A 72089-nucleotide genomic window follows, 5' to 3' on the forward strand; every position below is an offset into this window, starting at 1 on the left:
TGTTGGTCGTTTAAGATAGCTGTTATTTTGTTGTGGTAATCGGTTGGGTTTGTGATGACTACTGAATGCCCTTTGTCAGCTTTATTGATCACAATGTTCGGGTTCCTTTTCAGAGATAATAGGGTTTTTTGTAAGTTGGGGGTGATGTTTGGTTTTATTATTTTGCTATTTATGATGTTGATTTTGTGGAATATTGTTTCTTTGTTAGAGTCATTCTCTATTTTAGCTTGGATTTCGATAATGATGTCTCTGTTTTGTATGTATTTTGGGGATACGCCAAAGTTTAGTCCTTTGCTCAGGATGGTGATTTCGTCGGGTGCGAGGTTGTGATGCGATAGATTGATGATGGAATTGTTTTGTGTGGGTTTTAAGGCAGTAATATCCGAAGGGATGGAAGCACCGCGGTTGTTGTATTGGGTGTTTGTTGGTGCGTACCATTTCTTTGCGTGTCGAGCTTCTATTAATAGCGTGTAGTCGTTGATGTGAGATTGGGTATTATCCCAAAACAGTCCATTCCTTTGGGGTCAGTAGCGTTTTCAATCTGTTTTTTTGTTTTGTGAATGTATGAATATGCTTGTTGCTGCTTTTTAAATCTGCTGTTTATGGCTTGTTTCATGAGAGCACGGGATGCCCGGTAGCAAATTTTTTTGTTTCCGTGAATCGTGCTGTTGCCGCGTACTGCCGTAAAAAAAAAAAAAAAAAAAAAAAAAAAAAAAAAAAAAAAACGAAATAAGCAACCAAAACAGAAAAAAAAAATGCACTACTTAAATAAATACGACCACTGTGGAAGTGTCTGTATACTTGACTTGCTTTTATTATTGAATTTGATAATGTAAGTGGTGCAAGCTAGGGCAACTAGAAGTACTGTATATTAAAGAAACATCTTTACTTATTATTGCTATTGACAAGGAAACGAATATTGAGAAATTTAATGAAACAGAAAATGGAAATAAAAGACAGCGATGTGTGTTTGTTCTACTTGTGGACATCAGCATCAGTTCGGCCGCACTGCTTTGGATAAAAGTAATTATGATTAGTATCAAGTTTATTATCAGCGTTTCGCAAACTGTGTTCCGCGGAAGGTGAATAGGTGTTTCGCGAGAAGTTCTGAAATTTGTCATTTCAGTTTTCTAAGCATTTTTCCCGAATAAATATTTTATAGTAAAAATATTCTGAGGAGAATAATATTCGTGAATATGTCGAAAGGCTCAGACCCAGAACACCTAATAACATCTGTGGTTAATTTTCACACATCCAAACCTTTCAACATTTGGGAAAGGGAATACCGCTGTTTATGACGGGTCATGAAAATTGCCTGCAAGACATTACAACAATTGGTGTCATATCCTCCGTTCTCAAAACTGAAGGAAATGACATCTGTGTAGCAAATGTCAGTAACCAAGCAGCATATTTTTAAACATGGAAATATTCATGAATTATTGTTAATTTTCACACATTGAAATCTTTCAACAATCGGGGAAAGAGAATACCGCCATTTACGACCGATCATAAAAATTGCCTGCAAGTCGATTACAACAATGGGGGGCATGTTCTCTAAAACTGAACGAAATAACATCTGTGTCGCAAATATCAGCGACCATCCAGCAAGGAAGTATAAAGAAAATTTTTCCACTGAAATTGAAGATCAAGGTAGTCTGTATGCGGTTCTTAAATCTATTACTACTGAATACTTTCTTCGCAAGTTCGTATTGCAGTGTGTAAGCGCTTGTTCTGAAACCGGAGTGCCGTGATTTTTTTAAAAGTAATAGGAATACAGAGTTAAAATTAATATGAATAAGAGACAAGGGACTTTGTTTAATTTTGGTATTAAGAAATCTGTTATTGAGGGTGTTTGTGACGAAACAGATAATGAGTCATCCACCTCAAGCCTACAAAGCGATCTCCAGGATGTACAAAAGGAGGGGAAACTACCAGCACACAGGAGAAAAAGTCTGTATTCACTCGTAAGTACTTATAATAATATTATAAACATATCTGGTGATCAGAATGGGATATGTAAATGAAAATCAGCACAAATTAATTTAATGATGTTTGCCTGAAGAAACTGCGACATGCTACAACATTTCATTAGTCCAGTGATTGATAACTAATTTAAATGTAATTTATATTTGTCAACATGCCACACCGTATACATAAGTGTGCTAATACTCAATGATTATGCCATAATTAATTATTAATACTCATGTTAATGTATGAACATTAAAAAAATTTGGAAAGGTATTTACGAGTAAATTTCTTGGGACCGGGCCCTCGGAAAAAAAAAAAAAAAATCAGCTAATGCCTTTTTATTCCCGTATATGGAGAGTAGGCGAGGCGACTTTTAAAAAAAGAATTCTTCTTACTCTTTTAACTAATTTTATAATTAATATCTGATTTATATCGAACTGTTTAATTTTTGTTACTGAACATTTTATCATTCTTATTACAATTGCGTTTACATTATTTGATACGGTTTAGTACTTTTCTTACAAGTATTGTTACAATTCATATTTACTTTTGTGTGTTTTGCGTCTTTTTTTTCCTATTTTGCATTATTCATTTACTGTTATATTATTCGACATTTCTTATTTATAATCTTATTGTTTTTCATACTAAAGTTACCTTTACAACACAATTCTATTTGTGTTGTGAAGGTAATTTTATTTGTTTTTATTATAGCTCTGACAAATATTGGAATTTGAATATTATTGAAAAAATACCCCTGGATTCTTGTTTAAAGACAGGAATTTTAACACAAGGAGGAACAAGTACTTCTGCTTACACATCTACTCGTATGATTGGAGAAGATATGGAATTGCAAACGGCGGTTTCTTCAAAAGCTAATATTAAAGAACAAGAGTCATCTAAGAACAGACAAAAACGGAAGTACCATGAAAGTTATTTAAATTATGGATTTTACGTGTATTGGCAATACACATGCTCCTGATGTTTTATGTAAAAAAATACTAGTAAACAGTTCTTTGGCTCCAGCTAAATTTCGAAGGCACTTCGAAACGAAACACAGATTAGAAAGGAAAAGATATACATTTTTTTAAGAGACGACGTGACTCGCTAGAAAAATCTAAACTTCGAATGGCTACAATTGCCATTCGAAGTCTAATTCATCGACTTAGACTTTGCAGTGAATATTCATTGCAAATGGATGAATTTACAGATGTCGCATGACTCGCTGTATTACTAGTGTTTGTTCGTTACATATTTGATAAAAGTATTGAAGAAGATTTACTCATGTGCGAATATCTACAAGAAAAAACTACCGGAGAAGATATATTCAACTATATTAATAATTATATTACAAAACAGGAAATCGGTTGGGAGAAGTGTATTGATATTTGTACAGATGCTGCTCAAGCAATGGTAGGAAAGATGAAGGGAGTTGTAACACGTATCCTGCAAGTAGCTACAAGAGCCACCTTACTTGCATACTACAAGAGCTTGTTACTTTGCATAGACAAGCACTAGTAACAAAAATAATTCCTACGTATTTAAAACTATTTTGGATGAAGCCGTAAAAATGATCAACTATGTAAAATCTCAACCACTTCAGTCCAGATTATTTAAAATTTTGTGCAGTGAAATGGGTAGTGCACATAACGCACTTTTATTACATATCGAAGTGGGATGGCTATCCAGAGGAAAAGCATTATTGAGACTTTTTGAACTTCGTGGTGCGTTAATGGTCTTCTTGATGTCACATAATTTAGGACAAAATTTTATTGAATTATTAAGAAGTTATTCATGGTTGATGAGGCTTGCGTATCTGGCAGATATTTTTACAAAGTGCAATGAAATTAACTTATCATTACAAGGAAAGAATATTACAATTTTTAATACAAGAGATAAAATTGCATCTTTTGATAGGAAGTTGCAATTCTGGATTTCTACAGTTGAACAGAATAATTTTGATTGTTTTCCCACCTTGCATGAATTTTTGACTGAAATAAATTCTAAAGTAAATGAAGAAGTATCTAACGTAATTTTAGAACACTTGCATGACTTACAATCAACCCTTTTGCAATATTTTCCAAAATCCAGTGAGGACAATTCCTGGGTTCTGAATCCATTTACAGTGACAGCTAAGCCAGCAGGCTTCAGCGCAAGTGACTATGAAAATCTAATTGACTTAATTAGTGACTGATTTAAAACAAAAATACAAGGGACTGCCAATAAATGATTTCTGGACAAGCGTGTCAAAACTAGCTATTCTTGTTTTACTTCCTTTTACAACGACATATTTATGCGAAGCAGGATTTTCATATTATGCTGCAACCAAATCAAAGTCCAGGAACAGATTCGACGCTACACCAAATGTGAGAATTCAACTTTCTAATATTGTGCCTGATATCAAAAGAATTTGTAATTCGAAGACCCAAAAACTTCGGAGTCAGTAAGAACTTAATTTGCAATATACGTTTTACTATTTTTATGTGTTTTGTTTTTATTAATTAACATTTGACAATAAATGATTGTTTTTTCTTAACGCTTAGATTTACTCATTTATTTTATTTATATTTGCCTAACCTACAAAACCAGCACACAGGAGAAAAAGTCTGCATTCACTCGTAAGTACTTATAATAATATTATAAATTTTTGGTGATCAGAATGGGATACGTCATTGAAAATCAGCACAAATTAATTTAATAATGGTTTAATAGATGTTTAATTAATAATTAATAATTAATTGCCAATGATTAATCATTAAGTAACAATTATTAATTAACAATAAAATAAGCTAAATTACCAATTAATTATTAATTAATACATTACAAAATAACCAAGGTGTTCCATGAACATTTCAGGATTTGTGAAGTGTTCCGTCGTAGAAAAAGTTTGAGAAACTCTGGATTAGATCATGCGCAAACACTTGCTTTGTTGGTGTTGGATGTATGGCTCCAGGATGGAGATGCATATGTCACCGTGGGGCGGACCGTCAGCTGGTAGAGGAGTACTTTGATTCTGCTATTTAGCTTGCTGTTCCTGTTTATTAGAGAGTAAAGTTGTGCGATGGCATTAGATGCCTTAGAGCAGCGCTTCCCAAACTGTGGGCCGTAGGTTTTGTTTAGGGGGGGACGTGAAATAATGAAAAGAAATTTAAAATGTTTTAAGATTAAGTAGATTTTTTTATCTTAAAAGAAACGTATTTAATTTTTATTATTTCTTTTTTGTTATTTTTTATATTTTAATGAAAAAAAAATTTTGAGATAATGTGCCATGTCAAATGTGTATGTAAGATGCTAAAAATGTAATATTTGCATTTGATTTTTACAATATTCGCTGTGTATGTTTTGTATTGAATATAAATACAATAAATATAATAATAATATATGTCTATATTACGATTTTTTTCGAGGGGGGGCAGTGAAATATTTTAATTTTTCCAAAGGGGGCCCTGACATCCAGAAGTTTGAGAAGCACTGCCTTAGAGCATACGGCTTTGATGTGTGGCTTGAAGGGTAAGTCCAGTATTACCCCAAGATACTTTGTTTCTGTTTGCCAGGGGATTTTGGTGTTGAATCGGGAAAGGTCCCCCTTGGGAGATACCGGTCTTCCGGTGGAAAACATCGCAACACCCTTTTGGGGATTCACTTGTAATCTCCATTTGGAGAACCACTGTTCTAGTTTTGGTAGATTTTTTTGCAGTTTTTTGGTGACGAGATGTGGCTGTAGAGATCTGGCTAATATTGCTGTCATCTACATAGAGTGCTAAGATGGATGACATTGGGTTGTGTAGGATGTCTGCCATATATATCGAGAATAAGATCGGTGCTAGTAGGGACCCTTGGGGAAGTCCCGCTGAGATCCGTCGCTAATTTGAAACTGTTCCATTTATTTTGACTTTTATGTGTCTGTCCTGGAGGTATGATTTAATTAGGTGGACTATTCTTGATGGTATGCCTGCTGAGATGAGTTTGTGTAGTAATCCGAAGTGCCATATCTTATCAAAGGCTTTTGCTATGCCGAGGAAGACTGCTCCAATGTGCTGATGCCAATTGTAGCCGGTGGTGATGTACTCAATTAGACTATGAATTTGTTGAGTAGTACTGTGATGTTGTCGAAAGCCGAACTGTTCCTTTGGAAGGATATTTAACTCTTTTACTGAGGCTTGCCTAAGTTTCAGATCAGGCTGATGGGTCGATAGCTTTCAGGCAGGTGTGGATCTTTACCTGGTTTAAGCACTGGGACTACATCTGAGACTTTCCAAGAGGAGGGAAAATATTTGAGTCTGAACATGGCGTTAATTATTGTGGTGAGATGTACAACTGATCTTCGGGGAAGCAGTTTAATAATTCTATTTGTAATGCCATCAGGACCAGGGACTTTTTTATTCTTTAGCTTCTTTATGACTTCAGATTTCCGCTGGTGAGGTGGTTGCAGGTGTCGGGGAGTTTTAGTACATATCTGACATGGCGATGGATTTTGTAGACATGATTGATGTCGAAGTTCTCATATGCAGAGCTACACTGTTTTTCTAGTTTTTTTGCTATCTCTTCAGCTTTTTCTGCGTCTGTGTGTACGAGGCCCCGGACTAACTTGAGGGAGGCAGAGATTTGTTTACGTTTCTGAGGTTTCTTAATATCTTCCAGATAGAGTGTTTGGCTTCCCATGTTTCGTTCCTGTGAGCCTTAAGTGCTTCTCTAACTTCATTGTTTAGCTTGTTCAGGATCTTTTTGTCTTGAGGTGCGCGGGTGTTATGGTACCTTTTCTTTGCTTTGTTTTTGTCCCTGATTAAATCCATGATGTCTTCCGGTAGTCCATTAGGCTTAAAGGTGGTTTTAGTATCGGTTGCAGCCTTTAAGGCTGTGTTGATTTGCGGTCAGACCTTTGACAGCATTTTCAATTTCTTTTATGGGAGCTGATATGAGGGACAGGTCCAATGTGTTCCGGTAGTAATTTTGATATTTTTTTTCCATGAGATGAAGAAGTGTGTGTGTGGGGAGGGGGAGGGGGGGCAGTTGGCCTTGCTTTCCCCGCTGGAGCAGGATTGGGTTGTAATCTGATGTCAGTTCGTTTAAAGAGTCTAGGCTATGCTGTAGCTTAATATTTTGCAGGATAGCTAAGTCAAGTACGTCAGCTGTGCCGTACGTACTGTGATGTGTTGGTTCGGTGGGGCCTGCTACCACTGCGTAGCTTGAACTGGAGTAGCTGAAGAGGGTGTAGCCGTTTCTGTTGGTGACTTTGCTGTTCCATGCAGGGTGTTTCGCATTTAGGTCACCGGCAATGATGACTTGCTCTCTATTGTCCAGGATGGCATCCAGATCTGAATGTTGCCCTCGAAATGGAGGTGGTTATGGGAGGTTAAGTAAGTTTAGCATGAGGGTATGACTCACACTGCATGGAGAAGAGGGGGGGGGGACAGACTTCAAATCCTTATTCTGAAACCAAACACGAATCTACTCGTATTAGCCATGGGAGAGTGGGCGAGCGTATTTGTCCAGCCTTGTATGCATGTTTATATATACATGTTATAAACTATTATTATATCACTTTCCAAAACTCGACTTACCAAGTACATATTTAATTAAAGGCCTATGGAGCCAAGTTACTTGGTTGTGATAGGCCTTAGAGAGAGAGAGAAATCGATGAGAAAAAAAAATCAATTTCAGAAAATAATATCAGTTATCAGGTCAGGAGCACGAAATGGAGATATATAAAATGCATGAGGATTCATATGTTCCACTTACTCCACCTTTGTTACGAATTGCCATGGTGTTGCACTACCTCGAGGGTTAGCTCTATCTATCGACAAATGAAACACACACACACACACACACACACACACACACACACACACACACACACACACACACACACACACACACACACACACACACACACACACACACACACACATATTCTAAATTAAAACAAATGTTTCACAAAACAATACATAATAACGCTTGATTAAGTTTTGGGTTTGATCCTAGGTTGATGACTGAATGAACTGTTTCCAGACCTTTTTGAGCTAGTTTTCGAGTGAGCCAGGCTCTAGCTCAGGCAGGTAGCTTTGTTATGCTTCCTGAAACTCGAATTTTTATTCTGCGCTGTTTCAACGATAATACCAATTATAATTATGAACCCGAAATCGTAGCATTTCGTGTTCGTTTTCTTTATACTATCGTCAACCATAAAGTCTACAAATTATTGGTGGCCATGAACACAATTATCAGGGATGACTAATAGTGGGTACATTTCCAACAGTTACAGTTTACTTTTACTAGCCTCGGTAGTACATGGACGTCAATTTACTCTGACCATGGAGTTCTTTCAAAGTTGAAAGTTTAGTTCGCCTCAGATCAGAACCAAGAGGAAATTCTTTACTAAAATTATTATGATGCATGTCATGATGACGTTTGAGATTTCTGGCTTTGAATTGCGCAAGTGTTATTTGACATATGGCACACATTGGTTTACTTTATCGTTTCTCAAAAAGAGTCATCTTCCCACTCTGGCCTAAAACGTCTGTGTTCCTCTTCATATTTACGGTTTTATGCGACATTTATAAGCACTTGAAAAAGAGTTTAACGACAACAAGCACTGTCAGGCATAGCTTCTGCATCCCTACCTCCCCATCACCTACCTCGCCATGCGCACACTCATTACTCCCGTACCATCGCATGTGTCAAAGGTTACGGCTCTTCTAAGTCTTACCGGAATTATTTTAGTTCCAAAACAACGCGTAGTTGGCCACCCCCTGTTATGTACGAATAATAATAATGTTAGTTGTATACGAGATCATGTCCTGTATTAAACTGAGTATCTGTTTCAACAGTCACATATATTTAAAAATTCAAAAAGTGAAATCATACGAAAGCCTTTCGCTGTTTCAATTGCAGCAAACAGTTCCTAAAAAACAATTGGGAATCCTTTGCTGCAAGTGATATGCTGGAACCGTCACACATAGATTACGATTTTATATTTGCAAAATGTCAATACATTACAAACACCGTTTGTAAGTACACATCTAAACTAATATATCAACTTGAAAACACCAAAACTTGTACAGAAATTGTAGAAAAAGTTAAAGATTTCAAGATAGAAAAGCGAAACTTTATCTTGGGGATAGTGGAAGGATGTTTAAAAAGTTTTACTATTTTAAATGGATTTTTTATTTCATTTTATGAAGAAAATTAATTAAATGTTACACTTTTTTTACAGCACACATAAATCAATCCTAACGAATTGTAGTAAACAGCACCACGTTTGTGAAGAGTTGCATAAAATCTAAGATCTTTCTGTAGGCCGGAGGATTGCACTGAGGAGTAGATCTGACCATGGACTCATTTAACCATCTTTTATCTGTGTGATCAAAAAATTTTATTTTTATTTTATTTTTTTAAAAAAGTGCAGACTGTCACCAGGGTGCGCCTGTTGCTATTCTATGTAAACATAAAACCAAAGTTGAATAAATGTTTTGATCCTACTTTATTTCATAACTTGCTTTCAAAACCCTAACGGTAATAAACTGGTTTTATCTATCTATCCATATTTCTAGCAGAGGGAGAGAGAGAGAAAAAAAAAAACTGCTGAAATCAAACAGAAATAGTTTATTATACAGTTTTTTTTTTCCTTTTTTTTTTTTTTGTAAAAGCAAATAACAAACTTCATTATAAATGTAAAACACGTGAAATAGAGCTTAAAAGATCAGTTTATCTAAAATGTGTTCAAATGAGCAAATATATTGTAGATGAAGAGCCATTCTAACCGAGCATTAATAGCTAATTTTAGTGGTTCTTATATTTTAAGAATGACAGAGGGTGAAGAAGAAATAGAAACATATCTTCACCATATCCTCAGTCCACTATAACTAACCACTTCTATGTGATCCTGCATTCCAAGAAGCGTCGTAACCTCTTTCGTAGCTTCCTACATACCCTTCTCCGGCGTATCCACTATCAGAAGCACCTGCAAGATACGATTCGACAGCTCTGGATTGACCGCTGCCGCTGCTTCTTCTACTGCTACTTCTCATTTGACTCTGAAAGCTGCTACTAGATCCGCTTTGTTGGCTTGCACTAATTCCACTTGCAACAGCAGCTGAAAGTCCTTCTTGACTCGTTTTTGCAGCTGAAAGTTTGGAAGAGAGGAGACGAATCAACTCTTCCACAGAAATATTATCCAGACTGATGGATGGTAAACTATCTTCTGGTGGAACGGCAACGGGACTGTCATCCGGAGGAGGAGTGGCTACCGGTGGGCTTTGTTGGGATTTGTCTGCATCACTAATTTGCTGATCACGACCTCCAGAACTACTGCTGAAGGTGCTCTCGTATTCTGCCTTAAAACGAGTATGGTTCATCTCAGTACGAGACTGTTGGTGTTCTTTGGGTGGAGGAGGAGGGAGAGAAGCGACAGGAGAAGGTGGGCTGCTCACTGCCGCATCGCTTTGATTTTGTTCTTCTTTCTTTCCTTCCTCTTGCTTGTCTTTCTGGACTTCTGTTTGAGTGGTGGCTCCTTGACATGGCCATGAGTAGCATCCTGCAACGACAATGATGTGACGCACGGGATACTGATAGACTCCAGGAGAATATTGTTGTGCACCTGCAGCGGCTGCAATTTTATCGAGAAATCCTCCACATCCTTGTGTGTAGCAACCAGAACATCCTCCTTGATAACACGTACCTCTGGTGCACCTAATTGTGCAAATGAGTATGCAAAATGCAACTAGGAACTTCATCTTTCAAAATAGCCTGCAAAACACAAATCGTCAAGAATATTACATAAAAAAAAAAAAAAGAAAGAAAAAAAAAGAAAATTCATGAACGAGTTTTACCATTAGCAGTTACATCTAGCACTTAATATCAAAACTTCACTTCTTGGCGATAATGACGAAATATGTATTATTATTATTATTATTATTATTATTATTATATGCAATATATTATATTTTACATAAGAATTATAACAATGCAGAAGAAGACGTATTTGTATTGCAAGATAAAAGAAAATCTATGAATATTGTATTTCCATAACAGCTCTCGTTTGTGGCGTGTAGTAGAGTGTTCGTAATGTTATATCTTTAATTGTAATGTCCAAATATTTAAAGAGACGGAGTAAACACGATAAGCACTACGAACGCTCTACTACTGGCGCAAACTGCATATAAACAACAGTGGAACTGCGCGACGGACAGTGCCGCATTACGCTAATAGCTCGTATCTCACTATGACGTGCATATGCTTGCGCGCGTAGCAATATGACACTGTGGTAAACACAGTGCTGCTAGTGCCCTCCTGAGTGCTACAAGATGGATTTTTATTATTTTTATACGAAATAAGAAAATTGTATAGGATTGTTGATGATAAAATTAAATATTACAAGCAAATATAAATAAATTAATAAATATATTTATATATCGAGAAAAATTGGGGGTGCTGCAGTTCCGCAGTGCCTCTGCACGAACCGCTCCTGCTCCTTTATCAAATGAAACATTATTTCCTTTCATTATTATTATTATCGGTCTATATTCTTGCAGAGAGAGAGAGAGAGAGAGAGAGAGAGGGAGGGAGGGACGGAGAAATTAACCTTCCAAAAGCTGTCGTTACCTAAGAATACTCTTGAGTTCGTGCGTCCTGAGGTATCCCGTGATAAAGGTGAATCAAGTTCTGTGTCTTATCAGTTTATTATGCTTGTTAGAACCCGCATCTTTAAACCAACGTTTGTTTCGTTAGAAACAGAAATTTCTATTTGCTTTCTTTATATATATGGTAATAATTACATAGCGCGATAATTTAATCTGATATCAACCAAATATTGTGTTACGAGTAGATCAGTGTTTTTATATAAGTGGAGGCCGGAAGGTATGTTATTTAATTAATATATTTGCTTGCTATTATTCGGATTAAATGCAGATAGTGTATATCGCCATCCAATTTCGATAAACATCGGAGTGCAGTCATCGAAGTTGTAGTGTGATGGTTTTAATAGAGTTAATATCTCGTATATGGGATATACGAGATGTAGGAAGAATGTCAGACAGTGAGTACTTAATTTTTATGGGTTGGGTCTGTGGGTTTTTAAATATCATTAACTATGTTTTTTTCAGAGTTTACGACATTAAAATCTTAATGTCGTAAATTAAAATCAATACGACATTAAAAATTTAATGTCGTATTAAATGTTTGTGCAAATTATATTTGTATCATTATAGATGGATACCGTGCTTGTGTCTTGCTTTTGGAATAATAATAATAACAATAATACCATAGGGCTTGGAGATTACGGATAATAATAAATCGGATCGCCAGCTCCACTACAGAACTGCAAAATCCACCAATTTCTTTATTATTATTATTTTATTTATTTTTAATTCCGGATGTTTCTAGCCGGTTTGTCTTCAGCGGAAGAACCCCCCCCCCCCTCTCTTTCTGTATAATATGGGGAGAGCTCACCTTCAATTGAAGGTAAGTTTCTACTTATAAAATAATACCTCTGGTCACGAGAATAGAATTAAGTCATTTCTAACAGAGATCATGTGTCGTTTCATCCTCCAGACTGCGCTATGGAAGCGAATATATAGAGTTATATATTGTATATTAAACTTTCCAAACGAGTACTGTTTTGAGGTTCAAAATGTTTCAAATAAAAATAATAAATAAATAATATTTTAAATTAAGGGGATATAAAATCCACATTGTTTTAAAGCCGAATAAGAAACTCAAAGATTGGAATCAGAGAGTTTCATGCCGAATATAGTAAACTATAAAGTATCGGCGACACTAGCTCACGCTAGTGTCGCCGATACTTTATAGTACGTAGTACATAGTACAATATCGGACATTATACAACATCTTTCTAGTACATTAATACAACATCTTTCTAGTACGTAGTACAATTTCGGACAACTCGTTGCAAAGGTGGGGAAAGTTCAGATCGCTATTCTTAGGTATTTTCCAAATGTAAAAACACATTTCCTAGGAAATGTATGCTGTTATTACATTATGGAGGGGGGTCACTACCCAGACCGGTTTTCAGCCTTTTTTGAGGCTTCATCAGTGAGTAGAATGGGAGTTCATGTCTTTCATCATCGGCCTTTGGAGTATAAAGATTGCTGAGGGTCAGTAGGTAGTAATAGGGGAAGTTAAAGAAAGGTAGAGTAGGATAGTAGGAGATAAAAAGAGGCCTCAGTCAACCTCTTTAGCTGTGTAACCCAGAGGTTGTGGCTAAAAGGTCTGTTAAACATAATCTCCTTACACCTGTTCTAAAAAAAAAAAAAACTTAAAATTTACACTTCACTTTATACGAAAAGATAACTTTAGGTTACATTAATCCAGGTATCTGGAGACGTCATCTCGTAACCCCTAAAAAAAAGGAAAAACGTTTGTTAAAATTTGGAACTTAGATTCTTCTTAAACTATGCCTTACAACTGAAAAAGAAAAAAAAAAAGAGAAAAAAAACTGCGATGGCGGGATCCGTATTGAGGTGGACTTTATCAACCAGAGAACCGAGAGTTGGGGGAAGAACCCGGCCCGAGTGATGCAGCCAACAAAGAGCTGCACCGCCTCGACGTAAGCCTTCGCAGCCCGGGTTCTCAGGTCTACCCCCTCCTTAGTGAGCTAGAGAAACCAATAAGTTGTACAATAGAATTAGGTATTTAGTTGGTCCTGAAAGGAGGACAAGTTTTTAGTTTGCCCTTAACTCTTTTTTTGTTGTATGCTTCTGTAAGATTTGAGAAGCTACTGTTTTTTCCCGGCCATTTATTATTTGGTGAAGAGCTTTATACAGACTCCTTTCCGTTTCTTCGTTTAATTCAGGGATTCCTTTTAGCTGTGCTGGGTTTAGTTCACTTAATCTTTCTATATAGAGGTCTCCCCATTCTAAGCTTATGGTCTCAGGACCTGTGAGGAGGAGTATAGGTGCTCCTATTTTGTCTATTGCCCTTTGGAGGATTACCTCAGAGTCTTCTGGGATTAAACGCATTAGAACCCTTTGGGCGTCCACGGCGGGGATGGATTCTTCCTCCGATTCCTCGGCTGAGGTAATATTGCCTTTTCTTGATTTTTCAGTCTCTTCTTGATTTTTTATTCTGATCTCCCTTTCTTCCTCTTCCTCAGAGTCAGATACTTCTTCTGGGCATGTGTTATCTGGTTTTGTTCTCTTCGTTTCTCCTTCTTCAGGGCTGATTGGCCTTTTTTCTGTGTTGTTGCTGGCTTCCATTTCTTCTACTTCTGTGGTCTCTTCCATCTCGATGCGAGTTTTCCTTGCGTTGCGTTTCTTTTTTTTCTTTATTTTCCATTCTGAGTTTTTAGTGGTGGCGGCTTGATTTCCTGTTGTTACTGTCACGATAGCTGTGGGTTGAATGACTGGAGAGTCTTCCTGCTCCGTTGTTTTAGGCTCCTCTGCTGTTTTGCCTATAACTAGAATGTCGTCCTTTTTTTCGGGTTCAGGTTTATTTACTGGAGTGGCTGCTGGGGTTGGCGATATAGCACCTCCTATTCGTTCTGCTTGTGTCCTCTTGGGACAAACGTCTACCTTGTGGGTTGTATTTCCACATTTCAAGCAAGGTGCCTCACACTGACCTAGGGCATGTCCTGCCGCCATGCAGTTCCTGCATTTGTTCTTCGGGCAGTCTGCACCTAGATGTTCGAGTGATCCGCACCGAAAACATTGCTTTCTTACACCAGGGTAGTTGACTACTACCCTGGCAGAGCCTAGAAATACAAAGTTGGGGACCTCAGCCTTCATCTCCATAAGGAAGGTCACCTCGCCAGTCTTCCAGTCGGGGTAGTCGGCATCGTTGGTGATTTTGACGTCCCGTACGTCTCCCCATTTTGAGAAAACCTTTTTGATTATCTCACTCCCTTCCTCGAGATATTCTACAGGGAACCTTTCTATTCGTAGTGTCTTCAGTAGACTTCCTACTACGAAGGGATAGATCATTTTCCCTTCACATTCTACACCTGCCATTAACTTATTCCTGGTTTCTATATCTTTCACAACTACCTGGTATCTACCTGCTCCATAAGGGGTAAAACCAAATATCTTTTGTGCCCCTACTATGTCGGCGAGAGCTCTCGCTAAAGTCCTCTTCGGTATGTTGACGCCTGCCTCTATACCGAGGGTCTTCACTCGCGGCAGGAATGAAGTCATTTGGAAGAGAGAAAAATATCTCACTATGAATTAAGTCCCGGAAAAATGGATAGACCTTTAAACCAGGGCCAAGCGTTCCCCGTTTGCAGAAATCTCCTGCTACACTACATAGAGGCAGAAGACTACAAGCAGGCACAAGGCAAAAAGAGAGGAAAAATAACTAAAAAAAAATTTCTCACCAAGGCTGGAAGTTTCTAGCAGCAGGACTGGAACATACAGCTTTCTTCTAGATTCGTTGGATCGGACACTCCTCACAAACTGGAACTCATACTGGAACTGGAATTCATCAGTGAGTAGCTAGACCATAATACCAAAGTGTATAGCGAAAGAACTTATATACTCTGCTATACGAGTTTCCGAAGAAAGCGCAACCATTAAGTTACTTAAATATAAAGATCTAATTAGCTCTTTATATTTAAATAAATAAATAAATAAATTTTCTAACGTCGATTTTTTTTTTTCTCAAAGAGCGCTACTCTCTTGGCTTTAACTTCCAGAAATTGTTTAGAAGTCCTCATTATGTTTCACGAGCATTATGATTAATGCTCGTGAAACATTAATCATAAAACGTATTAAATATTTTCAGCACAAAGCAATGGTCCTCAGTAGTTTTCCCACTTCTGTAACAAAGTTACAGCTGAGCTGAATTGGGGGAGGAGAAGTCAAGCAGTAAGTACCACCTGCATGGGGATACTTTCTGCTAGACTTTGAAGAAGTAGAATACAAAATGATAGCTTGTTCATTCAGTGAACAAGCTATCAACCTCACCTGGTGGTAACGTCACTACCAGGATCTCGAACCTGCTTCGGATCAAAGAGAAAAAAAATCATAAAATAATACCTGAGTTTAGTTTGGCATTTCTTTAGCCAACGAATGCTCTCCCCCCCCCTTTTGGATAAGTAAACATTTGCTATTAGTAAACATCAAAGTATTTTCAGTTGCAATTAGTAAACATCAAAAACTTCAGATGGTGATGATTCTAATGCAGTCAGAAGATTGCAAAACAGTTTCGACTGAATGAGAATAAGAACAACTTTAGCCTACACTATTTTATATACAGGGTGTTTCAAAAAATTGTATACACACTTCAACAGCTGATAACTCACTTAAGTTTCGTTATTTTACAGGTTTGACGGATTTCAAATAATGGCTGAAACCAGACTAAGCTTTGTGGAAAGAAAATTTATCCTAAAATGCTACTGGAAGTATGAAAACATAGTGGAAGTGCAAAGACAGTTTAGAAGAGAATTTCAACGAGATCCTCCTACGAGACTTACTCTCACTCGAATCAGAGATAAATTTGAAGAAGATGGAACTGTTCAAAATGTTCATAAGCAACGTTCAGGAAGACCACGAACAGCTACGAGGCCCGCAACAGAAGAAAGGTTGTTGAAACGAATCGTGAGTTCAAGAAAATCTGTACGACAAGCGTCTCGTAAGATAGGAGTATCAAAATGAAGTGTCCATCGCATGTTGAAGCGCAGTCATTGGAAAAGTTACATTCCAAGAAGAGTACACGCTCTCAACGAAGATGATCCGGATAGGAGAATGCAGTTTTGTGAGTGGTACTTGGAAAAATGTGAAGAGGACGAACAATTTCCAAGACGAATTGTGTGGAGTGATGAGGCCACATTTAAATTAAATGGGTCAATTAACCGGTACCATTGCACTTACTGGGCACCTGAGAATCCTCATGTTATGGAAGATCATCATGTAATTTTACTAGGAGTGACGGTGTGGTGCGACCTATCAGCACACGGATTAATTGGACCATTCTTTTTCGACGGTACTGTAACTGGTGCCAATTTCTTGAATTTGCTGCATGACGCTGTCATGCTACGTATTCAAGAGGACTTTGAGGATGGGACCTTTTATTTTCAACAAGGTGGGACACCCTCACACTACCATCGAGATGTGAGGGCCTATCTTGTTGAGACTCTACCCAAGAGATGGATTGGAAGAAGAGGTTCTGTAGAATACCCCCCCGCGTTCACCAGACCTCACGCCAATGGACTTCTTATGGGATTTATCAAGGATAAAGTTTACACTTCGAAACTGGCAACAGTCGACGACTTGAAAGCAACAATCGAAAGAGAATGCGCCCAGCTACAAACGATTCTCAGTGTTTGCTATTCCATTGCTGCACGTTATCAGCGGTGCCTGAACTAGGACGGTCATCAGTTTTGAATACAGACATTGAGGGATGAAAAGTACATTTATGTAGTGTACTTTATAATATATATATGTATATATATATATTGTTACTGCCATGCCGTTTTTGATAATATTATTTCTGAGTAATAAAATACTTTTATAAATGTGCAGAATGAAGTAAGTAATAATTTTCGTTTGTCATGCACTAGCTGGATTATAAGAAGAGTCCACCACAATTTCCGGCGATTTTTCACTTTTATTTGCAGATATTTAAATCTTATTAAAGTTGCCGAATAGCTTACATTTCACGTACAAGTAAATAGAAATCGTGATTAAAATTAATTTTATGATTACTTCAGTCTTAGCGAAGCAAAGTATTTTTTTAAAACACGTGTTTAAAAACAGTATGTGCATATCATCTGAGCATAATAAATAAGTAAAGAAGCTTCTCTTTCAAATAATAATATTATTATTATTATAAAAAGGGGCTATTATAAACATAAAAAAATTTCAGTCGTACTAATATATTTTTCTTCTGACCTATTGTGCTTTACTTCCATAGAATAATACTGGAAGCCAGAGATTAAAACGCCAATCATTTATTATTATTCTAGATAAAATTGTAAATTTAGAGATGGCGCATGTTTCACTCAGAACACCATGGAAACATGGCTGGCTGGAGATGAAACTGAAACGGTGCGACCTCTATAATTATTTTGAAAACAACATTATTTCATTATATGTCGAATAAATATCACGTTCATTTGTGTATGCTATGTATTATGATTGGGTCTAATTGCTGTGAAAGATTTATTTTTTTTGAGATAGGAAAAAGTATGTTTTCAGAAGTGGTAAAAAATCCGTGTGGATTAAAAAGAAAAAAAGAGACTGACATTATGAACAAAATTCTAACGATAAAAACCATATATTTCCATCTGAAAATTGCAGATCATCATTAGTGACAATAGGTAAGAAAATACAAGGTAGAACTAGACCAGTGGACAAATTTAAAATGGTAGAGCAAGCGTGATGTCACACAGAAAACAGTGCGTAGCAAAAAATTGAGGAAACAGTATTTATGGAGGTGAGAAAGCTTTTCTTTCAAATAATAATAATAATAATAATAATAATAATAATAATATTAAAAAAAGGCTGTTCTTATAAACATAAAAAATTATTTCAGCCGTAATTATTTTATTTATTAATTATTTTTTAAGTATTTAAAAATATATCAACTGAGAAAATTAAACACTTTATTAGATGAAGTCATAAACGTTAATAGAAATACCGTAGAGAAAAGTTATTTTTTAGAACCCTTCGATTCTACTTTCTACCTAAGATCCACAAGAAAGACATTCTTTTTTGTCCAGTTGTTGATTGTATAGATTCTCATCCATACTGCATAATCACATTTTTAACATCCTCATTAAAAGCTTAGATTGATAACTCCCGCTCGTGTGTGTGTGTGTGTGTGTGTGTATATATATACAGGGTATCCCAAAATTCACGCAAGATTTAAATTTAGCGCCATTTGTGCGGTAAAGTGTTGCCAACGAGAAAAAGAAGACAGCATGACAGATGACAGTTCAGGGTTATTAAAAATGGAGCGCTACACGAAAGAACAACGCATTTTCATGGATTATGGAACAACAACAAGTGGATGCTTATTTTTCGAACAAAATCATCTTCAGCGATAAGGCTCATTTTCATCTTGATGGCTTCGTTAATCGACAAAATTGTCGCATTCAGAAAATCCACGGGTGATTGTTGAGAAACAAATGCATCCACAACGTGTCACTGTTTGGTGCGGATTTTGGGCTGGAGGCATCATCAGTCCATTCTTCTTCGAAAATGCGACTGGTAAGGCAATAACAGTTAATGGTGCTTGCTATCGCGACATGATAATACAGTTTTTTGTGCCTAAATTGCAAGATATGGATGTGGACGACATGTGGTTTCAACAAGACGGTGCCACATGCCATACAGCCCGAGAAACAATTCAATTACTGCATGAGTCATTTTCTGGTCGTGTAATTTCCCGTTTTGGTGATCAGAATTGGCTGCCCAGATCATGTGACTTAACGCCGTTGGACTTTTTTCTTTGGGGTTTTTTGAAGTCTAAGGTTTATGCCAACAAGCCCACGACCACCCACGCCTTGAAGGAGGAAATTGAGTGCTGTGTCAACGAAATTCAGCCACATTTATCCAAAACGGTCATGGAAAATTTCGACAAAAGAGTGCGTATGTGCCAGCAAAGCCGTGGAGGCCATTTACCCGATATGCTATTCCATGCATAACCCTATACTGTATACTTTATGAATCAATAAGAAATTACAATTTTTTATTAAAAACTTGTGTTTTCTATCAAAATTACTTCTTGCGTGAATTTTGGGACATCCTGTATATACATCGTCTAACGTTCCCATTGTCTAACGAAAAACGATTCCCTTTGACTCTTCCTGCAGTCTATCAAATTCCACGTGATTTATCATCTCTCTCCTACATCAGACAAACTGGACGTTCGGTGAAGAAAATAATACAAGAACACCAGTCCTACATCATCAATGGGAAATCTGAGAAATCTGGCCTTGCACATCAAGGAATAGATACCGCCCACAATATCCTATTGTCCGAAACATGTTTACTTTATTTGTGTCGCCATTATTTTGAAGAAAGCGTAGAAGCCTTGCCACATCGTCCGAACTCGAATCTCAACGACTGCCTCTCGCTATCAAAATATGGGAAAGTATTATTCTAATCACACATAATTAAAGTTTTTTAAATAATGGATAATGCCATTAAATAATAGATAATAATACTGTTTCCTCAGTTTTTGCTTTGCACTGTTTTGTGTATAACATCAAGCGACTCTCACTGTTTTAAATTTGTCCTTTTCTAGTTTCACCTTCATTGACCATCACTGTTGCCACTGATGATCATTTGTAATTTTTAGATCGAAATATATGGCTTTTAATAAATTTTATTCATCCTTTACTTGTGCCATCGTGTGAGTTTTAAGAAACGTTATCGGTTTCGACGATGCCCTTTGGTTGATGACTTAGTTTAGATTCCCATCAGGAAAGTGAAGAACCTTTAACGGGTTTTCCAATAATGAAGGTCAGTTCGTTGGTCTCATAGGGGTGGTGGAGAGGTTTTCCTCCCGAAAGCTGGGGTTTTTCGTGCAGTAAAATAGGCAAACCTGCCAGAAGAGAGCACTCGCAATTTATTTCCATTCTATTCCTTTAGATCTGGTTTCGAAAGTCCGCATAGTCTACACATAAGCATAAAACAGGAAGGAAGGATTTAGGAATGAGTGTGAATTAAAGTTCAGAAGTCATAACAGGATAAGTGGCTAAAATAAGCCATAGGATTGTTGCTTGGTTGCTGAAGGCAAGCAGAGATAAAATGGTTATTAACGGCTTTGATACGGATCGCATTTGGACTATTTTGAGCAGAGCTTTATTATCTGGATTAGTTGGGGATGTGGAAGAGATGGTGAAGATCCAGAAGCAAGTAATCTGATCAATGGAAAGCTCCTGGTGTAGTTGGTTGAGAGTTGTAGTGTATGTATCCGCCCTCAGTGGTGTAGCTAGAGCTTTTGCCGCCTGGGACGATCCTTGAGTTAGCCGCCTCTCTCAATACACACCAAAAATACTACAAAAAAGTCAAAACGACGTAAAGGGAAATAAATTAAAACACTATGTTTATTTTTGAAGTAAAACTTTAATTTCAACATTCTAAAATGTTATTTTTCTTGCTTTTCTGTTAACAAAATCGTAGATGACATTGGCGAAGGTTATTTCATAGTAATATAGGAAATTCTTAATCAATTTTATTTAGAAAAACTCCTCACAACTAGCAACAGTTACAGCAACTGTGAGAAAAATTCGCAGTAGCATTACAAGAATTGGAACTGAGTTGTCGAGACTGTATTTTAGAATTAACTGCAAAAGTTCAAAAACGTTCAAAGTGTCGCCCAGGGCGGAACGTCCCCCCCCCCCAGCCACGCCTCCGCCCTCTCTTGATGAGTCATTGGATTTCCTGAAGATAGATTTAAGATGATTAAGTTACAGAAATTGACTGATATGCAGAAAAGAGGATTACACAGAGTATGTTACTTAAATAATTTTGTAAGAATGATACAGAGGAAGTTTTTTATAATTAGAAGAAACACACGAAAAAAAAAAAAAATCTATATATTTTTTTTTCTTGTACTACTTTAGCACGTTATGCACGTTTTCATGAGATTCTATTGTAATCATGCGCCCTAACTGTATGTTATTCCTAATTTTTGTTTAAATACTGTACTGATGATGTCCTAAGATACTTAGGATGAAATATTTACAATTAAATAATTTTCACTGTGGTTTATACGTGTGTTTCTTCTAATTATGAACGCACCACAGGTTTCGTTATTTAAAAAAGGGGGTTTTTCAGTACATGACTATTGCGCGTAAAACTAGGTGTCACCATTGGATATTGAGTAAGAGTTAGGTAGCTAAAGCGTGAGGACTAGATATTTTGTTTGGAGCTTGGGGAACATTGGAATGGATTTGCCAGACTCAGTTCCGAGTACTTTGTTGATGAATGAGTTCAAGCGAACTATGACGAGTATTTTGTGTATGATGGTTTGAACTTGGTGAAATTTTAGTGGGTCTCCCTCAATGACTCCACAGACCCCACAGGGATGCACACATAATAATAATAATAATAATAATAATAATAATAATAATAATAATAATAATAATAATAATAATTTTATTATTAAAAATTAATCCCGCCATGAGCATAAATGTTTGTGATTGTCTGTGGAAATGCTAGTGGTGATGGTGGGCGGTAGATGGCGTTGGTGTAGTTGCAGTTGTTGAGAGTTGTAGATTGTACCCTCCCTTGACGAGTGATTAGATTCCCTGGTGTTACGTAATAATAATAATAATAATAATAAATAATCGGTAGTGGAGTGCCCTCTCGCCGTGAGGCTTGGCGCCATGAAGATGTCACGTAATATAATAACATAGCATCAAATAATCATCATTAAATAATACCATAAAATGCGCTGGGAAGATCACCTCTTTGTTTATTAAAATGAAATTCAAATGTGCATTTTTTTTCACGGAAAATTTAATTACATTTTGTATCTATTTCTTATAGATATCTCCTGGTGATGGAAAAGAATTATCCGAGTAAGTATTATCCATTCTACAAGAACGCCCCAATATCAGCTTGTTTTGCATAAATATGATTTGATACATACATCTCTGAGTATAGATAATAATAGCCACAATCACGTCGACAGTCGCTTATTTGGATGGTAGGTTAACTACTGAAGGTGATGGCATTTCGTATATTACAACTTTAATTTTGTATCAATATTTAATTTTGTATCAATATAAATACAGGAACTTCAGTTTCGTATAAATAAGGCAGTCTTTTGATCGTTTTGTTAGTAGAAAAATAGGAATGTGAAAAATAGGATCTTTTCCAGATAGTCGATTTTTTCTGAATTTTCAAAAAATCGAAAACTTAAAATATTTCTAAGAAATAAACATATAAAAAAATTAAATAAAAAAAACCTGTATTTCTAATCTCTAAATAATATAAATAAAAGAAATAAAATTAACATAAATATGGTGAATATTATTATATATCACTTTTGCAAAGGTGTGTAAGTGATTTTCTAAAATATTTCTAGATCGATTAAAATTTTTAAATTTCGAATCAGGTTTCAAGTTTCTGATAATATTTCTTTATATATTTCATAGTATTTTATTACTGTTATTATATACTAAAAGGAAACATTCATCCATACATACAGCTTTATCATAGGTATATATTATTTTCCCATAAATACAGCTTTATCATAGGTGTACATACGTATGATAAAGTTTAATTTATAAATTAGGGATAGTAAAAGATTAACAACAATAACTAATAATAAAATAGAACAATTATAACAACATACATAAATATGGTGAATATTATTATATATCACATTTGAAAAGGTGTGTAAGTGATTTTCTAAAATATTTCTAGATCGATTAAAATTTTTAAATTTCGAATCAGGTTTCAAGTTTCTGATAATATTTCTTTATATATTTCATAGTATTTTATTACTGTTATTATATACTAAAAGGAAACATTCATCCATCCATACAGCTTTATCATAGGTATATATTATTTTCCCATAAATACGGCTTTATCATAGGTGTACATACGTATGATAAAGTTTAATTTATAAATTAGGGATAGTAAAAGATTAACAACAATAACTAATAATAAAATAGAACAATTATAACAACATACATAAAGTTATCTGAATGGAATCTTAGAAACCTCTGCAGACGATTTTTTTTTCTTCTCTTTGGCATATCCGAATTGCCAGCATCACTACTCCTGCACCAGTCGATCTGATAACTACTCAGAACGGCGCGCAATTCCAGATATTCTTGATTTCCAAAAGGCTGCAGATAGCATGTAGCTTTCCCCACCTTTGCAAAGAGTTGACCTGGTGTTGGACTACCTCTGGGATGAGCCGATTATTATTATTATAGGCTACTTGACTTAAATAGCTAAGGCAACTGGGGAAAGCCGATGATTGTATTCTCGTAAGCTCTCAGGTCAACTTACGAAGCTTTCATAGTTTCTAGAAACATTCGGCTTTGAAATAATGCTGGATCTAAAATATCCACTTTGCTGATGTAATTATAAATTTCTTATTTCTGGAATTTTCCATTTAATATCATCGGACCAGGACTGACGGCGAATAACTCAAACCGCGGATAAGAGGGGGACTACGGTACTATGACAGTACTACATGATGAAGTTGACATTATTATTAATTTCCTATAACAATTTTCTTCCAAATCAGTCCATTACTTGTCATCATCATCATCATACGTATCAAGGATTTAGGCCTAGTATGGCCTGTTCCGCCTTAGAAGTCATCGTTTAATCGTTTAAGAGGACGTCCTGGTTTTCTTTTTCCTATTGGCTTGTACTTTAAGGCTTGTTTTGGTAATCTTTCTGTTTTCATTCTTTGAACGCGTTCCATCCATCTATGTTTATATTTTTTAATTTTTTCAATTACTGGTTCTTGGTTTAATTCTTTCATAATATCTTCGTTTCTTTTGTGATCAAATAGGGTATACTTTGCAGTTTTTCTCATAAACTTCATTTCTGCTGTTGTTAATCTTTGTTTGTCTTTTTGTTTTATTGTCCAGATTTTGCTTCCATACATTAAGACTGGTAGGGCTAATGTATTGTATACTTTTAGCCTGGTTTGTTTTTGAACTAGGTTTGGTTTAAATATAGAATTAATTACTCCTGTTATTTTTAAATATTTTGCAATTTTTACGTTTATATCTTTTTCATTTTCATATGTGATCGTACATCCTAGGTAGTTAAATGAATTCACCTGTTCTAAGATCTTGTTATCTAATACTATTTTAGTTCTTGCTGGATCTTGTCCTTTAAAGGCCATGGTTTTTGATTTCTCTGTTTATATTATCATACCATAATCTTTGGATATCTCATTTAGATTTAAAATAGCTTTCTGTAAGTTATCTTCAGAATTTGAAATTATTATTTGGTCGTCTGCAAAGAGGAGAGTGTTTAAGTGAACTGTAGGTGAAAGTTTAATTCCTTGATGTAAATTTTTACTCCATTTTATTATTATTTCATTTAAGTAGATATTAAAAAGAGTTGCTGAGAGGGGACATCCCTGTCGGACCCCTTGGTTTATCTCTCTTGTATATGATAGCTCGTGATTTAATCTTATTTGTATTTGATTATTTTCATATATACTTGTGACAGCTTTTAGGATATTATTTGGTATTTGTCTTTCTTTTAATATGTTAAATAACATGTTTCTTTTAACTTTGTCAAATGCTTTTTCAAAGTCAATAAATGCAATATGTGTTTCTAAATTATATGCTCTTCTTTTCTCTATTATTAATTTTAGGCAGAAGGCTGGGTCTATACATGATCGTCCTTTTCTAAATCCATTTTGTACCTCTAGAATAAAGTTTTCGGAATATTTCATTAGTTTGTTATTTAAGATTCTGCTGTATATTTTGTATTTTGTAACATGAATTTAGTATACTGATACCTCTATAGTTTTTAGGGTCATCTCTATTACCTTTCTTAAAGATAGGAATCACAATTGCTTTTTTCCATTCTATTGGGGGGATACCAGTTGAGTAAATTTTATTTAAAAATAATAAGAGTCTTCCTTTGAATCTTGTTCCTGCGTATTTATATAGTTCTGAACCTAGCATATCTTCTCCAGGTGATTTTCCGTTTCTTGTTTCTTTCAGGCTGATTTCTAATTCTTCTTCAGTTATTTCCTTTTCATTTTCGTTAATTGTTTGCCAGTTGTCTTTTTGAAAATATTTGTCTGTCCACAGTTCTGTGTAGTAATTTAGAAATTCTTCTAATTTCAATTCAGTGTTTAATTTTATGTTTTCTTTGGTATCTGCATTTAAGTGTTTCAAAATCTTATATACATTGGGTCTTATTTTATATAAATCATGTTCTAAATTAGAAACAAATTTATTCCATGATTCTCTGTCTTTTTCTGACTTCTCTTTTAGCTATGGCTCTTATTCTTTTATATTCTATTTCATCTTCTAATCTTTTACTGCTTAACCATTTGTGATAGGCTTCTTTTTTCTTTTTTGATTATTTCTTTGATTGTATCATCCCAGATCTTCAGTTTTTTTCTTGTATTGAATTTTTTGGTCTTTCCTAAGCTTTCATTTGCTGCTGCATTTAGTATCGTTTTTATATTAAGCCATTCTATTTCTATTTCTTCATTTTGTTTTATTTTATCTAGATACTGGTTAATTCTTTGTTCATATAGCCATTGTACATTTGTGTCATTCAATAGTCTAGTTTTATAAACAAATGTTTCAATTTTTCTTTCTGTTCTTGTTACTTGTAGCCATTTAGGTGGTAATCTTAATTTTATTTTAACAACGAAGTGGTCACTGCTTATTTCATATCCTCTGTGAACTCTAACATCTAGTGAAAATTTTGATGTCTTTTCATTTAATATGAAGTAATCTAATATTGATTTCCATCCTCTTGCTGCCCAAGTATATTTATGTATGTCTTTATGTTTATAGAAGGAATTCATTATTTTTAGGTTATTATAAACTACAAAGTCAATCAATTTTTTACCATTTCTGTTTAGAGTGTGTTCTCCATGTATTCCTATATTATTATTAATTTTCGTGTTTCCAATTCTTACATTTAAGTCTCCTGCTAAAATTATGTAATCATTTTTATTTATTTTATTATATATGTTTTGTAGCTGATTATAAAAATCAATATTATCCTGTTCTCTTCCTTCTTCCAGGGCATATAAACCAATTATTGTTAAATAGCCTCTATCTATTTTTATTCTAGCTTCTATTATTCTTTCATTCCGTAATTTATAATGTTTTAACTGTTTTGAAAGGGAGTTATGAATCCAAATCATGACTCCTGCTTGTGCTCTTTGGTCTCTGTCGACTCCACTGTATATCACATTAAAATTTTCAGTTCTCATGGTTCCTTTTAATTTCTTTTTTGTTTCAGTGATTACTGCTATTTTAAAATTTCTTTCATTTAATAACTGGTCTAATTCTATTTCTTTATATGCTATTCGTCTTACATTCCAGTTTGCTATGTGTATTATATTTTGTCGTTTCCATTTTCGTTTTCCCTTTTCCATTCCAGGGTCGTTTCCCATAGATTCAATCCGATTATCTTTTTCTGTCAGCTTACAAGTATGGTTATGTTCTCCATGTCAGGGGAGGACTAGCCTGACGATGGAATAGTTCAGTGGTAGGGCTGCTACCTTAAGGCTTCTGAACTCGCCTTCTTCCGAATTTAAACCCATAGGAGGAATAGGGTATATTGAAGGGGAAAGGGTAGATTATAGAAGAAATATAGTAAGGTTTATAGACAGGACATAGTTGTAAGGCCAGAAATGAAAAGACCCCATTGCCCTCGAGTACTCTAATAGCACAAGGGTCATAAAGTAAGAAGAGTTGGCTGATAAGGCCTTATAGGAAAGATTAAAGTAAGTGGGTCTTCCCCAAAGTAGAAGAAGGAGAGGATAGATCCAGCTAGGGGTCCATGGGAGTGCCGCTTCCCTTACAATCAAGATGATTGTCCCTTATGGCCCTGTTGGTCCAGGAGTCCTTATTCAGTATATTCGGACCACCCCACCATATATATATATATACACACACACGCACGCGCATGTACACACACACACACACACATGGTGGGCTCCCCTATCCGCCACCTAGGGGACGCGCTCTCTAGGGGTTACAGGGCCCCCTGAGAGTCCATTACTTGTAAGTACTCCAATATTGTCATATCTAACATTCCATGCTTCTAAGGCATTTCTGACCGAATCAATCCATTTAGACCTTGGTCTTCCTCTGAGTCTCTTTCTTGCCATCTTAGCATCAAACACCTGTTTTGTTAACCTTTCCTCATGGCCATACCACCTTAGATTAGCGCTGCTTACCCATTCTTGAATACTAATAGTGTCAAGTTCCATTCTAATATCTTCATTTTTAACATGATTCTGCCATTGATGCCATCTCTTCATTCCCCTAATTTTTCTCAGAACCCTCATATCGGCGGTCTCCAGTCTTTGATCAAGTGCTTTATTTCTAACCTAACTCTCAGATCCATAACTTAAAACTGGTTTGAACACTGTCTTGTATACAGCTAGTTCAGTGTTTTGACTTGTTTCTCTCTTATTCCATATAAATTTATTCAGTTAGCCACCTACCCTACCAGCTTTGCTTATCTGTGTCTATTTCCCAGATTTAACATGAAATTTTACTAAAAGCTTCACTAAAATCTGTGATTAAGTAGCTGAAATATTTTACTTGTTCTATTAGGATCTCCATTCAGAATGCAGCTGAAGTTTTCTGTGTTGCTGTCTATTTTCATAATTTTGGTCTTTTATTTCTGATTTTCATGCAAAAATTGTTACAGCTGTTATTCAATATAGTTAGAGAATCCTAGATGTGTTTAAGAGTACATCATCTGCATAAAGCTAAGTGCTAAGTTGGACATCTCCAATTCTAACATCAGGCCTAACACCACTTTCTTTCATAACGTGATCCATATAGATGATGAATAAGAGTGGAGATAATGGGCATCTTTCTCTTATCCCTGATTTCACATCAAACCATCTTCCTGTATTTCCTTCAATTCTAACTGCTTAAATATAGACTAAGTATTGCTCTGTATAATGTTCCATTCACCCCATACAATTGAAGTGTTTCGAAATGCCTTTCTCTGAACACCTTGTCGTATACCTTTTCCAGATCTACAAAACTTAACTACACATTCTTTTACATTCCCACGATTTCCCAACTATCTCTCTTAAAGTGAAAGTCAGATCTTGACAACCTCTATTTAGTTCGTATCGTTTTTGTAGTACCGGCTTGTGCTTCTCCGAGTTTTTCTCCCACAATCTTTCTCAACCTCTTTTCAAGTATGCTTGCAGAAATCTTACGTGGAGCACTTAGTAGAGAAATACCTCTGTAATTCTCACATTCAGTTCTGATTCCCTTTTTTATAGATCGGGTAGTATGAGAGCTCTACTCCAATCATCAGAAATTCGACCCTCTGTTCAAGCCTGCAGTACTTCTTTATACTTAAGTATTACTGGTCGAACATCATCTGATCTAGGTGCTTTCTACGTTTCAAGTTTTTGAAGGCTTTTTCTACTTCTATATGCACTTCTCTTGAAACCTTTCTAGTATGATTCTGTCACTGCTTGGTTCGTTTAAAACAGTCTTTCAAAGTAATCATTCCAGACATTTAAATATCCTTATCTTCAATTTTCGCCCTTATCATCTCTGATTCCTTTTACAGCACTCTTTCCTCCATTTCGAAGCTTTTTTTTTTTTTTTCACTTTCCTCTCTTTATGTATTCTTCCTGTGTCTGTTTACCGAGCAAGAAAATGATGATAGTTTATATAAGTTGTCAAATACAATTTACCACATACATTAGCACTAAAAGGAAAAGGTTATAGTTCGTTTCCGGATCCGTAAATGGCGGACGTGTTTCATTTTGTTACCAAAGCTTTCATATCTTTATTTTTTGTTATTATGCATATTTCAAAATGGCAGAAAAAATCCAGAAGGGATGTAGCATTCGCGCATTTCAATAGAACAGATACAAAGTGAAAGCCAAGAAACCCTGAAATATGGAAAGATCTGGAGTAAATGACATTCGATCCGATGTGTGTGTGTGTGTGTAGGTGGGTGGGTGTGTGTGTTGCTATATCTCATAATTCCAAAAATCCAGCTTACATACGAAATCTCAGATAATTGGAATAGAGATTTCGTTTACTCTTACTGCTATTCAGCTGCTAAGTGTGCCATCTAGTTTTGATAAAGTGAAACAATGCATAATATTTAAATTAATATTTAAGTTTCGGATCCAATGTATGCAATCAATTATTAATGCTATTAAGCAAACAAAATAATAATAATAATAACACATGAAGAATAATTATAGAAAAAGAATTGGGTCTAGCTTATCAGACTGGCTGCCACACAACACCTGTCCACAAACGCGTCCCACTATTGTACGACGCGGAAGCTTTCCGCCTGGTGCATCTCCGCCCTAGGTCGTACGCTTCTCATTATTCAACCTGGTGTTCCCTTGAGGCTACCATGTTGACGCCGTACATAGCGCGGACATCTACTCAATACAGGATTGTTGGGAAGCAGAACTCCAGTCTCAAACTATCCGCCAATTCCAGCCTCCAATTAGCTGGATTACAAGAGCCCGCCACAGCTCCCGGCTATTTTATAATTTTATTTGCGGCTATTTGTTAAAAATGACGTCATTCTTTGGATTCTTGTTGAATAGTCTATATTTGACATGCAATTAAATAAATATCGTGAATAAAATTAAAATTAAATTGAAATGAATATAGTGATTCCTCAGTCTTGCAAAATGTCTATTCATAGTTATCGTAATATTTATATTATGAACTAGTAGCAAAATACCAAACTATATGTTTCAAGAATATTATGTACAGATAATCTCGAACCCAATAAATAAGCAAAAATTCTCTTTAAAATTATAAAATAAATGCATCTCATAAAAGTGAAAATTATTTCAATAATATTAATACCTTTTTTATGAAAGAAATAATTTTTTTAAATTTTATTCTGTTATTCCATGAAAGTAAAACATAGCAAACGCAATACTAAACTCTTCAAATATACTACCTGTTAAGTGCGCCATCTAGTTTTGGTAAAGTAAAGCAATGCATAATATTTAATATTTAAATTAATAATCAAATATTTAAGTTTCGGATGCAATGTATACAATCTACTCTATTATTATTATTATTATTATTATTATTATTATAGAGCATTACTTATTTATTAACGCCAGATTACAAGAGTATTCTGGTGTGTCTATTCTTCATGTCATTATTATTTAAAAAATGACTCGAATCTTTACCCCCCCACCCCTTTTTTTTTTGTTAAATTTCGAACTTTAGAGATGGTGGGTGATGGTGCTCAAAATTACAGCATGGAAACACAGCGGTACACCAACTGCAATGGTGTGGGCGCCAAACTTACCTAAAATATAACAGCACTTTCATAGCATATCAAATATTGCAAGTCAGCATGGTTTGTTTGATTGAGTCAGTATAAACGGCGAGGTTTTATGGTGTAGAGTACTCTTCTGCGATGAGTCCTTGGACTCTAGAGGTTTCACGTAATAATGATAATAAACACGGCATCATGACCTCAACATCCAGAGATTTTGTTCGTCTGAGTGTATCGATGCGGAGGATTACCAAACTTTTATTGCATTTTAGGGTTCTCCAAAGATAGTCTACCATTAGTTTCTGGCCATGCACTATATAAGCTTGACTGCTCGGAGAAACACATGGAATTGGTGAGATTAGGATGTTTATGCAAGTAGGTCAGTTTAGGAGTGGGAGAACGTGGAAGAAAATATTTGGATGACAAATATATGTGTAAAGTCTAGTGAGAGAGAGAGAGAGAGGAGCAAGGTAAGGAAGCATTGAAAGAATATAAAGATCTGTGAGAGGAATACTACAAAGGTTCCATGATCTGGTGTACATGATGTAAAGGTGTTGAAATTCTTTTTTCCTGAAGCAAACATTCAAGATGCAAGTGGAGCCATTAGAACAAATAAAGAAAAGGAATGAGATGATAGTTTGGGTAGGTAGAAATAATATGAAAAGATGGGAATATGGAACGAGAGATGTCAAATTGTTATTGAAGAGAGCGGTAATGAAATGGGGGGAAAGAGAAGAGACAGGTTTATTGCCATGTTGTGACAGTAAGGAATTGAATCGACAGGGTATGATAGCAAATAAATGAGTTGGTTGTATAGTAGGAACGATGTCAATTCATTTATTTATGTAGTGAATTTGATGGACGAAAGGAATGTCTATATGAAGGATGGGCCACGTTTAAATAATTTTGGAACTCCGTGTTGGAAGGAAGAGTTGGTTCAAGTGAAAGCAGATGGGCAGAATCAGGGAAACTACAAATTAGATAGGAAAAGATGACTGTCTGTGTGTGGGGTGAGGGAGCATTGACGAGAAAATGTGTTCAATGGTGGATCAATCCAATGAGTTATTAAAAAGTTTTTAAACTAATACCAGAAGCATCAAGAGGAGTTTTAGCATTGATTAATACAACTTGGATAGGAATCATAGATATCGGTGACTATCACATACTCTTCGCTGTAATTTTAGGAGAATTTGTTAACCACAATTTGGTTATTAATTGCATCACCTTAGGGCAGCAAAGGATGTGTCAAAGAGACAAAATATCTTTGGTAAAAAATCAGGTTTTTATTTTTATAAAACACATTGTGTAGTATCCAATTAAAAAGTCATGCTAACCTAATGGACTGAGGTTGTCAGTTGCCTCATTTGCATTTCAACCAGTCGCAATCTAAATCTTGAACCTTGGGACATATAGTCTTTTTTTTTGGGGGGGGGGGGAATAGTAAAGCAAAAAAAGGAATATCGGAAGGAGAATAAAACTAATTAATATGCACAACTTTAGACTCTCATCTCGCTGATGAATATCAATATAATCTTAGTTCGATTAGCATTTTAAAGAAACCTACCTTATGTCGAAAATCAACTTAATGGTTTCTCTTCGAAAGATGGAACTCCTCAGAAACGAAAAAAGCTATCACAGACCACGAAGATTGAAATAGTCCAACTGAAACCTTTTATTCAAGACAGAACAGTTTTCTGTTTACTAACTGCATACTCAATTTTTGCAATCGTGACGTCAGGATGCGTAATCACGTGTCCATGAAAATTCCCAGTCCAGTCCTTCGCCACCCCACAATTAAAGTGTTAGCCTTAGTTCCGGTCTGAAATTGCATCGACAGCCCTTTTACAAGTGAATTGTAAAGACGAACAAAGGATTGCAAAAAAGACTTCGTACGTTTTAGTGGGCTTGTCCGGTATTATTACAGAGTGATGACCAATGTCACTTCGACCCCAGTCATCCAAGATGAAGAAATCTCTGCAGTTAATGAATGGATCGTGACTATTTATGTGTTGATGGCCTAAGAAAATTGATACTTTTCCCTCTGTGGGCTGTTTGTTGTCTTCTCGAACGCAAAATAAAATTAAAGACTTCTTTTATTACCCTATGAAAAACTACAATCACTTATTATTGAAAAAGCCCCTCTGAACATTTAATGCAAGGTCATAAAAAGACTTATGCATTGCAAACGTGTAGTCAATTCTTCATTCATGAACGTGCGAATCGTTCTTTTTTCTTTGATGTTGTCATTTTTTGTTTTCTGAAGTGCTTACGTCTTACGAAGAAGAAGAAAAAAAATTCAGAGCAGTTTTTTTTCTTCTTCATTAAGAAAATAGTCTTGCTTCTCCGATGAGCACTTACAATTAACTCTAAAGTGGTTGAATTTACCTTCGTTTATTTTTCATTGAGATATAGCCCGTGGAATTGTTAATCTTGTAGCGCATTGAACGAATATATGATCGCTTAGAACATCATGGAAGGGATCATTAGAATTAATTAAATTTCGGATAATCCCACATGAAATAGAAATAATGGTTTCATCACTAATTCTATTTGAAATTCGACTTCATTTAATAAATAATTATTAAAGGAATGCCACTTGAATTACTAAGTAGTATAAGTAGATTCTCTCTCTCTCTCTCCATGCGAATAATGCATTTCAAAAGTTTGCTTATACTATGAAAATCTAACACCACTTCCACCTTTTAGAGGAAGAGCAGTGAAAATTCATTTTCACTGCTCTGGCCGCTATATACTACTTTGGTTAATAACCTTACACACTTACTGGCGTCATCAGGTTCGTATGACGATTCTTCTAGTAGGGAGGGACACGAGAAGACTACCACACCACCTTGCTCCCTAAGTCAGTTGATAGTGAGAATTTCTAATTCGGTGCCGGGTATGTGTATATTGCACCTCATTAAGTCTGTAGGGTGCGTATTTCTCGTTCATAGTCTGTCCTCAGGGCCTTTTTTAGGTTACTATACTTTGTAAGGTTTTTGTTTTCAAAAGATATTTTATTTAGCATGTCTGGGATGTATAAGTTTCGCGTGGCCTTTCCGTAGTGATTATTGTATTTATATGTGATATAATTAGTAGTCTGAGGTCTTGTTATACGGTATGTATTTCTAACTGTCCTGTAGTTGGCATCGAAATAATGTTTTAGCAAGGCTGCATAGTGACATAAATGTTTTGCTGTCAGTATTTTGTGTACTGACATTGCAATGTATATAAGGTCGTGACTTTCTCTTTGTTTCCAAAAGATCAGTTTTATCATTTTGTACTGTAACGACATTAATCTATTTAATTTGTAGGGTGCACAGATAGCATAGCGTATTATAGCGTATCTTAGTATATTTTGGCATAGTGCTTTGTATATTAGTGTTTTTAGGCGGATGGGAACTATGTCTTTTAACCTGTAGAGTTTGCCACTTATTGTTCGGAGTTTGTTGTGTAGATGGTTTATGTGGCTATTCCAGTTCATATCTGCATCGAAGTAAATTCCAAGGTATCGTATTGTTTCAACCTGAGTGATGATAGTGGGGCTGTTATATTTTTTTTTCTTTTTTTTTTTATGTTGAGAGTGGATGTTGATTTGTTATATATTTATTATCAGCTAGTTGACTCAGTGGATTTCTGAATATCATTAATTTTGTCTTATCAGCCAGTGAGCAGATTTATGTCATACTGTATGTTTGTTTTGGCTATGCTTGCATTATTATAGATGGATGCTATAGCTGTATCGTGTACATATTGGAATATCTTTCCAGAGGTAGGTGGTTAAGATCGTGCATACAAATGTTGAGTAGAACTGAGGAGAGAACAGTTCCTGTGGCGCTCCACAGGTTACTGGTAACTCTGTTCTACGAGTCGACCCGATACGTGTAATTGTTTTCTGTTTTGAAGGTAATTTCTAAACCACATGTGCGGAGGCCCACCTCTTCCAACATACTCGTATCTTAGCTTTTCTAATAAAGCTAAGATATGTTGGAAGAGGTATGTTGTGTGTCGTATATTGATAATGACTACCATGACAATTTTGTTTTTATCTAAGACAGCATTAATTATGTCTGTAAAAGCTTCCAAGGGAGATGCTGTTCTCCCTTGGAAATAAATAAATTAAATAAATATTTATTTATTTATTTATAAAGAATTGAATGACTAGAACCTAGATTTAAGTAAAAAGGAGTTAATATAAAAACACGTCTAGTTTCGGCTTGTAACAACCTTCATCAGGTGACATAATAAAAGAAAGAAAAAACACTAAAACACTGAAGCTAAAATAAACTATGAACATCGTAGAGAGTCTCTATACATAATTGACATTCCTTATCCTTATAAGGACTGGCTTAAACGGGCGAAGCAAGAATGCTTTTCATCTTCCCCGTTATCTGTAGTGGACAGTGTAGGGATAAGGTGTTATTGAGCTATTAAAGCTCTGATCATGGCAGGAGGGTAACAGCAATAGCCAAGCCTCAGTGAAAACCTCATTGGCTACAGCACTGCCATCCATTACCCTTCAAGGGTATTAATCACCGCATCTCACGGTGGATTCTGTTTTCCATAATTGACATTAAATCGTTGTGGTTGTATTTAAAGCTGTTTTTTCGTTAGTTGTATTGTTGGGAACGTGCATGCTAGTAGCATCTCGTGAACGCCAGTACATGATTACAACTGAATGACTATCTGGGAGGTTGTAGCTCAAGTTATTATTTAGATGAACAGGACTGAAGATGATTTCTCTAGATTCCACGATTTTTCTCTCTAGTTCATCATTGCAACGGAAGATGTTAGTAGATTTTTCCCAACAGACTTTGTGACTTTGGTTTTCATCATTAGGATAAGCCGAGAAAAAGGATATGACTAGATAATGCACTGGCTCGCTGTCTCTTGTAAGTAATGTCCATCATGTGTTCTTCCATACGCAATTCGACAGATTTGTCTGTCTGCCCAAAATAAGGAATATCACACTCACACAATATTTTATATACACCAGGGTATTTGAGTTGATGATGACAAGGTTTTGGGTGGCTTATTAAGAAACGGATCTTTGGATGTGGAGTGAACAAGGTTCTGATATTGTATTTTCTTAGAACCTTTGCTAATTTATGTGAAACTGTACTTATGTAAGGAATAGATGTATTGCCTTTGAATCTATTTGTTTCTTCTGAGTGATGTCTAGGAGGATTAAGAAGGAATTTTTTAATGATTTTCTTGGAAAATCCATTAACTTTGAAAGAAGTTTTCAGATGGTTTATTTCTGTAAGAAGTTCATTTGGGTCATCCAGAAGAGAACGGGCTCTATGTCCCAAGGTGGAAATTATTCCAAGCTTATGAGAAGGGAAGTGATGGGACTGACTGTGCAGATATCTATTGGTAGTATGTGTGGGCTTTCTATATATCGATATTTTGAATTTACCAGAAGAGCGAGTCAGTTTGACATCAAGAAAAGGCAAGAAATTATCCTTTTCAAGCTCGGCAATAAACTTAATACTTTGATGTCGGCTATTGAGATGTTCGAGGAAAACCATAAGGGATTCATCCATGGCTCCAAATAATGAAGACATCATTTACATAGCGTTTCCAAACTTTAGGTGTTAAAATAAAGGAAGAGATAGCCTTGGTTTCAAAATCCTCTAAGTAAATATTTGCGAGTACAGGGGATAAAGGATTACCCATAGCCAGTCCATGATTTTGCTTGTATATATTATCTTGAAATTTGAAGTAACCGGACCTGATGCAATGTGTAAGCAAAGGCTAACATTTTTTTGGATAACTTGTCCTTGAGTAATGTTAATATATATATATATATATATATATACATATATATATATATATATATATATATATATATATATATATATATATATATATATATATATATATATATATATATAAACTAATTACAGTTGGCACTCTCTTGTATGCTAACCAGCCATGAACATGAATTAGTCCCATCTCATTATCGAAAGTAATTACTGAGGGACTCTCTTGGTTGATAGTACACAATATCTTTTTTACACTTATTTTTACACTTTTTTACACAATGTTTTTTTACACTTATATCTTTGATACTTTATCAAAGTATAAAGCACTTTGGCAACGGTGACTATATCTCATTTATAAACTATAATTATCAAAGCTTCAGGCAGACATCCATTTTTACTTATTTATTTAACTATACTTTATTGCATTTTGTTGATTACCATATTATCTCCTTGGTCACCCACTGGTCTGTTAAAAGGAAAGAAACAGGTTCCGGCAGAAATCGGGGGGGGGGGGTAACAAAATTCATATAGCTTGTGATTTGTTTTAATTAGCTGGGAATTAGGTATCTCTCAACTGGCACCTTGAAAAGTGGGTCGAGTTTATGTTCAAATAATGTAGCCAAGGCAACTACGATTCTGGTTTTGTTCATGTAAGTTCGTTAGTGAATTTTCTAATCAACAATTTCTTTTCTATATTTTCCTATAAAATATAGATGGATCCATAATATCCTCCATTAAATCCGTAATTATTCTCAATATTTCACAATTTAAAATAATTTGAGTTAATATTTTTGTTATTTAAAGAAATAAGTGAATATTTTTTTTCTGAATTTTTTTTGCTGCATTATTTTTTAAATAAAATATTTTCTATGAAATTAAATAATCGTTTTATTATATCGAAATGGAGGATATTATGGATCCATCTATATTTTATAGGAAAATGTAGAAAAGAAATTGGAGATTCGAAAATTTACTAACGAACTAACATGAACAAAACCAGAATCGTAGTTGCCTTGGCTACATTATTTGAACATAAACTCTACCCACAACACGTAATTCATATTTTACTAATGCAGTGTCACTAGCTATCACACCAAACGTCAACTTAATAAATTTCAAAATTTTGAAATAACAATTAAAGCCATTTCAACGTTGTTTAGTTATGTCAATCTCTAGGTGGGTGTACAGGAAATTATTAATTTATTTAGAGATAAAAAGATTATATTTGTCTTAAATAGATAATAGTATAGGCAATATTACAGATCCATCTATATTTTATAGCGAATATATATATATATATAAAAAGAAATGTAGAAAAATTTTCTTTTAAAAATTTGCTAGAAAACTTTGGATAAAGCTTTGCTCTTACAAACTCTTTAGTAAATTTTCGAAACTTTTTCAATTTCTTTCCAAAGATATAAAATATAAATGTATCCATAATGCTTTCCATTGTAATGTCTCACTTATTTCAAATTGAAACATCTTATCTCTATATTTAAAAGTTCGACAGTTATTTTATTAACGGAGAGCAAAATTTTATTTTAATCGAAGAACATCCTAAAAAGTCTTCATTTTGGCAATGTAAAATAAACAGAAATAGGGATATTAAAAATACATGATTATTTCATCATACATACATATATATTCATTCATTCATTTTTATTTTCATGTGGTCACATGATTTAGGTGAAATTCTTCAATTTGGCCGAAGTCCTGAATATTCGGTAGACGTATAATTACATTTTAGAAACAAATGTTTTAAACAAAAAAGTGCACATTAAAAAAATTTTACCAAATTTTCAATGAGCGCATTTTTTTTTTCAGAACAATTGTTTATAAAATTTCGCCGATGTAAAATTACATCGGCGAAATTTGTGAATATTATCGGCGAAGTGAATATTAGATTCAACATTATTTCAAAGCCGAATGTTTGTAGACACTATGTAAGTTTTCCTCCAAGTCATTATATTGTTCAGACTGCAAGCCAAACAAAGTAAAAGTTTTATTGAAGCACTAAATTAAGTACAATATTCGAACAACCTAATAAAGGAAATGTATTTATTTAGATGTACTTCATTAAGTACAGAAACAAACGAATTTATGTAATGCAAAATTTCAAAACGGAATGCTGTTTTTATTTTTATGACTGAAGTTCCTGCCAGGTTGCAGAAGAGACATGTTATAAGGTCACCCGAGTTTCTGACTGATACGTAATCGCGCGCGACACGGCCTGGCACTCCTGCAAAGTTAAATTAATCACGAAATACGATGCAAGCATTCGGCTGCAAACATAAGCACGTGACTATACAGCTTACGAGACTCATTAAGGTTCAGTGGTTTATTAAATCAAGGAACTAGACGTTACTAAATCAGTCCATTGTAAATAAAATTATTTACAGCATGTATTAAACATGTTTTTGATTTACTGAAATACTGGTACAAAATACACAGAATTATTATTACAATTACCGGTGAATTTTTAAAGATTTTTACCGGTTTAATCTTTCCTCGAATAATTTGTGAAGCGCCAAGTCACCATGACGTAATATCAGGATGACGTAACAAGTTCGAGAGGCGTGCTGGAATGCGCCAGTTAGAGTAATAATTATAATTTGTCTTGCGAGGGCAACTGGTTTTAATTAATTCCCAAGAACAAAATATCAGGAAAAGTAAGCTCGTCATACCAATTGACATTTCGTAAATGATGCAGAATGCAATTTTAGTCCAATAATGATCCTAAAAATGTTATTAATTTCGATAGATTTTGCAAATGTGAATACTTCAACTAATAAATATTAATGTACTGCAATTAATAATTAATCATAAACTTATAAACGGTCGGAAAATGAGTTTCAAACAGAGAGCTGCGATTGACTTTTGACTTTTGCGATTGAATTTCGTAAAAGTTTTACCGAAACGCATCAAATGCTTCAAAAAGCATACGGTGATGAATGCTTATCCCGTACTCAAGTTTACGAGTGGTTTAAGCGATTTCAAAAGTGGTCGTGAGACGCTTGAGGACGACGAACAGCCGGGCCGTCCAAAAACTGGACTGAATGAAGTTAACATCCAAAAAAGTGCGTGATTTCATCAAAGAAAACCCCAAATCGTCCGTCAGATTGATTGAAGGTTCCAAAATCAACTGTGCACAACATTTTGACCGAGAGTTTGGGCCTTCGTAAATTGAATTCGCGATTTGTTCCCCACAAGTTGACTGACGACCAGAAACGTATCGAACTGAACTCTGCAAGGACTTCATTAAAACCGCTCATAAGGACTCAAACTTCCTTGAAACGATCTTTACTGGTGACGAAACGTGGTGTTTTGAGTAGGAGTCCCGAAACAAAGCGCTAGAGTGCTGAGTGGAGACCACCAAAAGAGGGTCATCCGAAAAAAAGTCGCTTGCAGAAGTCAAAAGTAAAGACAGTGATTTGTTTCTACGATTCCAAGGGCATCCGCCTGGCCAAACGGTCAATGGTGAGTTTTATCTCGAAGTTTTGAAGTGTTTGATAACGAGAATTCATCGCGTACGGCATGAATATAGTGACGACTGACCGTTCGTCAAAACACACTGTCGCTGTTGGCACTATAACTCGGCTTCTAATGAAACAAATGTCATAAACAGTTGACACAACACTAATGAAGGGTGCCGCTTTCGACAACAAAAAGATACAATAGGTGGCGCCACTGGTTTCTTCTATTTTAGAAAAGTTCGGTTTCGTTTTGGACAGAGGGTGTAATCCAGCCAGCTTATCTCTTTTACTATTTCCTACGGGTACGTTTACTATGTCTATAGTTCACGGATCTTGTTTTCCTGCTTGCAGAAGGGAAAACCACAGAGGTGTCGGAATTAAAAATGCTTCCATGCACGTAAGAGATCGACTAACTTGCCTTCAGTTGCAGCTATGATGAAACATGAAATCTAGATTTTTTTTTTTAAAAAGTAATTTCTTTCCAGAAGCAAAATAAAAAAAGCCAAGTAATGAGAAAACGGCATTCTTAAGGAAGCAAATGTAATCCGAACATGTGGAATCATTTCTGGCGATCATAGTTCAAGGTAAATGAAAAAATGATACCATACACGTGACGTCGTTACGATGAATAAATTAAATGAGGAATCAACGGTAGTCTTCATTTTTCTTCTGTTGTGCATTGAGGCAATTAATAATCCAGTAAACGAGCATCAGATGGAAACAGAATCATCGCAGTGCTGTCATGACATCAAACCTTGCAACAGATCGCAAATCCAAAGAATTACCCGATCAGGGATGGAGCTGGCTAGTGACATTTGCGTGTTTCTCTTTAAGTCTAGTAGTAGCCGGAGTTCGACGGACCTCCGGGGTGCTGTACGTAGAATTCATAGATGCGTATGGAGCTAGCAGAGGAGAAGCAACGTTTCCTTTCAGCCTCAGGAACTGTGTGAGGAATCTGATTGGTATGTATGATGCGTATTATCCATGAAAAGGGAGGGGCCTCAATTCATTCTCCACTTAAAGAGATTATTAACTACTTACGCGGTTCATTAACTGCATTGCCCACATTTGCTTACGAAAGAATATCAATTGATAACTCAAAAGTCAGTTATTCGGTTTGCAATATGAAGGTGGCAGGATTTTTCTTGTAGGAAACTGGGCTTTTTCAGCCCGTAAAACAGACACGTAGTCCGGAGAACACACGCAGGTTAAAGGGCATAATATGCATTGACGTTATATGTCCTCAGTTGCTTCTTTTGTAATTCAAATAAATAAATAAAATAAAATAAAAATCGCAGCATCTCCTAGTCATCAGTATAGTAATAATTATTTCATTATAGTAATCAGTGGCGGCTCGTGGCTTGAAATCGTGGGGGGGGGGGGGGGGCTGCAACTTCAGAAATATACATATACACTGTACTTACATTGTATACGTGTTTGGATAAAATATCAAAATTATGGTAAAAATTAAAAAAAAAATACACATGAAAAAATACTGTTTATTATCCATAAAATTATACAGTTTGGTATAATTTTCAAAATTACTAAAAAATAAAATCCATTATTATAACCCCAATAATGTTCTAAAATAAAAATTATAACAAATGTTATGCCTTTAATTGTAATGTCCACATATTTAAAGAGACGGAGTAAGCACTACGAACAACTGCCATATAAACAACAGTGGAACTCCGCGACGGACAGTGCCGCGTTACGCTAATAGCTCGCATCTCACTATGAAGTGCATATGCTTGCGCACGTAGCAATATGACACTGTGATAAACACAGTGCTGCTAGCGTCCTTCGCCCTCCTAAGTGTTACAAGATGGATTTTTATTATTTTTATACAAACTAAGAGAATTGTATAGGATTGTTGATGATAAAATTAAATATTACAAGCAAATATAAATAAATTAATAAATATATTTATATATCGAGAAAAATTGGGGGTGCAGCAGTTCCGCAGTGCCTATGCACGAGCTGCCCCTGATAGTAATAATAAACTATATTAATTTCATTTGGAATTTTCTATGAAGTTGTAGTCAAATTCTTGTCTGCCTTCAAGAAAAGATTTTCCTATGTGAACCCGTAATTTCAAAGCGTATTGTTTCAAATGCTATTACATTTCCCATAGTTTATTATGAATATGCAATTCTATTAAAAAAAAACAAACCATCCCTAACAGCTAAATAATAGTATTAAAAAAAGGGGGAGAAGAAAGAAAAAAAAAAAAGCATAGCTCAAATAAAGTCCATAAATGGCTCATTTTAATTTACATACTTTTAATCTTTCTTGTTATATATTATATTATATTATATTATATTATCTTTTCCACATTACTGCTTAACCGTACATTTATTTTGCTTATTGAGTATCGGTATTAACACAGAAATAATCTTGAAACTCATGCATGCAACCGTTAATCATCATGTCTAATTTTCGGAGTGGTGTAGCTAGAATATTATTTGTTAAAAAACAAATGTTATATATAAAAATCTTTATATCTTTATACAAATATAAATATTTATAAATATATATAAAAACAAATTGTTAAATAGTACTGAAAAACTAACAATCACATGTTCATTGATCTCTATTTTCTAACAAGCAACTAGATATACGAGTGAAAAAGATGGATAAAAGTTCCACAGTGAAAAGTTAAAATTTTTAGTACTAAAATAATATCACCAGTTATACAAATATTTAAATAAACAATAAAACTATATTTTATTGAAAATTCAGAAATAAATTTTGTAATTACAATAACCTTTAAAATTTCTTGTCTTTGGTCTTAGTTTCTTCATTATCTCGCTCTTTGTTGTCAGCTGCTTTGAAAATTCCTTTGTGCTTTGGCTTTGCTATTTTCTTCAATTCGATTATCACGTTTATTTAAACAAAACTAGTAATGTAACTTTCGGTAGCTAAACTGACCAATCTCTCTTCCTCCTTTACTCCTGGGAACAAGCTATTTTATTTTTTAAACATTTGTTTTATTAATTGATTTCATTTTTCCACTGCTGGCATTTATATCAACATTTCAATTTGTATTGTAATTTAAAAATGTACATTAGGGATTTTATTATTATTTTACTGAAACTTCACGGTGTGATTTTGTTCTTGTTCCCTAAAATTACCCACAAATCATCTAATATGACAATAGCGGCCAAAGTATAATACGCATGCAACGCTAACCTCTTCTCTGTGGTATGACATAAAATGACAAATTTCATTTATACATATTCCCAATGAATTTTTCCGATTATCAAACAAATGTTACTGACGTGAATTATTACAATTTTGTTTGTGACTTTATATATATGCAGTAATACTAAGTAATTCGACGCTGCCATCTAGCGAGAAATTTTGTATTTATCATACTGCGATGAGAAGAACATATTGTCAGAAATTTAACAACCATTGGGGTGTTAAATTTCTGATTTCCACAAAATCGCATAAGCCAAATCCAGTATTTTAATTGTATTAATTTGTAAAGATCTTCAAAAAATAAAAATAAAAAATCAAGCAATTCAAGGAGAAGTATTCCACAGAACTGAGACCAGCCGAAGTTGTGCAGAAATTATTATTATTATTATTATTATTAATAAATAGTGAAAGAGAGAGAGAGAGAATTATAGTTACATTTTATCGCAGCTGCTTTCAATAATATTTCAATGAAAAAAAAATCAAAATAGAAGACTAGCATGCTCAGAAATTTCGAAAGAATACACTGATTTTTGCAGTAATTTCGTATCCCTTATAAAATCTTTAATATTTTAAATTGCTTTCTGAAAGAATAATATAAATATTTACATTATGAACAACTACAATAGGTATCTTTTCTTTTTTTTTGATAATTAGTAACACAATAAAAATGTTAACATTTCTTTGTTTGCACAATTCCTGCAGGTCCAATAGTTGGCGTGCTGGGCCATTTATATGGAGTCCGCAAAGTTACCGTACTAGGGGGATTTATCGTCTCTTTGGGGACCATTCTGTGTTTTCTCACTTGCGACATGTTGTGGATTTCAGTTCTCTGGGGAGGAGTAAACGGTAAGTCACTTAAATCCATCCAGCTTGTCTGTGTGTGTATATCTAGTGCCTTTATTGATGTCTCTGAAGAATCCATTGCCTTAAAAAATCTAGAGCAATCGAAAAGGAAGATAACACACCACACGCTGATTCGAATCGGTAGTCTGTAGTCAGAAATATACCAATCAAATCTACTTGGAATGCATAAAGGTTTTAGGTACCTGTGTGGTCCTGTGTAAATGATATTTGCTTTCATAGTACTAATCCGAAAAAAGACCGTGATAATTCTATTGTAACCACTGACAAGAGGAATTTTTTCTAGGCCTTTCTTCAGCCAGTTTCTTAATGAATTTTTGACACAAGAAAGTAAGGCCACGAGATGGCGCCACTTGTCTTCCGTAATTTCTCTCCTTTAAAGTCCTGATTCATCAATGGCTTGAAGTCACTGTCAGTGAAAGTTGGCTGCCACTTGTTTTCAAATGAACTAGGACTGAAGGAGCTCCACCCACTCTAGCCTGGTGTTAAAGAAAGTTTTAAATTAGATTTTGTAACTGGATTGATCCAAATAAATCAAATTTCCCAAGTATTTTGTTTTGAGATCGATGTGTTATATATTGAATGTTTTGATTCAACTCTAGTCACTATGAACATATATATATAGAGAGAGAGAGTCCATATACTGAGTTTGGTTTAACAGTTGAAATATTTAGACTAGCAAAAAAACCTTCAGCGTTACCTGCACAATCACTGTAACTATAGTATACATCAGATTCGAATACATAGGGCGTGTATTCGAATCTGATTACGAATTCCGATTTTTTTAAAAAAATTCTTTAGCAGGATCAGTTAGCAAATCTCAGAAGATGAAGGACTCTTTCACCAAACATGCTGAGCATTTTTTGTTCTTTGCCGCAGAACATTGAATCTTCATTGTTTTCAGCACGAATTCTCCATAATCCAATTAATCATATTAATGAATTATATGCTTTTAAGCGAGTCCTTCCTCTAGCACTTAAATGAAATGCAGGCTGAAATTAGTCAAATTATTCAACAGAAATTTAAGATAATAAATTATAGTTGCGTTAAAAAAGACCGAAATATAAGATCTAACAGTATTAGAGTTCTCACTGATAAAAAATTAATTTGGAGGAATATTTTCGTTAGGGAGTTAGTAATGATATAAACTTTTCATGTAGAACAATCATATTACTGCACATTCCCTGAGGGTACCTATTAGGAATTTGATGATGATGATGATAATGATAAATTATAGACTTTGGAATGACTTCTAATGGGACTATATTGATCAAGTACATATAATAAACAACTATGTTATACCAACTAGTTTCACCAACTAAGGCTGTCGGCATCTTCAGGGTACATAACTGATGTAAGGCACTAAAAAGTAAAAAAACTGATTATTATTTTCTTGTCCTCACCTTCTGTTTTGCACTTCACAAAACTAGAAAGTATAGTTTGAATTTCATTTCATTTATTGAATTTATATAAGTTATCCATAAAAATAATTCACTAGGAAAGACAAATAAATCAACCGATTCCAGTTATATTAGACAAAGAACAGAGCGCATACACTACATGCATAGAGCGTGCATGATCTCACTTGATGTTATTTAGGAACGTTCTATAGTTGGCACTGTAATTCACTTCTGGTGAGTTAAGAGATCTAATAAGGGGATCACGGGCAAGATTAGTCCTTGGTTCCTGTTAAGGTCTTGTATACAGCGGGCAACTGCTGTGGCTTCTTTAAAAATTCGAGAGCGGAAATCCTCCTCTATGTAAGGAATTGTGCTTCTCTCCCGCTCTATGGTATGGTTCGTTCTTGAGAAGTGAAAAGCTAACCCCGATTTTTCTTCTGTGTTATTATTGACATTAGTGACCAATGTGTTCTTTTTGCCTAATTTCAAGGCTCCTTGAAGTCTGGCCGATGTAATTCAAGCCGCACGAGCAGGGTATGTTGTAAACTCCAGCATATTTGAAGAAAGGATGGCTATCTTTTGGAGATCTTAAGAATTTCTTTTGGAGGTCTTAAGAATTGCCTAATCGTTTCTGTAGGTTTAAAGGCTACTCTTATTTTATGTGGGCTAAGGAGTCTTGCAATCTTATTCGAAACTGTCCCTAAGTATGGACATTATATTATACGTTTTACGTTACACATAAACGTTTTTAAACATAAATTATAGACTTGTTTTGCACTTCAAGAAACATAAACTGTATTTGTCATATTTCTTGAAATTTATATTTCGAATACTGCAGTGTTTCCCAATGTGGGGCGTACGTCACACAGGGGGGAATTAGAAAATGATGTTGCATTCGTCACCTCATCACCGATATACTCAAAAAACTCACCATTGTCGGCGATAAATTGTCGATGTTGCAACCCTGACTTGACGAGAAAAAAAGCTGACATCGCTATTGACTGACTGGATTTTATTTTCCCGAGTTCAGTTCGATTTATGTTTTATAATATACAAAGTTTAATATAAAATTTATATTCCTTGAAGAAAGTCAAATTAAAAGCAGTTTTATTTTATTTAAAGTACATATTCATATTATACTTTTTCAGGACTTGGCTGACTATTATGCTAGAGGGAGGGCGTCAAAATCTTTAAGGGGTGAAGTGGGGCATGATCCAAAAAAAGTTGGGAAACACTGGAATACTGTATTGTTTGGTTTAATATATACCGAACATTTCTTAAGATATAATGTTTCTTTAATTAATATGTACTTTGCTTTACTTATTTTGTTTCTCAATACAGTAATATGAGCAGTATTAATTTACAGTATGTTCTCTATTCTGTTCATAAAATTAACTTTATTTCTTCATTTCACAGGGATAGGATTTGGCTTATGCACCATGCTATCAAAAGTATCCATTAACCAGTATTTTGTTAAGTACAGAGCTACTGCGTCAGGAATTGCTTCCTCTGGTTCTTGCTTTGGTGCATTTCTTATGTCAGTTCTGTTGGAATATTTACTCGCCAGCTTTGGACTTCGTGGAACTTTTTTGATATTAGGAGGAATACTGCTAAACGTGATTCCAGCTGGACTCTTACTACGGACTCCCTCGTGGATGAAGAAGTCGAACAAAAAAGAGAAGGCTTCGAGTAATCCCACAAGGCAAGAAACACAAGTAACTACAGTGTGCGGGCACGTTGGTTTCAACATAAGCCGTGAATCATCAATGAGTCTACAAACAAATCCCTTTCGCTCTGAATACAATCATCCAAATTGTGGAATAAAAAACAATGAAATTGAACATAAACATTACAATCAGACTCCAATTACAGGCAGCCAAGAAACTCAGTTAACTGGATGGACAAATATCGATAATTATGCCTTCAATCCCGATGAGAATTGTGAGCCGATTCCTTCTCTTGGCGCTTGTGGTGTATCGTTGACCAATACGTGCTCATCGCTTAGGATCCAAAATTATGAATCACAAAACCATCCAGTGGAGGACTGTGGTAACGATTGTGATTTTCAAAGTAATGGAGATTACTTTGAAAATCACACTAAAGCCATTCGCAATATCTGCGGAGATATTTCGGTTGGCAAGAAACCTCTTTTTACGAACTATAGCGATGCACTGGAGGCAGAAGAATATGATTTAAATTGCCAAGGAGATTCCCTACGTAGATCTATTATAGAACCAGATGATGTAGAGAGTTCTAGTGGGAATCTTTACACACGTCGATTGAGCATCTATCATATAACCCAACCTATACAGCGACGCGCTTCCCAAGTAGCTAAAAGTACCAAACGTCGATGTGCAGATTTTGGATTAATTCGTTATCTTCACAACATGTTGAAACTGGTCACGGATCCAATGTTCCTGCTCATCAGTTGCAACCATGCATTGTGGTCATTCACCCTTTCTTGCTTTATTACTGTAGTCATTGACTTTGCATCAGATAAAGGTATACCGGAGACTAAGTCCAAGTATATCATCTCAGCTTTCAGTTGTGGGGATCTTGTCGGTCGCTTAGGTCTTGGTTGGATCACAGATAAAGGTATCATTACCCCAAAAAATTTTATGATTATCAGCTTTCTCGTTCTGGGCATAGCGGTTCTTCTTTTCCCTATAGCAAACAATTTTGAAGAGTTTGTTGGGTTGGCCGTGCTGTATGGTGTGGGAGAAGGAAGCATACTTATCATGATCGGACCACTAACTGGCCATTATCTCAGACCTGATCAACAATCGCATGCAATGGGATGCAAAAGCTTCTTCTCTGGAATTTTATCTTTTGGAATGTCCCCTATGATTGGTGAGTATTATTACCACATGTACAAAGAATTTCATTTAACTCAAAAGTTATATCTCGAACTCCAACTTTGCAATAAAGTTGGATTATATTGGAATAATTAATAACAGTAATAGCAGTTCTTTACAGTACAGTTCTTAAGGGCTATAATCTGCCAAGTATCATTGGTTTCAGAACTATAATTTTAGGATAAGGTGGTTGGATCACAAAACCAACCACAATGGAGGACTGCGGTAACGGCTGTGGTTTCCAAAGCAGTAGAGATACTAAAGTCATTCGCAAAAAATATATGTTTATATGTTTAGGCATAAATGTTATGCCTAAATCATAACCTATAAGAAATTAACTCAATTACTGATTACTATAGTTCTGGAGACCAACTTCCTACTCCCTTTAATAAATGAATATGCATTATTAGAATTTTATTTATTTATTAAAAAATCTTATATTCCACATACTATACACATGCACCATTTTATGGATGTAACGATATAGGTATCACATTATTTTCTGTGCGATAATAAAAGGAAAGCTATTCTAATACCGCTTGAAAATAAACAGGTAAAAAAAAGTGGAAATCATTGACAAATAAAATAAAAATTGATCGAATAATAATAAACTAATAACAAATAATTATAGTCAAGTGTTTTTTTCCCTGTCTCTTAATCACAAGGCACTGATATATAGTAATTTCTTTTTGGTGCCTCTGATAATAGAGATTAATGATAATGGTAATCCTCGACTTACGTAAGAATTACGTTCGCAGGCTTTACGTTAACTCAAATTTTACGTAAGTCGGATTTAATCCCTTTGCTAGTTAATCACGCCTTGTTAATTGGATAGTATATAATTATTAATGCAAAGTAACATGATACACAGTTTCTTCTGTTTATAAATTGCTCAATCACAGGCTAACGTCTCATCTTGATAATATACAATGATAATTTTAATAATTATTATATGTAAATAATTTAATAATTAAATTCCAAGTAATAATTATTAAATTTAGATTAAGGTGGATTAAAATAATTCGTCTTATTATTTTATTATTTTTTTTCCAGGATTCTTTCGTGATCAGGTGGGTAGTTATAATGGTGTCTTCTACATTTTGGGCAGCTTAGGAGTACTTTCAAGCCTTTCCTGGTTTTTGGAGCCCATATTGATTAAACATCGAACTCCTCAGGAAACTATTAACATCGAAGATGACTAGGATGCCACTAAGCAGAACATACCCGGTTATATCCGATTAACGTGCTAGAAAAGTTATGTCCATTTCAGTTAGTTGAAGACGCACTTATTTAAAAAGGGTGTTTCCAGCTATCATCCAAGTTACGATTCTTTCTGAATCTTGTAGATCAATGTTTAGAAACTGATTTAACAAAAATACAGTTCCGAATTGGTCAATGTCTTTCAAAAAGCTGTTTGCAAATAAATTAATAAATTAGTAATTAAAATACAGCTAAAAATTTAAATTTAGCATGTGTTTGACTGACCACATTTTAAACATTCCAGGAGGGATGTTATCTTCGCTTGAAGGGCCTGTTGCAAGTGCAAACGTGTGATTCATTCCTGGAACTGATGTTCTAACATCTGTGACGTAACAAAACATCCAGAACAAGCAAAAAAAAAAAAAAAAAAAAAGACAAAAAATCGTTTGTAGAAATATTCCCTCCCCTCCATAAATGGTTTACTAGAGATAAAATAGTTTGCATAATCCCTCAAATAAACCAGCTCACCGGCGTAATGGCCATATTATTTTGTTATTCAGATGTTATTTTAGAATATATTAACACCTTAAGAACAAATTGATTCCATGAAAACAAAACGACACAGAATATTTTACATACTTCTAAATAGTTGTTGATTACTTTAGTGTATATAACTTTTGTGAATTTTTTTAGTATTCTATAATTAATGTTTTAAAAATAATACTATGATTTTTCAGTAATTCAAAATTGTATAAAATGGTTAAATAAATATAGTCTAAGCAAATAATACAAGGAGGTAGTCACTTAACCGAACTTCAACTTAGCTGCTTGATACACTATGTATGTAATAATGTATCTGTTATTGACGATTTTGAAAGCAATACCAGGGTTCAGTTTTATTTTTATCCAAATATCCCATTTTGACATTTTGCTTCAGAGAGTTTAATAATCCTAAAATAAAATAAAAAATAAATAAAAATAAAAAAACTATAATCTAATTCAATAAGCTATTTTCTAAACTAAGCCTACTTATATTAGTAGGCTTAATTTAGAATTGTATTAATTTAGTTTACAGTTTATTAAAATATTAGTACTAAACTAGTATTAGTACTAGTTTAAACCAAAAGTTGATAATAATGATGAAATGCTTTCTAACTTCTGTGTTTGTTGTTTATTTTGATTTTTTTTTCAATGTTATATTTAAATATCAACAAAATTCATGCTCGATATTAATTTTTTACGTTTTCGTTTTTACTTTATTATATTACATCTAGTCATTTCTCATATGAGTTTGTTTCGTTTATTCCCTATAAACACCCAGGCAACTCGTTGTAAAGGTGGAGTAAGTTACACGCACTTCTCTGTCTGCAAAAATAAATCAGATTATCATGAGGCAGGCCGATGAGCCGCGTCAGATATTAAACTGATAAGAACAGATGCAAAATAAATCCAAGAAAATTCTAAAATATTTCCTGACTAAACTGAATAACAGTTTAATAAATTTGATATGAATATCAGTAATACATAGATAATGAAAATAGGTAGAAACATTGACATCAACTGCATTGTGAATGGAGAATCTATAGAACAAGTAAAACATTTCAGCTACTTTGGAACGATTTTTAGTGAAGATGGTAAATTAAATATGGAAATAAAAAACAGAATTAGTAAGGGAAGCCAGCTGAATAAAATTATTTGGAATAAGAGAGAAATTAACTGGAACACTAAGTTAGCTATATACGAGACTGTTTTCAAACCAATTTTAACTTATGAATCGGAGAGCTAGGTTAGAAGTAAAACACTTGACCAAAGACTAGAGACCGCAGATAAGAGTCCTGCGGATTAAGGGGTGAACAGATGGCATCAATGGCAATATCATATTAAAAACTAGGATATTAGGAAAATACTTGACATTGTCAGCATCCAGGAATGCGCTAGCAGAGCTAATCTCAGGTGGTATGGTCACTTAAACAGAATGGGAGAGGAAAGATTAGCAAAACAAGTGTTCTCTGCCAGGTTGGCAGCAAAACGATCCAGAGGAAGACCAAGATATAGGTGGATTGATACAGTAAAAAGTGCCTTAGACGATAGAAATATAAGATCTGATAATGTTGGAGTCTTGACAAGCAACAGACTTATTTGGAGGAAAATTGTAGATAGGAAGTTAGTAATGATGTAAGAAAGAAGGAAGTTAGTGACTCCTTGTGGGTACATATCAGAAATTTGATGATGTTGAAAAACAGATACTACACTTTTCTCTTCTCTGGCTTTTGGCTGAATGTAGTGTCTGTTCTAATCAGTGGCGTCGCGTGCCCATTTCGATTTGGTGTGCTGTCATCGCTTATGCAACCCCGCTACAAAATTCACATCAGTTTGACTGTATGATTGCATTTTTCTCGATGTATGAAAGTTTTAAGGTGTGTAGCACATCACTGCTCATCTTAATTGGTCTAATGCAATTAATTGTACGAAAACTGAATACTTTCATTTATCAATTAATTGTAAACAAGTCTACGCAAAGTGGGGAACAATGTGTTTGTTTTAAGCTATTGTATATATTAGAAAATAATAACGAAGGAGAATGCTATATTTGGTTGGTATATTTGAGTTACTTAAAAGTGTAAGTTTTTGAACAGGAGGGCAAGGCTTACCTCTTTCGACTGTTTCCCATTACAAATATGGGCAAAAAAAAACTATAAATTTATTGCAAATTATATATTAAAAATTTGCCTCCCACGTCAATTCATATTTCATGCACGCAAAACAGAGGAAACTTAGAAAGCAAAAAAGCAACTTATGACAATGTTCAATTGGATTAGTTGACACAATAACCAACCACAGCTTCTACGTGCTATTGTCTCAGAGCTCACCCTGCCTCGCCTTCTGAGCGGTTTAAAACTACTAGAACGCTAAGAATTTGACCCGCTGCGCCATCTGTACATCTTTTCAAAGGGCTCAAAGATGTATTTTGAACGCACACCCCGGGCTATTAACGCGAATATGATACAATGTTTACCCGTAGAAAAATGTCCTCTTCATGAAGCATTAGTATATTGTGTTTATTGTGTTTACTTTAGGAAGGATCACGCGAAGCCTAGAAACAATTAGGGGAATCTTTAACGGGAATAAACGCAAAAATACAATATCGGCGATATTGCTATTAACTGCATGAGCACCCGCACGCCCAAGGTTCTTATCGGCTTAATATCTGATACGGACCACAAGATATTAAACTGATTTTTTGGAAGGTGGTGAAGTGCTTGTAGCTTGCTTCACCTTCGTCATGAGTTGCCTTGCATTGTACAACCTCAGTCCCCTCGGGGTATCGCTTCTTGGCCTTAATATATATATGTGCATGTGAGCCGAGTCAAGATGTATGTCGATAACTCTAACTTTTGAAGACTGAGGAGTATTCAGCCAGCAGTCACCCTCAGCCAATCAGAAAAAGCTGGTAATCAATGATTTTAATTAATAGGACAGTATAGCAGACAACCGCCACTATTTCTTGTTCCTTAATCCAACACTATATATATAAATACATATATATAAATACATATAATTATCTGAAACAGCGTGACTTCTGTGGTCGATTGTTGTTTAATATCGTGTGATTGAGATTTTAATCTCACTGGCACATAGAATGTGCTGATGTTGAAGAAAGAATGATGCAAAATATTTGACATAATATATGTCTGGAAGCGAGAAGTGTAGTCCAAGGCAAAGGGCTTGGACTCACGCCCTGTTGAAGTATGTTCAAGATAGACTTCTTTACAATTTAGTGATATCCCACTTGGCAATTCTCATAGAAGGGATGTAAGTTCTGTTCGCTACAAACTTGGTATTAATTAGATCTACCTACTCACTGATGAGACCTCAATGAAGGTTGAAACCGGTCTGGGTAGTGACCTTCTCTCATAATGTAGAACAGTAATACAGCTCCTAGGAGCTAAGTTCACATTATGGGTAAATATCAAGAATAGTGATTGGAGCTTGCTCCACCTTTGCTATGAATTGCCTCAGCTTGCACTACCTTCAAGGGTCAGTTGCTGCAGTATCCAGGTATTTGCTTACGCTTGGAATCGCCGAACTTTATATAATTTCTATATTCGGCATGAAACTCTTTTGAGTTTCTTATTCGGCTAAGAAACGATATGGGATGTAATATCCCTTAACTTAAACTAGTGATATCCTGATACATAATGGCATCAACCTGCAAAATTTGAAAGCGTGGATAAAGTATAAGTAAGCGGAATAAATTCGTACATTAGTATGCTTTTAAATCATCAACAATATTCTCAAAAAAATTGATATAATGAGTTTAATTGAAAAAAAAAAATTGCTCCCATGCTCCTGTAAACTGCCCTACTATGGACAGACAGGTAGATCCATTAGCAAACGCATTTCGGAACATCAAGACCATATCCGTCTTATCAAACCGAAGAAATTTGGCCTCGCACAACACGAAACTGAAAACCCAAACCACAGGATCCATTGGAAGAAGACCAAACTTCGACGTAGATCTTCATATAAACATGGAGGCCTATATAAAGAAAGTGCTTGAAGCCCTACGTCACAGACCTAATTTGAACCTTAACGACGTTCTTACTATCCCTAAAGTCTGGGAAATTGTCATCCTAAATTGCTTAAAATAATTTTTATATAATTTTTATATGTTACCAAATTTTAATGTAATCTTTTTTCCCCCCTCCAGATATATTTTAATTTAATTCTATAACATAACAGTCTACTGCACGCATATTGGGATTCCATTGTAAGCATGCGCCCTAACTATATGTAATTCCTAGTATTGTTTGAATTAACTGTACTGACGATGTCCTAAGATACTTAGGACGAAATATTTAATTATAAAAAAATCTTACTACTGTGGTTACGTGTGTATGTTTTAGTCAAGATTGCTCCACAGGTTTCCTTATATAACAAAGATGATTTTTACAACAAAGAAAATTTAAATAAAGATTATTATGTATTCACTTATTTCTCAATCATAACAGGAATCAAGATGATAATCAATGATCGGAATTCTTTTACCCTGACACAGTGAGCTTATCGAGAGGCAAAGGAGGTGGTTTTATCACCCTGTTGATAACTTATTGTTATCATATAGAGGTTGAACTGGTGTTAACAGACACTTTTAAGCAAACACAGCATAATAGCAAGTGTTTAGTTATTTGTGTCTTCGATTTACATAATAGAACACTTTTATCGTATACATTCTGAGTAGATAAGATGCCCAGAAGAATCTGGTGTTGTTTAAATTGGAAATATATTCACAAGCTTTTAATGTACATATTTTTAGCCACTAATCGGTTTGATAGCATTAGATAAACACATTTCTACAAGTAGCCGAAATAGCTCAGTTGGGAGAGCGTTAGACTGAAGATCTAAAGGTCCCTGGTTCGATCCCGGGTTTCGGCAGTTTTTTTTTTTTTTTTTAAATTTCTAACTTTAGAAAAAATAATTATTTAAAAGTTTTGATGTACCTTTTAAACTTTAGACTGCTATCCGAAGTTTAAAAGGCTCATTGCAAAACTGTCAAAGACTACACAGGGCACTGCTGCTGTGATGAGGATATCAACTGTAGAGAAAGAGATGACTGTTAACCCTGCATAAAATTTAAATTAGACTATGCATAGACTATTTGTGCAGAACTTGGAATAATTGCTTTCCATTGCGATGGTGGAAGCCTGGAGAGGATCCGGAAAGTTCTGACTAAAGCATTATCGGCAGTCTAGAATTGTTGGTTAATTGAAAGAGGAAATGTAAAATTGCAAAACCAACAGCTGGGTAGAAAACAGGTGATATGATAAACACGCTTAAGTTGTCAAGGAAAATTTTCAAGATTAATACGGAAGGCATTAATGCAGAATGGGAGTCGACAGGTGAAAATGGGGTATCCTTCCTGAAGGTTGTGTAAAGGTGTGAGGAAGGAAGTTAGGGGTAAATTTTTACGTGGAGAGCAGTAGGTGAATGGAATGCATTGCCCGAATGTGCTGTGAATGCTAGAATCTATGGATGAGTTTTAAGATTCAATGTACAGTTAAGTTGCCGATTGAGTGAGACCTCTCACGATGAGTCTGCCTTTATTGAGGTTTGTTAATAATAATTATTATTAACAAACCTCAATTATAATTTTATTATAATAAATATTGAATAAAAACAGGGTCGTATGAGGCCCTAGCTAGGAACCCAAAAAAATTAGGGCCAATTTAAGGTCTCAAACAATGAGGGTGCACCAGAGAACTATAGCGACTAGGGGCCCCCCTCTAGCCATGGGAAAAGTATTAGTACTTTTATAGAATCAGAAATTGAATAGAAACTGTTACTGTTGTCGATTCAATATATTTACAGCTTAATGAATCATGTGTACAAATTTCCGCCCCCAGATGGCGCCACGTAGAGATGAGATTAGTAATTATTTAAATATTTATTTGAAACAGTTTAATTAATAACTAAATCAAATAACTGTTAATTGTGTTTACTATGTATTCAGAGTATTTAATGCTGCATCACAAAAAAAAAAAAAAATGATGTAACGTTACGTGAAAGTGATTTTGGATCGGTATCTAACCTTGCTTTGTTTTTTATTGGTCAGAATCTCGTAACTTATGCGAGCATCTCTTACTCGAGAGTATACTGACTATTGTAACAACCACATGAGCTTTAAACGGTGGAGTAAACAGACCTTTCTAATACTAGAATACTATTCGAAAATTTAGCAGCTATTTTTACTCTTTCACTTCCTTGTATGCAATGTATTTTCATTTTTATTATGCAATAATGGACGTCACCCTGATTTCTCTAAAATATATTCATAATTAATATATTATAATAGTAAATCACCTACTGAGGTGAGGGGTACGCGACACACTGAATTCTCTTTTTAATGAAACTCTTAGTTTGTTATGGAACATTTTACATATGTTATTAGCGACTAATATCGCGGTAACATGTATGTACACTTAATTTATTGGTCAGAATGTAACTTATGCGAGCATCTCTTACTCGAGAGTATACTGACTATTGTAACAACCACATGAGCTTTAAACGGTGGCGTAAACAGACCTTTCTAATACATGTACACTTAAAATTAAATTAAATGTTCTCACCTCCGCATGTATAGGTTATACTACATATATATACTATTTTTTGATTTTAAAGTAAGGGGATAGCGCGAACGCAGTCCCCAACTACCAAAAATTCCACGCTCCATCTATCCCAGTTTGGGAAAGTGGCAGGGGTCAGCCAACCCGTGTGTGCTATGGGTCAGCCTCTCCCTGGGGGAGCCTCCTTACTGATCAAGGCCTCCCCAGCGCCAGGTAAGTATGCTCTTGCTGCCTTCGGCAGAGCAGCAGTTTGAAACATATATAAATAAAAAACGAGTGTGTGAATTAAATTGCAAATATTTTCCTTAATATTCAAAGCTATATATGAAATCTTAAATAAGTTTATTTATAATTATATATGCACTAAGATTATTAATATGTAATATTTTATTATTTTTTATTATTTCACTAAAATACAAATTATGTTTGTTTAGCTTTCTGGCATCTAAGTACATTGTGACTTGGATGAAACTACTCGGTTAGCAGTGCTTTCTGTGGCACTAGTTTATCGTCCTAAAAACCAGGGTTTTATCAAATAATTTATAAAAATGTATTGATTTCTTTGGCTCACTTAGGAAAATATGGATGTAATCTACTTCTAAAAATAAATAAAAATAATAAAATTATTCTTTTAATCGAATGTGATTTCCGTTAAAAGTACCTTGACTGGACAAAGCTGATCTTGAACTTGGGCTGGGAAGCATAAAACAGTAGTAACATACTTTGTTTTTGAACTCTAAATATAAAAGTCAGTTTTAACAGTCTCGATATGAAAATTAGTAAATTTTCCGTGTTCATCCAATGAAAATCTTAATCATTAATTTGAAACGGATTATGCTTAGCAAGAAACAGTCTCACGGTGTCAGAAGGATAAGATGGCCATTTTACAGAATCATCATCCAGAAAAACTTATTAAGGCTTAAATTTGCCAATTTCGTGGTTGTAATTTTCTTCGCATTCTTTTTTATTATTATTTTATTATTATTTTTTTAATATCTGAAGATTTTCTTTTTCCTTTTCAGCTTGTTTAATTTTCTGGATCAGCTTTCATATTTTCTATAACAATATTATAGAAAATATGAAAGCTTGTGTTATTCAAATAATCTAATAAATAATAAATAAAATATAATTATAATCAACGTGCACAAAATTTGATGTCAGTTTCCTAAATATCATTCACTCTAAAATTATCAAACAAATTGACATCTAGCAATTCCTTATCTCTGTTCAAGTGTGGAATAACAAAATTAAATTCGAAGCACCCACTAGTTTCTGAAAAATCCGATTTTAAATATCGGATTCTTTCGTCGATAATTGTAACATGGAAGTCTATGGAAGAGTCGCGGACGTGCAGCTGCGTGAAGCAACCAGCAGTGATATCACCGGAAGTGACGCTTTTCTAGAGAACGAACATCTTGCCATAAATTTACAGCAATGAACATACTAATGCAGAAAAGAAATCCATTATAAAATACAACAAATATCACATACAACAGCACAAATTTCATAACATATAATGAAAAAAAAAATGCAAATAACGTAAAACTAAGAAGAGTATTACTTTCTTGTTGCTTGCATGCTAGCTTTTCATCTAGTAGCGTCACGAACCCTAAAAAAATTAAGCGGCAACTTAATAAAGAACACATAATAATAATATGTGAGTTCAACAAATCTTTAGCATCGGCCTGTGGAGTAAGATAGACTGAGATTCAGCAGATAGTAGGTGAGGAAATAAAGAGTGCATAGTGGTAGAGTAGGTAAAAGAGGCCTCAGCTGACCTGTTTTAGCTGTTGACCCCCCCCCCCCCAGGGGTGCTTCTAAAACGGTCGTTGATTTTTCACTTTGAAAAAGGAAAAATCCTGAAAAGGAAACTGAAGAGAGACTGTGGAAAAGGATCTATGGGGGATGTTTTAGAAAAAGAGAGGGAAGAATTATGTGGAGGAACCAAGAGAGATGGAGGAAGAGCCTGGCCCGAGTGATGCAGTTTACAGGGAGCTGCACCGTCTCGATGTAGGCCTTCGCAGCTCGGGTTCTGTCAGGCAGACCCCCACCTCTGTGAACTGTATAGAGAGAATAGTGTTTAGTCAAAAATTATTCGGTGTTGAGCTTCACAATCTCCGAGATCAAATGCTCTTCCTGACCTTTTCTTATTCGGACAAGTGTCATACAGCGCCATTTTTTCTTCCTTTTTTAGGTCTAAGAAACCATTTAGCTGTTCACGAGTGAGCCTGGTAATGTCTTTAATGAGGGGGGTCTCCCCATTCGAACATTAAGACATGTCTTACTTGAGATGAAAAGCCAAGGTTCCCCTAGATTTCGTATTGCTGTTTGGAGTTTTTGTGAAGTTTCAGGATCTCCGATAAAGGCATTGCCGCTCCGACTGTTCCACCGAGAGTGTCTTCGTCGTCGTGTGATTCGTCCGTAGCTCCTCTTTTGTTGTGGTTGTTTTCCTTCTTTCCCTCTGTCTCCGACTCTTCTGATGGAATTATATTGCTGGTTCGGGTTACACATACTACATATTGAGCGATGATTAAAATTCGGACATAATAAATAATTTGTGAGTTCAACAAATCTTCATCATCGGCCTGTAGAGTAAGATAGGCTGAGAGTCAGCAGATAGTAGGAGAGGAAATAAAGATAGAGTGCATAGTGGTAGAGTAGGTTAAAGAGGCCTCTGTTGACCTGTTTTAGCTGTTTGCCCCCCAGGGGCGTTTCTAAAACGGTCGTTGATTTTTCACTTTACAAAAAAGGAAAAATCCTAAAAAGGAAACATGTAACAAAACAAAAACAAAAAAAGTACACAGAAAAGCAAAAATTGAAAGTTAAACTTAGAGGTGGAGGAAGGATCTGGCCCGAGTGATACAGCTCACAAGGAACTGCACCGCCTCGCTGTAAGCCTTCACCGCTCGGGTTCTCAGGTCCTCCCCCACCTGTGATAGCTGAAACCGGTGAAGCTGTGTACAGAAACCCCACAAGGTGGTTACTGTGTCTTTCTTTTGTTGTGGGCAGTTATTATTCTTTTGGCCACCTCACTTCCCTTAGCCATGTCTAGTTTGCAGAGAGCTATGAAGAACGCCGAAGCTGCCTCCTCGTCTAAATCCTGGGCTACCTCTACTTGCTCAGGGGTGATTTTGCTGATGTCATCAACGAAAATGTCACCCCATTTTGCACTGACGATGTCAGATCCATGTTCTCCTGTGAGGAGGAGTTCAGGTTCTCCTATTTTTTTTTATCGCTTCTTTGAATTTTTCCGCAATCCCTGGGATACCTCTGATGAGATGGCTGAGAGTCTCCCCTGCTTTCGCGTGAGGGACTTCTGGGTGGGCGGTCTCAGATACTTTTGCTGTTTTGGGCGTTACCAACTCTTCTTCCTGTGGGCTTAATGGCCGTTTGGAGGTGTTGGTGTTCACCTCCATCTTTCCTTCTTCCCTATCTATATCATCTGTATTAGTATCTATATTGGTATTGATATTGGTATTGATGGTCTCAATAGCGACTGTTTCTTCTTGTTGGATTTTACTGCTTGTGGAAGTTTTTTTCCCCTTTCGGTTTTTCTTAGACGTGGAGGTATGGATTTCTGTTATATCAGGAGCAGCCTCGAAAGGAGGAGAGGCTTCCTGTGGTGCGTCATTTCCATTGCTTGGTGGAGTTGCTAGCGTGATTGCACCACCCATCCTCTCAGCAAGGGTTCTGGATGGGCATGTGTCCACTTTGTGGTCAATGACCCCACATTTCAGGCAAGCTGACTCACAGTTTTCTTGGTTGTGGCCTGCTTTTGAGGCAGTTTTTACATTTCACTCTAGGACAGTCCGCCCCAAGGTGAGTGAAAGCACCACATCTAAAACATTGTTTTTTAACACCAGGGTAATTTATCATTACTCTGGCGGATCCAATCATAATGAAGTTGGGAACGGGCGTCTTCATCTCGAGGGAGATGTGGACTTCACCCGACTTCCATTTAGGGTTTTCTGCGTCATTTAGGACTTACACCTCGTGTACAACGCCCCATTTCCCGAATATTTCGTGCATGATCTTTACATCCGTTTCAATATATATATTCTAAAGGGAATCTGGGGATTCGAAGTAGTTTGGTAATACTCCCTACCAAAAATGGAACTATTGTTTTTCCATTACACTCGAATCCTGCAAGTAGTTTGTCTCTTGTTTGCTCACTCCTTACTACTACTTGGAAGCGGCCACCACCAAAGGGAGTAAACCCAAAAATCTGCTCCGCGCCGACGCTTTCGATGAGGGCTTTGGCCAAACATCGAGGTCGTAGATCAGCTTCAACTTCGATTCCAAGGGTCCGCGTACGCGGCAAAGCCATGCTGGTGAGTCTAAGCTATTCCCACCACCGAGTGTGTTGTTCTTGCCCCAGTCTGGGGTTTATTCTGTATCTGTAGTTTATTATCTCTGTAGTTTATTATCAAGTGCCTCTATGAGACGCTTTGCCGATAATAACTGAGCTAACATATACTATACTATACTACAATTTGCGCTTAGCTAAACAATTTGCTAATCACTTATGGGGAAAGTTCACAAAAATGAACTACACACTTGATCTAAGCCAAAAGGCCGAGAAGCGATCGGACAAGATAAGAAGACATAGAGGTAACGGTCAATGCTAACTATTGCATAGTCCTTATAAGGACTGGCTTAAAGGGGCGAAGCAAGAATGCTTTTCATCTTCCCCGTTATCTGTAGAGGACAGTGTATGGATAAGGTGTTATTGAGCATTTAATAAAGCTCTGATCATGGCAGGAGGGTAACAGCAATAGCCGAGCCTCAGTTAGAACTTCATTGGCTACAGCATTGCCATCCATTACCCTCCAAGGGTATTGGATTGAATGTCCAGCACCTAATTAACTATTGCATATATATATATATATATATATATATATATACAGGGTGTTCGGGATAAATTTGACAGTTTCGTAAGGAAAAAGAAAATCTTCTTTGTATCTATTAAATTTAATGAATTGACAAAAAAACATTACAGGCAGAGTTAATTACAATACTATCAACAAGATTTACTCAAAATAACCACCATTAGCATCGATCACAGCTTCAATTCTGCTTCGGAACCTCGAACAAGCTGATGCTACAGTCTCCCTGGGAAGGGCCGCAAAAACTGTTTTAATTTTATCCATTAACTGGGCTTTTGTATTACTGGAAGTGCGATTGGTGTCTTTTTTAACTGCGCCCCATACAAAATAATCCATGGGGTTAAGGTCTGGGGAGTTTGGAGGCCAAACATTTGGACTGGTGAAGTCGTAGAAATTTTCAGACAACCATTTTTGACTTTTCCCAGAGGTGTGGCAAGGGGCCGAATCCTGCTGCCATACATACGGCCTACCATTGGCTACCCTTGTTATCCAGGGCTTGACTACAGTTAGCAACTCCACGAACAAAGCCCGAATTCCAATGCCAGGGTTCTTCAACACCTGTTCCTGCAGATTTGCGAGGAATTCTGCTGTACGAACGCAATCAGATCGTCTGCTAGGGATCTTTCTTCTTGCTACATCCTCGTAGTCACCATTGCAAGTCTCTAGTTCATGCCTGATTGTTTTTACTGTATTCAGGGAGCATTGGGCAGCAGTCGTAATATCCTTATTTTGATGGCGGGCACGAATCATCATGATACAAGTTATTCTCTTCCATGATTCAGGTGGGTTCCAGCTATCCATCCTTTCTGACATCTTGTATATGAATGAAGAAGGGTCCAAACTTTTAAATGAAGAGAAGTGTGTGTTAATACATGTAACTTACGGAAAAATATAATTAATTATAAATATGTCAAATTTATCCCGAACACCCTGTATGTAAGGAATAGATATATTGCCTTTGAATCAATTTGTTTCTTCTGAGTAATGTCTAGGAGGATTAAGAAGGAATTTTTCAATGATTTTAAAATGCAACCTGAAGAAGGCTGTTACAGGCCGAAACTAGTAGTGTTTTTATATTAAAACCTTTTTACTTAAATCTCAGTTCTATTCATTCAATTCTTCATATATATATATAGAGAGAGAGAGAGAAACTTTTTTACCTTGGGTATAATATATGTTAAAGATACCAAGATATTTTAAACCTGGTTTTACTCCATTTCCCAAGTAAGCAAACAGACAAATAAGTCAAGTTTGCGCCTGCATGTATTGCAAGTCTAGGTGACCCTAAAGTAGCACAAGTCTGAGGAGATGTATGATGCTATGCATTAAAGGCAAGAGGCCACTACCCAGACTGGTTTCGACCTTCATTGAGGTCTCATCAGTGGGAGCCAGGCTTAGAAATATCAAGGTTAAGTAATACAGAGCTTATAAGTATTTTACCAAAACAAGTTACCATAAAGTGCTTTGACCTTATTAAATAAAAATCTCAGGATGAGAGATAGATGTAGAAACTTTTTGACCTTGGGTATAATATATGTTAAAGATACCAAGCTATTTTAAACCTGGTTTTAATCCATTTTCCAAAGCTCTGTATTACTTAACCTTGATATTTCTAAGTCTGGCTCCCACTGATGAGACCTCAATAAAGGTCGAAACCGGTCTGGGTTTCGGCCTTTAATGCATAGCATCATACATCTCCTCAAGGAGATGTGCTTTGCATTAAGGGTAAATATAAATATTAAGAATAGTGATCAGAGCTTATTTCACCACGAGTTGCCTTGGTCTTGCACTACTACGTGCGGGTCATCCAGACTTGCACTACTTGCAGGCGCAAACTTGACTTATTTGTCTGTTTGCTTACTTGGGAAATGGATTAAAACCAGGTTTAAAATTGCTTGGTATCTTTAACATATATATATATATATATATATATGTATATATATATATATATGGAGAGAGAGAGAGGGGGGGGAGAGAAAGTTTTTTTACCTTGGGTGAAATATACGTTAAAGATACCAAAAAAGTAAAATATATTTGCGCGTGAAATATATTCACGTCCGAGCAGAGGCTGATGACTTCATATCAGTTGCCTTAGTGTGTATCCCACAGGGATACATACTAAAGCAAGTATCGCCATCTACCGTCCACTTATACGAGTAGTATTTTTGTTACAGGGGCGAATTTCAGGCTTGCTCTTGTTATCATTCAGGGAGTGAAAGGTGTGATTGAAGTCTGATAGCGGAATAATGAAGTACTGACCATTTAGAACTATATATTTAGAAATTTATGTCCACATAATCGTACAAATACAACATTTATTTCACGAATGATATTCTATCTTTTTCAATTTAGCTACTTGAATACAAATTCTGCCCTACGGTTCTTCTTTATGAACTGGTCAATAACATCGTCATAAAAGGTTGGTTGTAACTTAATTTTCCCAAGCAACATGCACACTTGTAAAGGCTGGCTGGTGCTCACTGGCTAGAGCTACGTTGACTGCGTATGGCCTGTGTTTAAGACGACGTGAAGGGAGCGGAAATGACTAGGATCTGGAAGCTCCCACAACCGAGCAAGCCAAGGTAGCTTTGACTAGACGAGCAAGCATCGGCCTTCGATACACAACGCAAAGCTCAATGACTGCCGCTCAAGCTTAAGACGTCTTCTGTCTACAAAAATAAAAGCCTAAATGGAATGCTTATAAATGCATACATTTATTAACAAATAAATATTAATTCTTTCTCAATTAAGCATAACAAGCATGGAGAATTCGTCCCTGGTATCACATAATGCAAAGCACAAGTAGCTCAGACGTGAATATATTTCACGCGCAAAACTTTGTTTTGCTTACTTGGGAAAAGAATTTAAACCAAGTATAAAATTTCTTATCGCATATTGTTTGGCCTTTTAAAAAATGTCTACAATTTTTAAATTGTAGACATTTTTTCGCCATCTACCGTCCACTTACACGAGTAGTATTTTTGTCTGTAAATTGTATCTTCACTGATTTCCTCTAAGCGAAAGAAATTATTAATTTTGTTAAATAAAAATCTTCTGATTTATATAATGTACAGCTTCGGGGATGTATATAATGCCAACAAATGGTTTTCAGTTAATTTATGCGATAAAAGAAAAGGTGTTTTAACTATAACTATACAAATTCCTTTTGAATTATTTGTAATGCTATTTTTTGTCATTTGATATACATAACTTTAAGATTTTTTTTTTTTTTTTTAAATAACGAAACCTGTGGTGCGTTCATAATTAGAAGAAACACACGTATAAACCACAGTGAAAATTATTTAATTGTAAATATTTCATCCTAAGTATCTTAGGACAACATCAGTACAGTATTTAAACAAAAATTAGGAATAACATAGAGTTAGGGCGCATGATTACAATAGAATCTCATGAAAATGTGCATAACGTGCTAAAGTAGTACAACAAAAAAAAAAAAAAAAAAAAAAAACGTTACTTATTTAACACAGTTTTGTATGATAATTTCCCATACTTTAGGAATAGTAAGAACATCGCTGCGGTTTAGGTTTGGTCTGTGTAGTAGGGCTTCAGAACTTTCTTTGTATAAATAAACGTGTTTTTTTTTGTTTTTTTTTGTACTACTTTAGCACGTTATGCACATTTTCATGAGATTCTATTGTAATCATGCGCCCTAACTGTATGTTATTCCTAATTTTTGTTTAAATACTGTACTGATGATGTCCTAAGATACTTAGGATGAAATATTTACAATTAAATAATTTTCACTGTGGTTTATACGCGTGTTTCTTCTAATTAATAACTTTAAGAATATATTTCGATATCATATAGTTTCTGAGCTACATTATGTTATGCATTTAAACTGCAAAATGGAATCTCGTAATTCACTTTCGCAACTTTTTCCAACTTTCAGAGACAGCGATTGGTTGTTGGCCTACTCAAAATAAATAGATATTCATAATTCTTTATATGTACAGGATTTAAACGTATTTAGATAGAGATTTTTATATATGTATATTTAATAACACTCTGGAGCTCACATCTGATACGTGCAAAATGTTTATTATAAATATTCTTACACACTTCAGTGTATAGCTTGGAGGTCATGAGTAGTTGTGCATTCATCTGTTACGAGTGATATTCCGCACTGTTTTTTGCTGTCAGTTTGGTTTAACGCATGTTATGTAAAAGTTTGTGATATTTGACAGTAAATTGTATCTGAGAGATACAGCCACCTCCGATGCCAGTATAGTATAATCTTCTTCTTATTGTGCTCTCTTCTATCGAAGGTCAGCGACCATCTTGGCGAACAAACTGCGCTCTTGTGCTAATCTGTCTGAGCAGTTGTGCACTGCTCTTTCCTGTCCACGTCTTGATGTTGTCAAACCATGATATTCTTTTTCTTCCTCTAGTTCCTTTGCCATCAATTCTTCCTACCAAAATAGTTTGTAGAAGTTGGTATTTGCTGTTTCTCATGATGTGGCCAAGATATGATGTTTTTCGTTTCTTGATTATTTGTACAAGATGTTTAGCTTTGCCAATGGATTTTAGGACATCTTCATTGGTAATTTTTTCTGTCCATGATATCTTTAGCATTCTTCTGTATAGCTACATCTCAAAGGCTTCGATTTTCTTGATGGTTGTCGCCTTCAATGTCCATGTTTCAACTCCATAAAGCAGAATAGACCACACGTAACATTTCAGCATTTGGCATCTGACTTCCATGTTTAGGTCTTTATTGCAGAATAGTGTTCTCATTTTCATGAAGGACTGCCGTGCAACTTCAATCCTTGTCTTTATATCTATTTCTGGATCCCACCGTTCATTAAGCCAGCAACCAAGATATTTATATCTTGACACTTGATCAATATTTTTCCCATTGAGTGTCAGTTTCATTGATGAGGCTGGATGTTTGCTGATGATTATGTATTTTGTCTTGTTGATGTTTATATTTATTCCCATTCTTTGGCTTTCTATGTATACTCTGTCAACGAGTTTTTGGAGATCCATAATGTTATCTGCAATTAGCACGGTGTCATCTGCATATCGTAGGTTGTTAACAATCTTTCCATTTATTGTGATTCCCTCTGGACATTCTTCCAATGCTTTTTTTAAAGATTACCTCGGTATATATGTTGAACAGGAGTGGTGAGAGCACACATCCTTGTCTCACTCCTCTTTTGATGTTAATATCACTGGTGGTAATGTTGTCTAATTGAACGGTAGCTGACTGATTCCAATACAGATTTGTTATTAGTCTTATGTCTTGTTCGTCTAGCCTTATTTGTTGAAGGATTTCTATTAAGTTGGTGTGTCTGACTTTGTCGAATGCTTTTTCAAAATCTATGAAACACATAAAGACAGATTTCTGTTTTTCTATGCATTTTTGTATCAATATTTGGGTACAGAAAAGGGCCTCTCTAGTACCAAAACCATTCCGAAAGCCGAATTGTGTTTCACATAGAGTTTCTTCACTTTTTCTATAAATGCGATTCTGAATCACTTTCAAAAATATTTTTAATGTTTGGCTCATTAGACTAATAAGTCTGAAGTCACCACAGTATAATCTAGTTGTTGTTTTTTTTATTCTTTGTTCAATAATTTCTAGATTGAAGCTGAAAATAAATAAACCATCATGTATTACTGAAATAGAGAGCCAAAGGCTTATTTTTGTCATACATATCCTCTAGGACAGCGATTCTCAACCTGTGGTACGCGTACCACTGGTGGTACGTGAGCCACTGCCTTATTGGCACATCTAATATCTTGAATTAAATATAGTGGTACGCCACTGGAAAAGGTTGAGAACCCCTGCTCTAGGAGATATGCTTTACATTTATGGAAAATACTAAGGAAAGTGGTCTGGAGCTTGCTCCACCTTTACTACGAGTTGCCCACAAAGCACTACTTATGCTTGCATCCAAAACTTTTATAGTTTCTATATATTCGGCACGAAACTCTTGATGTTTCTATATTCGGCTATGAAATAACGTTGGATTCAATATTCACTTAATTTGTACTATCATGTATTATATTTGCAGTGTTTTTTCTTTATGTTTTATTGCATTTTAGCACATACTAGTAATGAATGTATCTCTCAGATATACCGCGTCGTAACGCTACAAAATTACCGCTGCGAGCTCCCGAGTGGTTAAAAAAAAAAAAAAAACCAGCTGGAGCTTTCGCACCTCAATCTCCGCCTAGTATATCACTGGCCGTCCCTCCAAAAAATTTCAAGTTAAGGGTTTGTGGTATGAAAAAGTTCCTTGTCACCCATTAGGGTGACAAGGAATCAGCTGCACTTTTTGTAAATTTTATTACTTAATATTTTATTATGTCGAACTGAGCCATTTGTAATATTTTATATTTTGTAGTTTATGATCTATGACAGCGGTGTTTACTACGCGAGCTACTTTCCTATAAAAAATTATTCGGCGATCCACACACACACACACACACACACATGTAAATTATACTTATATATAAGTTATTCGGCGATCTACTCTCTTAATATAAGTTATTCGGCGATCTACTCTCTTAATATAAGTTATTCGGCGATCTACTCTCTTAATATAGATCACGTTCCCCCAACCTGATATCTGATTACGCACAAATAAACAACTAAAAAAAAAAAATACACAACTAAAAACTTTGTGTATTTAAAAATTTATTTATCACTTTTAATTATTTTAATACAACAAAAAAAATACATATATATATATTGGAATAAAATATTTATTTCTCTATTTTGGAAAACCAAAGTTAGAAAAAAGCAACAGATCGATTACAAACTCACTAGTTACAAGAAATGCTGGTTGATTTAAAAAAAAAAGTTTAAGCGAAATTTGGCATTGTTTGGACCTCGCAATATTTTCATAGTCAGGTCGATATGAAGTGGCAAATCGCAGACAATCATCCAAATGATCATTTGTAATTTGGTTTCTTAATTGATTTTTTATGACGGTCATATTTGAAAAAGCGGATTCTGACAAGTATGTCGATCCGAAACACGACAGAATTTTTCGCGCAATATCAGTTAATAGTGGGAATTTTTCATGTGAATACTTCCAAATGACTTCATTGTTTATTGATTTTAAATGTAAACTATTCTGATTGTTTATTATCTCAAGTTCTACTTCCGCTCGGTTTATATCAAACAGCCCACTAATTTTATTTGAAATTTCTGTGATGTTCAAGTTTTCTTGAAATGGATTATTGATAAAAGATACAATCCTTTCAGTTTTATTAAAATCTTTAAATCTTAAATTTATTTCTTCCTCAACTAATTCTATTTCACGAATAAATTCTTTTAAATCATAGCGAAGCATTTCTTGATTTTGTTCAAAAATTTTCAATAAATATGGAAGATATCTAAATTCGCGGTCATTTATATTTTTCTTACTTCAAACTTTCTTTCTTACTTTAAATATTTAAAAAAGCAAAGTTAAATTTAACTCTAAATTTAAATTGTTTAATTTCGTACAGAAATCTACTAAAAATGATAAGTGTCCATTTTTTATCACTCAATTGTGGATAAATATCTCCTTTTTCCATCAAGAAAAATTTTTATATCGCTAATTAATACAAGAAATTTTTCTAAAAGTTGACTTCTGCTGAGCCAGCGAACATTATTGTACAACAGAAGTTCCCTATCATCATCTGCCTGTAATTTAAATAACCGCCGTTGCAGGGCTTTTCCTCGAACAGAATTTACAATTTTAAATGTAATATAATATCCAAAACATCTTTTGTATTTAATCTTTTACTACACATTACTTGTTGGTGAATAATACAGTGGTACGTTAAAAAATCTGGATATTTGTCATCGCTTTTACATAATGAAATGAAGCCTGATTTATTACCTATCATTGCAGGAATACCATCAGTAGTAATAGACACAAGTTTTAAAAGCGGAAGTTTGTGTTGTTTCACAAATTCATCAAATGCCGAAAAAATTTCTTCTCCCCTAGTCCTTCCCAATAAAGGTATAATTTTCAAAAGTTCTTTACTTGAATAATCTTGAAATACCATGCGAATAAATACCATTAACTGAGCAATATCAGTGAAGTCGTTTGATTCATCAAATTGTGAAGAAAATGCAACACACTGGTGAATGTCTGACATTAACCTGGCCTGGAAACTTTTCTCCGGCAATTGGAACTCTTCCTTTCGGCAATTTGAAACCTTGTCTGCGGCCAAGAAGTAGTCTCTCTCTAGCGACGTCTCGAACCGAGAAGCTCCTTTCTGGAAGCGGGAAACTCCTCTCTCAAGCAACGTGGATCTCGGCAGTCTCTATGACGGCGACTCTGGACCGGGCGGCCTCCTCTCTGACAGCAATTCTGGAACCGGGACCCCTTCTGCTTGCTTGCTTCAGTCCCTTTTTATTAGGCCTCCTCTGAGACCTCACATGAAGTTTGGCAACCCCCAAAGAATCGGTATGAGTCTTTCATTTTAAGTTTCAAGTTCGGCACGCCTTTTGTTCTCCTCTGCTTTCTTTTGATTGTAAGTTTCCGGCCATCTGAAAGTCGTTTGAACTCTTTCTGACTGACTTCGGAGATGTTTACACTTAGAGCCTGCAAGCCTTTTTCATACATACAAGTTTCAATAACAATCTTTCTAATGCCGCCATGTACAGCTTCGGCAACAAAAACATCGCCTTTGTTTTTAACACTCTAACATATTCTTATTAAAGCAGTATATACAGTTAGCTTCAAAAGAGTTATTTACAAAAACATCTAATACAAACTATACCGAGACAAACAAAGTTTATTTTTTTACAATATTCACATGGGACTTAACCTAAGTACAAAAATCGATGTAATGTGCTTCGGAATATTTAATATTTAAGCTACAATCGACTTTTTACACTTTGCTTATTCACTCGGCTCACTGTTTGACTTCCACTGATCCAAATTAATTCATTTACCCGGACTTATAAGAAAATTTCTGATTTGACAATTTTAATGAAAAATAAATAAACAATAAACAATAGCAATACACTTAAAGCGAATTAAAAATAATACAAAATAATGATAAATAAAATATTATGCTTTCAGTTTTAATTAAATTTGCAATTAAGGAGGAATACACAAAAGATCGACCAAAAATCGTTCCACGATCGACCGCGATCGATGGGTTGAACACCCCTGATATATGATATTGTTTCTGACGTCTTTTTTAGACATAGAAGTAATGGTTAATGCGAGCTATTGCATAATGCCAAACAAATGGTTTTCAGTTAATTTATATGATAAAATAAAATAAGAGGTGTTTTAATTATAATAATTAAAATAATGCCAAACAAATGGTTTTCAGTTAATTTATAAGATAAAATAAAATAAAAGGTGTTTTAAGTATAATAATTAAAATAATTTAAATTTCAGGTTCTTTTCAAATAGCTATACAAATTCCTTTTGAATTATTTGTAATATGTAATATGTGATATTGTTTATGTATATTGTATTGTAATATATTGTATTGTCATATATATGTTAAAAATACCAAGCTATTTTAAACCTGGTTTTACTCCATTTCCCAAGTAAGCAAACAGACAAACAAGTCAAGTTTGCTCCTGCAAGTGTTGCAAGTCTAGCTGATCCTGCATGTAGTGTAAGAACAAGGCAACTCATGATAAAAGTAGAATAAGCTCTGATCACTAATCTTAATATTTACCCTTAATGCAAAGCACATCTGTTCTGGTAAAATACTTATAAGCTCTGTATAACTAAAATCTTGGTATTTCTTAGCCTGGCTCCCACTGATGAGACCTCAATAAAGGTCGAAACCAGTCTGGGTAGTGGACCCTTGCCTTTAATACAAAGCATCATACGTCTCCTCCATAAGATGTGCTTTGCATTAAGGGTAAATATTAAGATTAGTGATCAGAGTTTATTCTACCTTTACCATGAGTTGCCTTGGTCTTGCACTACGTGCAGGATCAGCTAGACTTGCAACACTTGCAGGAGCAAACTTGACTTGTTTGTCTGTTTGCTTACTTGGGAAATGGAGTAAAACCAGGTTTAAAATAGCTTGGTATCTTTAACATTTATTATACCCAAGGTAAAATAGTTTCTACTTATATGATATATATATATATATATATATATATATATATATGACTACTACTATTAACTCGGGGTTGGGATATGTTCATTTTTAATATTAACTGACTTAAAACCCGAGAATTATAACAAATTGAGATTTATTTGAAAACGCAACATGTTTCGTCTGGATTGACTTCATCAGGCGTTAAGAACATGGAAAGATATTAAAAGACACTGAAAATAACATTGAGACACTCTAAAGCTATACAATTATAAAGTCATAATATTCGACTGTGAATTACAGCTATTAGGAACTTGAGCTATATAGTCCGAGTTAAAGTTCTATTGTTGTACATTGTTGTACACTTGTGCGTGTGTGGAACCACGCGATCTCCAGTATCTGATAGTAGAGCTGAAAGAGTCAGGC

General features: G+C 35.1%; 1 protein-coding gene, 3 non-coding genes and 1 pseudogene across 4 annotated transcripts; 3 read left to right on the forward strand and 2 right to left on the reverse strand.

Annotated features, from left to right (window-relative positions):
* Positions 1–29804: 29804 nt before the first annotated feature.
* LOC150097757 (signal recognition particle RNA) lies at positions 29805–30092 on the reverse strand. Its single transcript, XR_016549742.1, has one exon.
* A 16898-nt stretch (positions 30093–46990) lies between these two features.
* LOC150097758 (uncharacterized) lies at positions 46991–49614 on the forward strand. Its single transcript, XM_090406983.1, has 2 exons — positions 46991–48407; positions 49466–49614. The coding sequence occupies exons 1-2, from the start codon at positions 46997–46999 to the stop codon at positions 49612–49614; spliced, it is 1560 nt and encodes a 519-aa protein (XP_090263109.1). The 5' UTR covers positions 46991–46996.
* Positions 49615–52772: 3158 nt separating this feature from the next.
* LOC150097759 (U2 spliceosomal RNA) lies at positions 52773–52929 on the forward strand (annotated as a pseudogene).
* A 2046-nt stretch (positions 52930–54975) lies between these two features.
* Positions 54976–55048, forward strand: TRNAF-GAA (transfer RNA phenylalanine (anticodon GAA)). Its single transcript has one exon. It is a non-coding gene; the product is annotated as a tRNA-Phe (tRNA).
* Positions 55049–56792: 1744 nt separating this feature from the next.
* On the reverse strand, positions 56793–56957 carry LOC150097761 (U1 spliceosomal RNA). Its single transcript, XR_016549714.1, has one exon. It is a non-coding gene; the product is annotated as a U1 spliceosomal RNA (small nuclear RNA).
* Between the last annotated feature and the right edge of the window lie 15132 nt (positions 56958–72089).

This window comes from Typopeltis vanoorti, chromosome 17 (assembly GCF_054136105.1).
Source record: "Typopeltis vanoorti isolate ZY-2024b chromosome 17, IOZ_Tvanoo_1.0, whole genome shotgun sequence".
Lineage (NCBI taxonomy): Eukaryota > Metazoa > Arthropoda > Arachnida > Uropygi > Thelyphonidae > Typopeltis > Typopeltis vanoorti.

Bases quoted from the DNA above. Each gene is read 5' to 3' on its own strand.
- LOC150097758 (XM_090406983.1), top strand. From the start codon at position 46,997: ATGCTATCAAAAGTATCCATTAACCAGTATTTTGTTAAGTACAGAGCT. The intron at 48,408-49,465 runs GTGAGTATTATT...TTTTTTTTCCAG, and splicing joins TGGAATGTCCCCTATGATTG to GATTCTTTCGTGATCAGGTG.